Source organism: Myotis yumanensis, unplaced genomic scaffold (genome assembly GCF_028538775.1).
Source record: "Myotis yumanensis isolate MYYU_CA2020_CCGP unplaced genomic scaffold, mMyoYum1.0.hap1 SCAF_5, whole genome shotgun sequence".
Classification (NCBI taxonomy): Eukaryota; Metazoa; Chordata; class Mammalia; order Chiroptera; family Vespertilionidae; genus Myotis; species Myotis yumanensis.
The window spans coordinates 77,281,550-77,345,585 of record NW_027223756.1 but is presented as its reverse complement, the minus strand read 5'-3'; the positions used below and the strand labels follow the sequence as shown (position 1 = coordinate 77,345,585).

The following is a 64,036-nucleotide window of genomic DNA, read 5'->3' as shown; positions in this document are numbered from 1 at the left end:
TGGGAGACCAAGATGGCGGCATAGGTAAACACCGGAGACCGCTGCCGCAAACAACCATTTCAAAAATACAACTAAAAGACGGAACGGACATCACCCAGAACCACAGGAAGGCTGGCTGAAGAGAGACTCTACAACTAGAAGGAAAGAGAACAGCAAACCGAGGCTCAGAGGAGGCGCAGTGTGGAAAATACAAAGGTACCGAGGTGCGCGCGCAAAGCGGGCTGGTGGCTGAGGGCGCGGTTGTCGTTTTCTGTCGGGAGTGAGTCTCAGACTCTGGGCTCCGGATCCAGGCGAGTCTCTGGGGACCCAGACTCAAACGGGAGAAGCGGGATTATCCGGCATCGGTTGGAACCTGAGGGCAGCTTTCTCTCTGAGGTTTGCAGCGGCTGCCGGGGTTCTGAGAAGCAGAGCCTCTGGGACGGGACTGAGCGCGGCCATAACTGCTCCCTCCGCCCGCCCTGTTGAGCCCGCCCCGCCCAGGCCCTGCGCACAGCCATTTGCCGATCGCCTCAGGCAAAGGCTGGATTAGCGCCTCCCCAGAAGGCAGACGTTTTCCATACATCTGATTCCTATAGCCAGTCGGCCTGGAGGTCAAATCCCTCTAGTGTTAACTACAACAATTAAGGCTTGGCTAGAACAAGACTGTGCACCGAGACCACAAAGGGGTGCACCAAGAAAGCATAAAAGATGCGGAGACAAAAAAACATGACAGAAATGGAGGATATGGAGCTAAGAATCGCAATTTTGAGGGCTTGCCATAAATTTGTGCAGAGCCTCACGAAAACTAATGAGACCCTCGATGCTACGATAAAGAAATTAGAAAGTAAGCATACACGGACTGAAATAAAGAATATTATACCCAATAGCAGACCAGAGGAGCACAATAATCAAACCAAAGATTCCACAAAAAACACCCAATTGGAAAAGCAAAATGAAAAAAGAATCCGAAAGTGTGAAGATAGTGTAAGGAGCCTCTGGGACAGCTTTAAGCGGTCTAATATCAGAATTATTGGAGTGCCAGAAGATGAGAGACAGCAAGATATTGAAAACCTATTTCAAGAAATAATGGCAGAAAACTTCCCCCATCTGGAGAAAGAAATGGACTTACAGGTCCAAGAAGCGCAGAGAACCCCAAACAAAAGGAATCCAAAGAGGACCACACCAAGACACATCATCATTAAAATGCCAAGAGGAAAAGACAAAGAGAAAATCTTAAAAGCAGCAAGAGAAAGAGGCTCAATTACCTACAAGGGAATACCCATACGACTGTCAGCTGATTTCTCAACAGAAACTTTGCAGGCCAGAAGGGAATGGCAAGAAATATTCAAAGTGCTGAATACCAAGAACCTACAACCAAGATTACTTTATCCAGCAAAGCTATCATTCAGAATTGAAGGTCAGATAAAGAGCTTCACAGATAAGGAAAAGCTAAAGGAGTTCATCACCGCCAAACCAGTATTATATGAAATGCTGAAAGGTATCCTTTAAGAAGAGGAAGAAGAAGAAAAAGGTAAAGATACAAATTATGAACAACAAACATGCATCTATCAACAAATGAATCTAAGAATCAAGTGAATAAATAACCTGATGTACAGAATGAACTGGTGATTATAATAGAATCAGGGACATAGAAAGGGAATAGAATGACTATTCTTGGGGGGAAAAGGGGTGTGGGAGATGCGGGAAGTGACTGGACAAAAATCATGCACCTATGGATGAACATAGTGGGTGGGGAGTGAGGGTGGAGGGTGGGGTGGGAGCTGGAAGGAGGGGAGTTATTGGGGGAAAAAAGAGGAACAAATGTAATAATCTGAACAATAAAGATTTAATAAAAAAAAAAAAAAAAGAATGGTAACTGACTACCTTTGCTGGAATTTCATGATTGAATCTTAATGTGCCCCGTAGGGCCAGGAAGCCAAGCCACCTAGCTGCCATCAGGCCCGCCTGCAGCATCTGCTGAGTTAGGTGAATTCCTCACCTGCAGTGGCTCTGCCTGCGACCATGTCCTAGGCTTCAAGGCCCTTCTCAGCAGCCCCCCTACTCATCGCGGCCCAGAGTTTGTGGGGGTTCCGCAGGGACACAGAGGTGCCCTTATTGCTCCCCTTGTACTCTGACCAACCGCCAGTGATGGTAAGACATGGGCCTGACGCTCCAGCATCAGCTATTTTCAGGGCTACCAAGTAAGACACCAGGCTTTCTCCATGGCACTCTTATTGGTTTTAAGTCTTCACAGCTCAGACAGGGCTCTTTAAAGCATGATACTCCAGTCAAAGTTTTCGGGCAATAAAACCACTATTGGAAACCGGTCTTATTGAATTTATGCAAAGAAATGTATTGCCATGATTTATTTATTAAGTATTGCCAAATTTCGGAGGAATTACATAAGGAGAAAAAGCTACTGACCTGCCTTAAGATCTTCTGATTTTCCTTGCCAGTCCTTTTTATGGATTCTCCAGAGTTATAACAAAACAGTAACTGTTGGATTTCTTTTATCAGTCCCCTCTAAGTACTTTGGCATAACTATTTACCCTTTGTTTAGGGAGGCAGAATATAAATTATTTACTCTTCCTGGCTTACTGGCCTGTATCATTTAATTAATTTCCTTTTAACATTTCTCTTCTCCTTCTTATTACATACACAACCTTTATAAATTTCATACTTTCAAATTAGCCTTTAAACCTTCTTTCTATGTCCTTTAAAAATGCATAGCCATGCCTCAGACCTTCTACTCAGTGATTCCTTATTCTTAGAAACCTCAATCCTTTAATGATTACTATAAAGTAAACAGCCAGTACTTCTTAGATTACTAAGAACAGGTAAGAACTGCTTCCTTATGTAATTTCAAGTATATAGTATCAGTCTAATTTAGTATTGGAAGGGTTAAAGAGAACAAAACAGGGCAGAAAAAAACTTGTGCTTAGTAGCAGCTTGTGGCCTTGAGTCCAGCATAGTTCAGATAAGTAAAAATCAACAAAACTTATCTCTCCCTCCTCTCCCTGCCAACGCCACCCCCCCTTTTCTGTATTAACCATTTACTCTGTCCTTAGCTACTCTCCCTCCTAGATTTTTCCTTCTTTACTCTAAGGCCCAGAGGCTCAAATCCTTCTCCTCTTTTACTACTTTTGACCTCTCTGACCATCCCCCTGTCCTCCAGCCTAAGGCCCCTCCATCTCAGCAGGCTGAGATCCTACTACCCTATCTAGCAAATCCTACCGCCACTACCCCATCTTATACCTGCTCCAGAGCAGTTTTCGGCTCTCTTCCTCCCCCAGTCAGAGCAGATGCTGTCCCCAACAGAGACCTACTGTAAATCTATCAGGAAGGGCAGGCAGGTCGCAGGTCTCGGGACCACATGATAAAAATCCAGCAGTCCCTCTCCTGGGCCGTAGGCGCTGGCACCCAGGACAGTGGGGCGGGTGGCTTGTCCCTCTCCTGTCTCTCGAAGTCCTGAAAATTCTCAAGAAAACATTGTAAGGGGGTCGATGAAGATGACTGACCCTGACCCATTTTGACAAAGACAAAGACAACAAAGAACAAAGACAAAACAAACCAGACAAATGCAACCTAAGGTTGCCCAGACAGGACCCCCAGACGCCGTCACATCCTGGCAGGTGGACTCCGAGGTTCTGCTGCGTCCAGCCCTCTTTTTTTTTTTTTTTTAAATATATTTCTTTATTGGTTTCAGAGAGGAAGGGAGAAGGAGAGAGAGAGATAGAAACATCAATGATGAGAGAGAATCATTGATTGGCTGCCTCCTGCATGCACCCCACTGGAGATTGAGCCTGCAACCCAGGCATGTGCCCTTGGCCGGAATCGAACCTGGGACCCTTCAGTCCGCAGGCTGACGCTCTATCCACTGAGCCAAGCCAGCTAGGGCCAGCCCTCTTTTGAGTCCTAAAGGGAATGTCCCACAGACAGGTACCAGATTCTTACCTCCCCGCTGGAGGTCCAGGTGGCTTGTCGTTTTCTGATTGCAGTTTTGAGAGGAAAACACTCCGCCTCCCTGGGACCCGGGACGGAGACTGGAGTGCCCTCGCCTGGGGCGTCCGGGGTGTCCACTGGCAACTTGGCCGGAGTGGATCTCGCTGGGGGCCTCCAAATGTAATGGGGAGACCTGCAGAGATGACCACCAGGGACTCAGATCAAAATTTAGGAGCCTTTATTAAGCTGGCCAGCGACTACAGTTACAGCAACCTGCCGAAGCAGAGGCTGAACTGCAGTGCCGACTACAGAAGTTACAGCGTTTTTATTTGCAAAAACCACAAAGTTAGTTACAAAGCCTTGTTTATACAATTTGTTCCTGACACAGTACAGCATCATTACAGTGACTACCTTCCTATCTATGTGTTCTAGGAGCAGAGAGTACAGCGTGACGGGAAGGGGCCATGAGACCATATCTCAAGGCCTGGCCTGGTGTCAGCACTGACAACTCTGTCTAGGGCAGTTTACGGCCTCTCTGGAATGGGAGTAGTCCTATTTTCCTTCTTATTTAAGACAGAAGCCAGAATAGCAGGGTTAAAATTTCAAATAGCAGTTTTTATATAAGATGGATACTTCAGTTGCCTCCCACACATGCCCAGACTGGGGCTGGGGATCAAGCCTGCAACCAAGGTACATGCCCTTGACTGGGACTCGAACCCTCGACCCTTCAGTCTGCAGGCTGATGTCTAACCACTGAGCACCGGCTAGGTCTTATATACCTTTTGGTGTATAAGACAGCGCTCCAACCAACTGAGCCACTCTGGTCAGGGCTAAACCTAAAACTTTAAAAAATATTTTATTTATTTATTTATTAATAAAGTGAGAGAAGCCGAAACTGGTTTGGCTCAGTGGATAGAGTGTCGGCCTGCGGACTAAAAGGTCCCAGGTTCAATTCCGGTCAAGGGCATGTACCTGGGTTGCGGGCACATCCCGGGTGGGAGACGTGCAGGAGGCAGCTGATCGATGTTTCTCTCTCATCGATGTTTCTAACTCTCTATCCCTCTCCCTTCCTCTCTGTAAAAAAAAATCAATAAAATATATTTAAAAATAAAAATAAAATAAAATAAAGTGAGAGAAGACAGACATGAAAAGCCACAGTGATTTCATTTGTGTAAAATGTCCAGAACAGGCAAGTCCACAGAGACAGGAAGTGGTTTCATGGTTTTCGGGGGCCGGGGAGGGATGGAGAGTGACTGCTGATGGGGATGGGCTTCTTTTTGGGGTGGTGGAGCATTCTGGAATTAGATAAGAAGTGACGGTGATGGTTGCACAATATGGTAAATGTACTAAATGGCATTGAATTTAAAAGGGTGGCTTTCTTCTTAATAAAAATTGAAAGGATGATGGGACCAAACTTGTGTAGAGTCTGGTACACAGCAAGTACTCAATAAATGCACCAAGGAATGACTTACCAGCCTGCGGGGTGGGGAGGAGGCCAGCACTGGCATCTCCTCCCAGACCTAGGGATTTGTGCAAGTCTTCATTCCTGTCATTGTCGCTAATCCCCTGGACAAACCCTCCCTGTGAATCACCCCACCTCAGTGTCCTCCTTAATTCTCCAGAGGAAACCTGGTGGTCTGTCCTGGTCTTAGACTCACTCGGAAGGAGGAGAAATGGGTTGATGTGCTTTTTAAAAAAATCCTCACCAAGGATCTGTTTTTTATTGATTTTTAGAGAGGGGAATGGGGAGAAGCGAGGAGGGGAGGGAGAGGAGGGAGTAGAGGGAGAAAAAAAATCAATGTATGAGAGAAACATCGTTTGGCTGCCTCCATATGTGCCCCATAGGGGATCAAACTGGCAGCATAGGCACATGCCCTGACTGGGAATCAAGCCTGCAGCCTTTGGTGCAGGGGCAGAGCTCCAACCAACCGAGCCACCTGGCCAGGGCTGAGAAACGGGTTTAAAGCAAAGTGTGATGGAATCAAGTCAGAAGTGAGGAAGAAAGTGCCGTGCCGCTCAAAGCTTGGTGGGGTGAGCTGGGCAAGGGAAGGGGTGTGGACAAGGGGCTGGAGCCCGGTGGCTCTGGTCCCCACTCTGGGCTGCATTCGTTCCCTCTGTCGAAGCCGCATAGGGTCCCTCCCCATGTGGGGTTTGGGGTTTGTGGGCAACCCTAGAAGATGCCTCTCATGGAGACTCAGCTTCCCCTCGTGGAATGTGAGGGCAACAGCTTATTCTCTCCCCTGCCTCAGTTTCCCTTTTGTGACCTCCTGTGAGCCTGCAGAAGGCTCAGATACCAATGACAGGGAGCTTGTCCTGTGCTGGGCACTTGGCTCGGGGCCAAGGAGACCTCCACGCCTAGGGTCCCAGGATGCCCGTGCCGAAGGCCCTTGGGAGACTTTCCAGCAAGAGGTAGCAAGTCCCCAGAACAGACCCCCAAAATGACAAACGGGGATGCTCTGGCATCGCCTACAGTTTTATCTGTACATTCATGTTTGGGTCCAACCGCAGCAGGTCCAGGGGTCCCCAAAGGTGTGTGGACGGAGTCGGCGAAGAAGGAATGACACGGAGACAGCCTTCAGTTGATCAGCAGCCTAGTCAGGACCTCTAGCCAGGATCTCCAGCCAAAGTTCTGGTCGGGATCTCCAGCCAAGTTCTGGTTAGGATCTCATGTTTATTGTCTTGTTACATCTGTATTTATACCAGTCGATTTTAATCCTGTCAATTTCTATTGCAAAGGTTAGGGCGTTTCTTATCTCCATTCCAGGGAGTAAAGATTATGTAGCTTAAGCGTGATTGTTTGTAGTTAAAGTGATTAACTACCCGCCTGGCACTTAGTTAAGGGGTTGTATCCCCTCCCTAACCTCAGGGAAAAATCCCCACCTGGGGAAACAACCTTTCTCGGAGAGGTGACCTTGGTTAAAACACATAGCGCTAAGGGGAGCAAACATATTAAGAACAGTATGCCATATACTCCAGGTCCCTTGAAACATATGCTGTGCAGATGTTTCTTTCCTGCAGTGACTGTGTCAAGCAGCAAGGATGGACCGGCTTCCGGCACATTCAGAGTGGCACCCACCTTGCAGGTGCAGGGGCCATGTAAGGGTTGTGGGTCCCAGCCCTGGCCACTCCCGGCCCGAAGCCATCATCCCAGCGACTCAACCCTAACCCTGTGCAACTTGCAGACCTTCATCAAGGACCACAGTCCCCGTCTCCTGGGATGGTTTTACCTCTTGCCGCGACCTGGTGCCAAGCACACATGGCAAGAAACCAGCTTACAACCTCTCCAAATCGGGCCAGAACCAAAGAGGGTGAGTAGGACCCTTGCCTAGGCAGAAAATTTAAGAGAGCGCCAAAAAACCGCACTCGTCGTGATAACATGTGCTGAGGTGTTTTTTAATGGCTTCAAAGGCAGCTTTGCTTAAAAAAAACAAAACAAAACACCCAAGGATATCATTTTATTGATTTTAGAGAGAGGAAGGAAAGGGTGAGAGAGACACACAGATGTGAAAGAGAAGCATCAATTAGTTGCCTCCTGTACACACCCCAACCAGGGACCAAACCCCCAACCTGGGTATGTGCTCTGATCAGGAACGGAACCCACAACCCTTTGGGGCACAAGACGATGCTCTGACCAGCTGAACCACACCAGCCAGGGCTGTGCTGTGAGTTTTGGCAGGAACTATTGTAGATTCACATGCAGTTGCAAGAAATAACATTTTGCCCAGTTTTCCCCAGTAGTAGCATTTTGCAAAACGATTACAATGTCACAACCGCAACATCGACGTTGCTACAATACATCTTATTGGGAAATGGCCACTTCCACTTGCATCCACTGTGTGTGTTCACAGTTCCTTACTTGTCCACCCTCAGGTCTCAAAGCAAACAGTGCATGTACTTCACCTAAGGGAACTCAGCTCGCCCCCTGTTCTCGCCGGGAAATGGAAGCAGGGAGGACTGGACTGTGGAACCGGGTCTTTCAAAATAACTTTCTGGCCTGATGGACATGTTCTTCATCTGCAGCCACGGGTGGCTCTGGCGCATGTGACTGGCGGCCAGTGAGAATGAGAAACAGAATGCTTCCGTGACTACATTTTCATTGATATAAATTTATTTAGCCTGGCAGGGCCGCTGGGGCCCCAATGGGGAACACAGGTCCATCCCTCTCTTTTTAGGAGACATGGCTCAACCTCGGCGTTGTCCTGTGTTTTGCCCTGGGTCCTTGGATGGTCCCCGGCTCTCATGTCCTCTGTCTGTTTGTCCTTCTAGGCACACACGTGGTGCTCAATAAGAGCTCATGGAGGGAGAGGCCAGGTGACTGAGGCCTCTGGATGGCCTTCTAACCTCCACTCTGTGCCCTTAGTGTGAGGTAGGGCTCGCCCCCAGGCCTCACTTTACCCATCTGTAAAATGGGGTGGGGGCATCCTCCTGTCTTCCACACCCCTTGCTGGCGAGCTTCCGTCGGGTTTCATTCTCTGTACTGGCCACCTGGATGAATACACTTCGCAGCAGCGGGTGGCATCTCGGTGGGGTCGCCAGGACCTCCACCCGAAATCGAGGTGCGGAGGCAGGGGACAAGGACCCAGCGGGAATGGAGCATCCTGCCCCCCTGCATTTGGGGCCTGGGGCAGGGAGGAGGAGGCAGCTCCAGATGGGGAAGCAGGATGGAGCTGTCAAGTCACTTGCCCACAGGAAAACAGCTCATGTGTCTACAGTTGGAGGGGGTTCTCTAGAAGTTTCTCTTTATTTCATTCGGATCTCCTCTGCCTGTCCGCCTCTCTCTGCTCGATCCCTGCCTCCCCTCTCCTCCCTGCCTTCGGATCATAAAAGCAATATGTATTTTGAACCACTTTATTTCCCAGAATGAAAATATATGAAATGTGTGTGTACTGTGGGCTTTAACAAATCTGTAAGTGAACACATAAGGTGTCCACACTGAGGGGAGGAAGCGATTACGGCTTTCCTCCCCCTGGGGCGGGGCGGCCCCAGGGCAGGTCTCCGTCTACAGAGGAGCTCTCCAGCTGTGTCCTGCGCTGTCAGGTGATGTGACCGTCCCCGGAGGGTCGTGTCTGTGGGTTGTTTTGCCTTCTCAGTCGGCAGGTCCTCTCTTTCCGTGGCCGGGTTGCTGGTGGAAGCTGGGGAGGGCTGATTTCTCCACGGGAACAGCAAGAATTTGGGGGTTCGTGTTTAACGGGGACAGACTTTCAGTTCGGGAAGATGAGAAAGTTCTGGAGCCAAATGGTGGGATGATTGCCCAACAGGATGATTGGACCTAATGCTCCGAGCTGTGCACTTAACAGCGGGTAAGATGGGGAGCGTTTTGAGATCTTGTTTCCTGGCATTGTCATCAGTTCGGTGCAGATAAACTTACACAAAAACATTTTTTAAGTGGTTAAGATGGTAAAGTTATGTTAATTTTTACTACAATTTTAAAAAGAGTAAAAATAAACCAAACAAACCCCACATAGGCTCATTCTGGCTCCATTCCTAGATGGCTGGAGCCCGTCTGCCCGCATCTCCCCACTCCCAGGCAGGGGCCCTCCACGGGGACAGGGGACAGAAGGGCCGGGCTTCTGGGGGGACTTTTCCTGGCCATTCCCGTCCCTTCCGCTCAAAACTCATTGGCCAGACCGTTCACAAGAGCCCACCCAGCCCAAGGTGTTAGGACCGCGGCCCTGCTACTGCCGCCGGAGCACCTGGAACCGCGGGGAACAGAACAGCAGCCGCGGCCGCCCTGGGGTTGTGCCTGGGCCGTGGCACTGGCTCTGCAGCGGGGATGAGGCAAGAGCGGCACCTGGGATGGGGGCTGGCAGGTGGCGCCAGCGTTTGGAGGACAGAGGGGCCCCGTGGAGAGAAACAGGCGGGACAGGGCTGGACCCGGTGCTGCCACTTCCTCCGCGTCACCAGCCAGCCAGGCAGAAGCGGCTCCGCTTTACGGGCCAGGCCGGCAGGCCCCCCTTTCACGCGGTGCGTCCCGTCCTGCCGCCCCCAGACGACAGCGACCGGCCCCTCCGGAGTCGGTCTGCGGAGCTGGCTCCCCCGTCCCTGGTGACATATGCCCAGCGCTTCACTCTTCCCCGGCTGCGCGCTCGGACTCGGTCTCTGCTCAGTGGGGGGGAAGCGCACCAGGCCTCCTCACCGAGGACAGAACCTCGTCATCTAAAGGCGTTTGCACCGTCCACGTCCCTGTGCGCGGACATCCCCTTCTGTGCACAGGCCAGTCCCGGGCCCGACCGGGTGTGAGACTGTAAATGGCCCGAAGGGGAAAACCAGGCAGAGTGGCCTGGGGAGCTCAGCTGGTCAGAGCATCGTCCCTACACCAAGGTTATGGGTGTGATCCCCGGTCAGGGCACACACAAGACTCAGCCCATTAATGCCTGAGTAAGTGGAACCACAAACGGATGTTTCTCTCCCTTTCTTTCTCTAAAATCAATTAATAAAAATTTTTAAAATAGATCCAGGCAGACTGCACTGGCATCGGCTGCCTAGCCTGGGCCCTACTTATTTGGGGTCACTGGACCACGTGAAGGAGGTCCCCCCCCCCCCCCGGGCCAGGATGCCTGGGGTTGGCCTGTCAGAAGCATTTCCACCTTTGACCCCCACTAACGTAGGCCCAGTGGAATCACGCAGCATCGGCCCACAGCGGATCTCACCGGCAAACTCCTGGTGTGCAGGGACGGAAACCTTGCCCTCTGCCCTCCTGTATTCTGTATCGGGGGGCCTGCAAATTAAACGAATAAAAGACATTTTAACAGGAGGCATTCTTAATTTACATATTTATTAATTCAATTATTAATTTTTAATTTTACATGCTGGGGCGTTACATAAGTAAGTGAATGCCCAAAGGAGCCATGAGGTTTGTGAACTTACAGACACAGTGACAGGGAAGAGAGGGCAGCAATGGCCGCTCACGGCCGAGCAATGAACTTTAGGGAAGGTAAAGGGGTCCTCGGAGGACAGACAGGAGGGATAACATTTGTGACAAAGTCTGTCTGGGAGTGGTTCCCGCTTCTCTTTTCCAAGAAGAGAAAATTACAGCCGACCACAGGAAGGGATTTATTTATTTATTTATTTATTTATTTATTTATTTATTCAAGAGGCTCTGCTTTTAGGCAGATAAGAGATTTTAGGAATTCAAATGCTTTCAGCTCAAAACAATTCTTATGCCAAAGTAGCATATTTTGGGGTGACATATCCTGGTCCCTGCACTTGCTCTCCTATTCAGTATTTTGCTAACTGTCCCATATTTTTTCTTCAATGTCATGCATGTTTGGTGTGAATGGTATCTCTGTGTGACAGCCCTGGTGTCCCAGAGTCAGGGTGGCGGGGTGGGAAATGACATTGTCCCACCTGCTGGCCAACGAGGGTTTTAGAGAAATTGTAGAAGCTATAGAAATAAATTTAAATTCCTGGGGTTGGGCACCATATCTGAGTCTCCATCAACCTGGCTCCCATTGTTCACCCAGCCCTGTGGATTCTCTGAGACTCTGCCCCACCCAACTTGCAGGCTCACTCAAGTTGTTTCCAGTGGCTTTTCCATGCTAATGGCCTATCTTGGCTCATGCTTCAGGCTTTGCTAAAATCTCTCCAACAAGCAACATCTGGCCTCAGTGTGCTCCATACCCCTCATTAAGTGGCTCCAGGCCCAGCACTAATGGCAGCTGGTCTTGGTTTGCAGGTTGGCCTTCCCTGGGCACCTCCCAGCCCAGCACAGGTAACAGCCATCTGCAGGTCACTTTGTAGTTCATGCCAGGTGGCCCCAGGTAGAACACAGGTTGGCCTGCAACGCCTGGGAGGCCCCAGAGCCAGCGCACCCAGTGAACAGCTTCAGGTCACATTGAAGGACCACCCAACCACCTCCACAAGCAACACACTCACAGGGAAGACTCAGCAGGCACAAAGCCCGCTGAAGTAAGTCATACTTCATGGGGTGGGCCCCTGCACAGCTGATCTCCACAGTGTTAGCCACCAGTGCTTGTAGCCAAGTGTCCTGGGGGTGAATCCCTCCCACAGACATGCCAACAGCAATCAAGGCTTAACTACACCAGGAGGGTGCACACAGCCCACACGGGCACAGCTGGAGAGCCCAGATCGGGTGGACGGGAGGCTGTGCCCCTGGGCCCTGCAGGACACCTATCACACTAGGCCACTCTGCCAAGCTGAGGAGATGTGGCAGCTCTACCTAACACAGAGGAACAAACACAGGGCGGCCGCCAAAAAGAAGAGACAAAGAAACATGTCTCAAATGAAAGAACAGAAAAACAAAAACCTCCAGATAAAGAACTAAGCAAAATGAAGACAAGCAATTACTAGATGCAGAGTTCAAAACACTGGTTATAAGGATGCTCGGTGAACTCAGGGGAAGAGTAGATGAACTCAGTGAGAAGTTCAACAGCATAAAATAGGACATGGGAACCGTAAAGAAAGAACTAGTCAGAAATAAAGGATACTCTAACTGAAATGAATAATTTACAGGGTACTAACAGCAGAACAGATGAGGCCAAGAATGAAATCAGTGATTTGGAACATAAGAAAATAGAAAACACCCAATCAGAACAACAAAAAGAATTTTTAAAAATTAGGATAGCGTAAGGAGTCTCTGGGACAGTTTCAAGCATACCAACATTTGCATCATGGGGGTGCCAGAAAGAGAAGAGAGAGAGAAAGACAGCAAGAAATTGAAAACCTATTTGAAAAAATAATAACAGAAAAGTTCCCTAACCTGATGAAGGAAAGAGACATACAAGTCCAGGAAGCCCATAGAGTCCCAAACAAGCTGAACCCAAAGAAACCCACACCCAAACACATCATAATTAAAATGCAAAAGGTTAAAGGCAAAGAGAGAATCTTAAAACAGTCAGAGAAAAGCAGTTAGTTAACTACAAGGGACCTCTCATATGACTGTCAGCTGATTTTTCAACAGAAACTCTGCAAGCCAGAAGTGATTGGCAAGAAATATTCAAGGTGATGAAAAGCAAGGACATACATCTAAGATTACTCTACACAGCAAAGCTCTCATTTAGAATCCAAGGACATATGAAGATCTTCCTAGACAAGAAAAAGCTAAATAAGTTCATCACTAACAAATCAGTATTATATGAAATATTAAAGGCTCCTCTTTAAGAAGAAGGACAGCCCTGGCCTGTGTGGCTCAGCTGGTTGGGTGTAGTCCCATGCACCAATGTCATGCATGTTTGAGACTATAAATGGCTTGATTCCTGGTAAGGGCACATGCTTGGGTTTCAGGTTCAATCCCTGGTGGTGGTGTGGGGGGGGGAGGGGGTGCAGAAGGCAGCCAATCAATGTTGCATCTCAAATTCATACTTCTTTCCCTTCCTCTCTCTCTAAAAATCAATAAACAATTCTTTTAAAAAAACATATTAAGAAGGGGAAAAAAGATTAAAAATATAAACAATAAAATGGCAAGAAATACAAAAGAAACCATCAACAAAACAACAAGAAAGCCCACTGCGTGGGAAAACATATTTGCCAATGTTATATCTGATAAGGGTCTAATCTCCAAAATTTATAGGGAACTCATACAACTTAACAAAAGGAAGATAAACAATCCAATCAAAAAATGGGCAAAGGACCTAAATAGACACCTTTCAAAAGAGGACATTCAGAAAGCCAAGAGACATATGAAAACTTGCTCAAAGTCACTAATCATCCGAGAGATGCAAATCAAAACAACAATGAGGTACCATCTCACACCTGTCAGAATGGCTATCATCAACAAATCAACAAACGACAAGTGCTGGAGAGGATGTGGAGAAAAAGGAACACTCGTGCACTGCTGGTGGGAATGCAGACTGGTGCAGCCACCATGGAAGACAGTATGGAGTTTCCTCAAAAAACAAAAAATGGAACTCCCATTTGACCCCGTGATCCCACTTCTAGGAATATATCCCAAGAAACCAGAAACACCAATCAGAAAGGATATATGCACCCCTATGTTCATAGCAGCACAATTCACCATAGCTAAGATCTGGAAACAGCCTAAGTGCCCATCAGCAGAAGAGTGGATTAGAAAACTGTGGTACATCTACACGATGGAATACTATGCTGCTGTAAAAAAGAAGGAACTCTTACCATTTGCAACAGCATGAATGGAACTGGAGAGCATTATGCTAAGTGAAATAAGCCAGTCAATGAAGGAAAAATACCACATGATCTCACTCATTCATGGATAATAAAGACCATTATAAACTTATGAACAAAAATAGATACAGAGGCAGAGCTGCCTCGAACAGACTGTCAAACTACAGCGGGAAGGCCGGGGAGGGTTGAGGGGCGGGAGGGGGCGGGGTAAGAGATCAACCAAAGGACTTGTATGCATGCATATAAGCATAACCAATGGACATAAGACACTGCGGGGTAGGGGAGGCCGGGGGATTGTTAAGGGCGGGAAAAAGGGAGACATATATAATACTCTTTGTAATACTTTAAGCAATAAAACAATTTTTAAAAAAAGAAAACAAAATAAAGAAGCAGAAAATTAATTAATTAATTAATTAATTCCTGGCTGTGTGAACAGCGCCATCTAGAAGCCACTGCTGGCTTGGGGTGGGGGCTGCGGTGGTTCAAGGACTCCTGGGGGAAGGTGTTTGATCAGCAAACAGCAAGAAATGTCAATAAGGTGAAGCAAAAAAGGCCTGGTGACCTCCTCTTGGCATCCTGGGGCCAACATGGGCTCGCTTTCTGCACTCACAGCGAATTCTGTGTCCTGGAGAAGATGCCAGACCCGAAGGTAAAAATGTAACATTATGTCAACTGAACTTCACTGCGATATGCTTTACTTACAATGGCCTGCACCCATCCTAAGGGTAGTGTGATGCATAACTTAGGCAGGCCCCTCCGTCATCCCACCCCACCAAGATCTAGAACTCAGCAGGTCGGAGCATTGTCCCATCCACCAAAAGGCTGTGGGGTCGATCTCTGGTCAGGGCACATATGTAATGCAACTGATCACCATGTTTCTCTCTCACATAGATTTTTTTCTCTCTTGTTTTTCTCTTTAAAATCAATAATTAAAAAAAAAGTCCTCGGGTGAGGATTAAAAAAAAAACTAGAACATTCCTGCCTCCCAGGAAGTTCCCTCCATTCCCCCCAGAAGCTGTACCTGTTCCAGAAATTCATCTGGTTGGGACTACACATGATGTCCTCATCGCCTGGCGAACGAGTGTGACCTTACAAATGTGTGCCATGAGGTAAGAGAGTTCATGTTGAGAGAAATTTTAAATATTTTTTAAAACTTGAAACATAAAAACCTGTGTTGATAGGTGCATTGATTTCTTTCCTGGCTGGACATGGAAGCGTGGGATATTTATTGGTTTATTTATTTAATACATTTTTATTGATATCAGAGAGGAAGGGAGAGGGAGAGATAGAAATATCAATGATGAGAGAGAATCATTGATTGGCTGCCTCCTGCACACCCCACACTGGGGGGTTGAACCTGCCACCCAGGCCTATGCCCTGATCAGGAATCGAACTGTGACCTCCTGGTTCATAGGTCGACACTCAACACGGAGCCACGCCGGCCAGGGCAGTGTGAGATGTTTAAAAAATAAATGCAGATCATGTAAATTATAAAAGTAATTTAAGGACCACCCATGAGTCCTGAAAACGCTGATTGGAAATAGCGTGGTCGCCAATTCACGAGCTTCTGTGTTACAGGCTGATTTTGCTAACGAGGAAGGAGCTTTCTCATCAAAATGATCAGCTCCACCTTTTTCAAGGCTCTGACACTTGCAAGAGGGAGGCCTGGCAGGCCCCTCTCCAATCATAGCTGATTTCTAAACATGGATACTTACAAATTAAAAGTGGCTTCCAATTTAGGGATTCTTACAGAAAGCTTTCAGTTCGAAATATAATCAAGTATATTTACAGGGAAGGGCGTATGCCAGGACTGAGATATATTTGGGGATAGATAAGACTGAAAATCTCTGCGGACGGAAGAGACGGTGTGTGAAGACAAGGAAAGAATCAAATGCAAGGGAGGGATCATTGTTAGAATAAACTCTGATAGCTAAGAGGAGACGGAATCAAGAATAACACGTAATTCTTTTGAAAAGGCAGAGCCAGTAACCCAACGTATAGTAGCGGGAGAGTGGCTTGATAAGATTATATTACAGTCACAAGGGAGAATGTTATGCTTCTGCTACAGTAACTGTGAAAAAACATTGGCCATGTTTGGGTTATAATGTTAAATGGGAAAAGATAAACAAAATGGTTTATGAGCTGATATAAAATAATATGTATTTTGGGTGGTGGGGCACACGGTGCAATACACATATCTTGTAACATAGAAACCCAATAAATTTAATTTAAAAATATGTATTAAATTTAAAAATTTAATTTAAAAATATGGAAAGGAATTGTGCAGTAGTTAAAGTAGTTGTATTAAGATAATTAAAGAAGCAATCTGTCCTTTAATGTTGGTATATTTGTATTTTTTTGTTTTTTAAATCCTCACCTGAGGATATTTTTTCCATTGATTTTTAGAGAAAGTGAAGGAGGAGGGGGAGAGAGAGAGAGAGAGAGAGAGAAACATCAATGTGAGAAAGACATATAGTTTGGTTGCTTCCTGAACACCCCCCAACCAGAGGCAGGGTTCAAACCTGCAACCCAGGTACATGCCCTTGACTGGGAATTGAACCTGAACCCTTTCGTGAGCAGGCCGACACTGTAACTATTGAGCAAAACTTGCCAGGGCTATATTTGTCTTTTTAATATATATATATATTTTTATTTCAAAAGGAAGGAAGAGGGAGAGAGAGATAGAAACATCAATGATGAGAGAGAATCATTGATTGGCTGCCTCTGCACACTGCCTACTGGGGATCGAGCCCGAAACCCTAGGCATGTGCCCTGACCGGAATCCAATTGTGACTTCCTGGCTCATGGGGAGATGCTCAACCACTGAGCCACATTGGCAGGGCAGATTTCCCTCTTTTTGAATCATCTAGCCAAGTGTAACCCAGTTTTCAACTTGTCTGCCTGACTTTTTCTCAGTGACTTCTAGGAATTCTCTATAAATTCTAGATCTAAACTTTTTTCATCAGTTGCATGGATTACAAATACCTCCTTTGTGATTTGCCTTTCACTTTCTTAATGGTGTCTTTGAACAGTTCTTAATTTTAGTACAACCCAGTGCATCACTCTCTTCCTTTATTGTTATGTGACCTATTTCAAAAATCCTTACCACAAGGTTATAAAAGTATTTTCCTGAATCATATTCTTTTCTTTTAAAAAAAAATGGAACCCTTCACGAATATGCATGTCATCCTTGCGCAAGGGGCCATGCTAATCTTCTCTGTATTGTTCCAATTTTAGTACATGTGCTGCCGAAGCGAGCACCTGTATCATATGCTACAATGTTATTGTTTTATCTTTCATATTCAGGTCTGTAGTCCTCCCCAAATTGTCTTGTGTATGGTGTGAGGTAGGAGTCACATTTTGTATTTTTTTTAATAGTGATGTCCAGTTGTCCCAGCATCATTTATGGAGAAGTCATCCTTTCGGCACCGCAGTGCACTGCCTCCTCTATTGTAAATCAACCCTCCAGATGTGGATATGGTCTGTCTTGGGCTCCTAGTCTATCTATCTCTCTGTCCTTCGGCCCCCTTTTTATTGACAATGGCTGTTTGAGAAGTCTTGCTAGCAACACGGGCGGTATTGTGTGTGATGAGAATCCACCATGTACAATCGTTCTCTTGCCCCCCATCCATGCATCTCAGGGTCTGAATATCATTGGTAAATTTGCCCGAATCAGTAATTTCACGAAGAGTTACAAACTCGGTGATATCATCTGCTTCACCAGCCTTCCAAGCTTGGTGAGCCCAGAGCCCTCCAACTTCACAATGAATGTGATGCCATCTGGTGGCGCCTGAGCAGCCTGTGTGCATTTGAATTTCAACTTATGGGCCTCGTACGAATTCCATTGCAGGTGGGCGGTTGCTGGGACTCTCCATGAATCCCTCAGACATTGATGGCTTCCGAGGTTTCCCTCTGTCTGCTTAGAGCCGCTTAGAGCTGACCTCTCCAACACCCATTACCAGGTAAGAACTGATGGCGGAAAGCTACCAAGTGAGAAGTATCAGGAACTTAACTAGACCATGAACTTAACTAGACCGAGAACATGAACTTAACTAGACCAAAGGACAAGAGTGGGCTGTGCAGTGACACCAAATTCCTCCCATTCCAAAGCATGCCCCTTTGCAGTGGGACGTTGAGGCTTCTCCCACCCAGAGGGGCAGTCTGCTCTCCACCCCTCTGCACCTGGGTAGGCATGGCCATGTGATTTGCTTTGAGCTATAGAAGGTGGCAGAAGTGAGGTGTGGGAATTAGACCTCCATACGTAAGGAAGCCAGTGTAGCTTCTTTTTTAAAAAAACAAAAACGAACACACATATTTTTATCAATTTCAGAGAGAGAAAGGGAGAGGGAGAGAAGGATACAAACATCAATGATGAGAAATTGTTCAGCTGCCTCCTGCACGCCCCCGAGTGGGGATGGAGCCCAGAACCCAGGCAGGTGCCCTGACCAGGAATTGAACTGTGACTTCCTGGTTCATAGGTTGATACTCAACCACTGAGCCACACCTGCCAGGCACCAGTGTAGCTTCTGGAAGGCTGGGCTGGTGCGTGGAGAACTAGCCAATGAAGCCCTCTTGCACCTTCCAGCCCAGCCCTCCCGATCCTCCAGGTGTCCGTCTGTGTTCTCATTAGTTACTGTAGGTGAGGTCAACACAGAACATGCCCAGCCATCCGATAGAATCATAAAAATGATAGTCCATTCACTCTGTGGTCAGCAAAATAATTCCCCCCTCCCCACAAAGATGTCCACATCCAACCCCAGAAGCTATAAAAATGTCACCTGCCATGACAAAAGGGACTTTACATATGGGATGAAGTTAATGATCTTGAGATGGGGAAATTGTCCTCCATTGCTCAGGAGGCCCAGTGTCATCTCAAGTGTCCCTATAATGCCCTAGCTGGTTTGGCTCAGTGGATAGAGTGTCAGCCTGCGGAATGAAGGGTCCCAGGTTCGATTCCCGTCAAGGGCACATGCCCGGGTTGGGGGCTTGATCCCCAGTGGGGCGCGTGCAGGAGGCAGCCGATCAATGATTCTCTCTCATTAGTTTCTATCTCTCTCTCCCTCTCCCTTTCTTTCTGAAATCAATAAAAATTTATATCTTTAAAAAAAGTTTTCGTATAAGAGAGAGGCAGGAGGCTCGGAGTCAGAGGAGATGATTTCCAGGGCTCCAGGAATGCAGCCGCCTCTAGAAGCCAGAAAAAGCAGGAAATGATTCTCTCTGGAGCCTTCAGAAGGAACCAGCTTGCCCATGCCTGGAATTTAGCCCAGTGAGACTCATTTCAGATTCCTGACCTCCAGAACGGTGCAATAATAAATGTATTGTTTTAAGCCACTACATTTGTGAAAATGTGTTACCGCTGCCCTCGGAAACTAATACACATTCCCTCCCTTCCCAGCCAATTTCTGCCTGTTCACGCAGTGAAGCCTCTAATCAGTGGTTCTCAACCTTCTGGCCCTTTAAATACAGTTCCTCATGTTGTGACCCAACCATAAAATTATTTTCGTTGCTACTTCATAACTGTAATGTGGCTACTGTTATGAATCGTAATGTAAATATCTGATATGCAGGATGGTCTTAGGCGACCCCTGTGAAAGGGTCGTTCGACCGCCAAAGGGGTCGCGACCCACAGGTTGAGAACCGCTTCTCTAAATCTTTGTATGTGCTCACAGATAATTGGAACGACTCACCAGGCAGCTGCTTACTCGTATAGACATAATCACATAGCAGCAAGGATTATTATAAGGGAGGCAAGGACAAAGTTACATCCCTCTCTGTCATTAAAAAGAGGTGTTCAGCCCTGGCTGGTTTGGCTCAATGGATAGAGCGTCGGCCTGCGGACTGAAGAGTCCTGGGTTTGATTCCGGTCAAGGGCACGTGCCGGGGTTGCAGGCTCGGTCCCCAGTGGGGGGCGTGCAGGAGGCAGTTGATCAATGATTCTCTGCTATCATTGATGTCTCTCTCTCTCTCTCTCTCTCTCTCCCTCTCTCTCCCCACTTTCCCTTTCTCTCTGAAATCAATAAAAATATATTTTAAAAAAAGAGGTGTTCAAAGGGGCCAGCAGGACCAGCTGAATCAGCTACATGCTTTTAGCCACAAGGAACAGAAAACTGACTCTACTTGCTTAACTTCATAAAGAGGTTTATTAGCTCAGAGAACAAACAGCCCCAAGCGAGGGCAGCCTCCAGGCTCAGGACGTCAGGACAGCTGAGCAATGTCATCTCAGACCTATTCTTTCCGCTTCCCTATTCTGCCATTCTGGGCGTTAGTCTGCAGAAACTTTCCCTGGAGCCCCCACCATGCAGACTTGTCCTCTCCTCTCACTGACCAGCACTGGTCACACGCCCAGTCCCTGGACTGATCAGCTGGCCAGTCATTCATGCCATGATAGCTGCTGTGAGCTTAGATCTTAATTTTCAACCAGAAGTTATTTTAATACTATTGATATTACTACTATGATCTGAACTTAAATGTTATGTTGACAGATAAAATGAATAAGAAATTACACAAGTTGGCCCTGGCCGGGTAGCTCAGTTGATTAGAGTGTCGTCTCTGAAATGCCAAGGTTGCAGGTTTGATCCCAGTCAGGGCACATGCAAGAACCAACCAATGGCCCTCGCCAATGTGGCTCAGTTGATTGGAGCATCGTTCCATACAGTGGAAGGTCATGGGTTTGATTCCTGGTCAGGTCACATACCCAGGTTGTGAGTGCCTCCCTGGAAGGCAACTGATCAATGTTTCCCTCTCACATCAATGTTTCTCTCTCTCTCTCTCCCTCTCCCTCCCTCCTTCTCTAAAACCAATACAAATATAAACATGTCCTCCAGTGAGGATTAAAAAAAAGAATCAACCAATGGGTGCATAAATAAGTAGAACAAATCTCTCTCTCTCTCTCTAAAAGTCAATAAATCAAAAGAAATTACATAACTTGCCCTAACCAGTTTGGCTCAGTGGATAGAGCGTCAGTCTGCAGACTCAAGGGTCCCATGTTCGATTCCGGTCAAGGGCATGTACCTTGGTTGCGGGCACATCCTCAGTAGGGAGTGTGCAGGAGGCAGCTAATCGATGTTTCTCTCTCATCGATGTTTCTAACTCTCTATCCCTCTCCCTTCCTCTCTGTAAAAAAAAATCAATAAAATTCATTTAAAAAAATAAAAATCATCATTCTCCCCTTTAAAAAAAAAAAGAAATTACACAACTTATAATCAGGATCTTTAAAAACTTCTATGATTCACCAAATGATGAGAGAAAACAGTAAAATCATTTCTAGAGCAGGGGTCTGCAAATATTTTCTGCAAAGGGCCACAGAGTAAATATTTTTGGCTTTGCATGCCATGTGGTCTCTGAGGCAACTACTCATGTTTTTTTCTGGAAGCCAGAAAGCAGGTAGACAGCAAGCAAATGAATGGGCATGGCTGTGTGACAATAAAACTTTATTTAAAATAACGGTGCCCAGCTGGTATGGCTCAGTGGTTGAGCATCGACCTGTGAACCAGGAGGTCACTGTTTGATTCTCCTCAGGGCACATGCCCAGGTTGCAGGCTTGATCCCCAGGAGGGGGAGTGCAGGAGGCAGCTGATCAATGATTCTCTCTGATCATTGATGTTTCTCTCTCTCTCTTCCTCTCCCTTCCTCTCTGAAGTCAGTAAAAATATAATTAAAAGGATAAAATAACAAGTGGTAGGCCAGGTCAGCTGTAGTTACTAAGGACACCTGTTAAGGAGTATTGTTAGAGCTAAACTGTAAATAGCAATATGAACTCACAGTCTTTAAAATTTATCAATTCTAGCCCGGCCGGTGTGGCTCAGTAGTTGAGTGTCAACCTACAACCAGGAGGTCAGAGTTTGATTCCTGGTCAGGGCACATACCCAGGTTATGGGCTCTATCCCAAATGTGGGGCATGCAGGAGGCAGCTGTTTGATGATTCTCTCTCATCATTGATGTTTCTATCTCCCTTCCCTTCTTTGAAATTTAAATAAAAACATTATTTATATATATATATATATATATATATGTATATATATATATATATATGTCAATTCTTCCTGACCACTGAAGTAGCCTTTAATCAATTTTCCACCAAAATTTTGTGTGTAGCTGTGGCCAGTGTGGCTCAGTTGGTTGGAGTGTCTCCTGGTATACCAGAGGCTGCAGGTTCGAATTCTGGTCAGGGCACATACATAGGTTGGTTGTTCAATCCCCAGTCGAGACACGTACAGGAAGCCATGGATCAATATTTCTCTCTCTTCCCCTCTCTCTAAAAATCAATAAAAACATATCTTCCCTCAAGTGAGGATTTTTTAAAAAAAATGACTGAAGTCTGAACAGCATGAATCTGTAATTATCCTCAAAAAGCAAGAATCCGGATTTCCATGCTTTCTCGAATCACTAGCCACACCTGGTTTTATTTGGATGCGCCATTTTTCAGCATCCCCAGGTAAACAGCCGATAGCCCCTTACCAAAGGGTATCCGTTCAGGGTGATACCAACTACAGGAAAAGATTCTGCTCTTCGTAAAACACAAAACAGAACAAACACGAAAGAAGACAAATATGCACAGGATAGCGGATACTCATTTCCCTGTATTTTTTCTTGCCTCTGCAAGCGCCCACCTTTGTTTTTCACACATGTATTGCATGAGCGAGGCTGCAGGGGTTGGGCTGTAGGGCCATGGGACCGGCCCATAGGAAGCACAGAGCACCCCCGCGATGCGGCGGCATCACCCCTCTTCGGCGCCCTCGGCCCCCTGTGCAGTGGGGTCCCCTCCCCCCCCGGGCAGGCAGACTCCTCAGGCTGAGGGCTGGGGTTCCGGATCTGGGGACCAAGCTCTGGGTCGGTCTGGATTTGGGATCTGGGGCCCAGGGACCGGGTTAAGTGTCTGGATCGGGGTCTGATGTTTTTAGACATGGAGTCTGGGGTCGGGAGTTTAGGGTCCGGAGCGAGTGGGCTGGGGTCTGAGGTCGGGGGTCCGGGACGGGGTCCTGGAGGCGGGATTTGGGTCTGGAGTCTGAGGTGAAGGGTCTAGAATCGGGGTGTGGGTCTGAAGTGGGACATCTAGCGCGTGGGGGCCCAGGTCTGAGGATGGGGTCTGCGCTCCGGGGTCTGCAGGACCGGATGTGGACCGTCCCCGACTGGTCCCGCCCGCCCCGCCCCCTCTCCTCGCCCCGCCCCCTCCCGCGCCCGCCCCGCCAGACAGGCCCGCCCCGCCCGCCCCGCGGCGCCGCACCGACAAGATGGCGGCGGGTGGGAGCGGCGGCCGCGCGTCTTGCCCGCCGGGGGGTGTCGGGGCGGGCGCGGGGGGCGGCCCGGGTCCCAGCGCCAACGCCGCCCCCGCCCCCGGCAACGCGGCCGCCGCCGCCGCCTCGGCCCCCGCCGCCCCCGGGGCGCCCCCTCCGGGCGCGCAGGCCGTGGCGGGCGGGGAGCGGGCGGCCGAGGAGCCGGCGGCGCTGCTGCGCGAGCCGGTGTACAACTGGCAGGCCAGCAAGCCCACGGTGCAGGAGCGCTTCGCCTTCCTCTTCAACAACGAGGTGCTGTGCGACGTGCACTTCCTGGTGGGCAAGGGGCTCGGCGCGCAGCGCATCCCGGCGCACAGGTGGGCCGCCCGGGGCCGCCCCGCCCCGCCCCCGCCCCCGCCCCGGACCCCCTCCCGGGACCGCACCCCGGGGCCGCCCCGACCCCGCACCCGGCCCGGACCCCCCTCCCGGGACCGCCATCCCGGACCCGCCACCCGCAGCGTCATCTCCGGGAGCGCGGGGCCGCCGTCCGGCCCCTGCCATCCCAGCATCTGCCCTCCCCGAGGCCCCCCAGCGGGACCCAGGACCCTGCGAGGACCCGTCACCCTCCCGGGCCCCCCAGAACCCGGCCCCCAACCTCCCCCGGGCCGCGTCAATCCCGGGCCCTGCGATCCTGCCAGGCCCCCATCCCCCCGGGCCTCCAGGCAGCAGCCGTTCCCGGGCCTCAGGGGGCCCGTGTCCCCACGTCCATCGAAGATCCCGCACCCACGGCCCTGGCCCTTGCATCCTGCCCCCGTGACCTCCTCCGCCCAGCGCCCCATCCTCTCCGTCTCTGCCCCCAGAACTCCACCAGACTCGGAACCACGGAGCCCCTCCCAGGCCCCCCTCCCCAGCTGTGACCCCTCAGCCTCTGGACCCCCCCACCCCAGTCCCTGACCCCTTCCAGCCCTCTGACCCAGTCCCTGACTTCCGCAGCCCCTGCACCCACCCCCAGGTCTCCCTGGAGGCCTGGAAAAGGGGGCGTTGTTGGTCCAGGCCCCATCCTTCTGCTAGTTTCCGGGGTGCATCCCCCAGACCCTGGGCTGGGTGGGCTGATGTTAGACACCATTCTGCCCACTCCTGGCCCCTCTGATCCTGCTCCCCATTGCACCCCAGGACCTCAGTGGGGAAGGCTGGGGGGGTCTCTCCCGGGGAGGCTGGTGGGGGCTTCCCTGCCTCTCCTCTGGCAGCTCCCCCAACCTGCTGCGAGGGTCCTCCTACCTCCGGGACCTGTGACAGTTACCCTGCGCCTTTGAGAGTCCTCCTGGCTTCATGGCTGTTCATATATAATTGGGCCTGGATTCCTGTCCTCGAAGGTTCAGGCCTGTGGTCGGGTCCCCAGGACCCCCCATGACTCCGCCCTCCCTGCCATCCTCTCCCTGTCATCCGTGTGGGCGGCCCTTCCAGACCCCTGGCCTTCCTCACGGCCTCTGGCCCCTAAATACTCCTCCGTCTGGTCCCCGCGCTCCGGCCCACCCGACCCCTGATGAGGCCCGGGGATGGGCTGCTCAGTGGGGCTGGGAGCCCTGCCCTGTGAGGGAACCTCGGGGTTTTTGCTGGAGGGGACCGGGGGTCCCTACCCTGGGTGCTGGCTGACCTTGGGACAGGCACTTAGTTGTGCTTGAAGGTCCATTGGCTGGTGGCAAAATGGGGACAAAAGGTTGGGCCTGGGGAGCCCTGGAGAGAAGCAGGAGAGGGGGCTGGTGGCCCGGGGGCTGGTGGCCCGGAGCCAGGGCTCTGGTGGGAGATGGAGGATAGCTGAAGGACAGGATTTCTGAGAGCAGGAGGAGGCACAGGGCCTTGGGGGTGATGACAGGCTGGCCTGCTCCAGGGTAGACACCCCTGAGCACGTGGTGCTGAGTGGGGGTGGTGGGGGGGGAGGGCAGTGCAGGGCTCCTGACTCGGAGATGAGGCCTGGAGCCCAGAGGAGCTGGGCAAGGGGAGGCCAAGCGAGGCCTACGCAGCGGGAGCGAGGGGCCGTGGGCTGCAGTGGCCCAGTCTGCTTTGGCGGGTAGAATGGGGACAGGCTTGGTGGGGACAGAAGTGGATGCAAAGGGTTCGTCTCCTTGGGGGAGGCACAGTCCTGTGATGTGCTGAGGAGGTGACTTGGCAGTTGAGGGAGAGTGGGAACCATGGCGGGGCCCCCTGGACTCCTGGCTTGCACGTCCTGTCCCAGGGGAGGACAGGCGAGGAGGGGCACCTTGTGTTGGAGGGACCGCGACACCCGGGAGAGCTGGCCAGAGGCTGTGTGACCAGGGCTGTGCCTGGGGGGGTCTGAAGTGCAGGGCTCCATGATGACGGGAGTGGGTGGTCATGTGGACAGAGCAGGAGGGGTGCTTAGGAATGACAGCAGAGAGCCGTCCTGAAAGTGGGGTGCAGGCTCTTCTGGTGCGGGGGTGCATGCCTGCATCCCGACGTTCGCCATCAGACTGGCCTACCCCCTGGATTTGTCACTTTCTTACCAGTAGCCTCCCGAGTGCCATGCCGCCCAGGCTCTCTGCCTGGCTTCTCTGGCACCCATGCCAGTCCCCCTGGGGCCTGAAAGCTCCCTGACCCTGTGTACTTGAAGTCTGGATGGCACTTTTCTTGTCCTATTGCCCCGCGTTGATGCCCTGCTCGATGGGTCCCCCAATGGAAGGTTCTAGTTCTTTTTCTTTTTAGTCTTTGGCTTATTATTTCATACAACTTGTTAAAATGTTATCTGCCGTGTCAGGTGGATGACGGCCCCGTGAGTGACCCTGGGTTCACTGTGCCTCAGTTTCCCTACTTGTGAACTGGGACCGACCACTCAGATGCCTCTGTCCTGGGCTGCTGGGAGGATTGACTGTGTGACCCAACCATGTGCTTGTCACAGTGGCCCGTGGCTCCTCTAAAGTAGCGGTCGCCAGCCTTTCGGACCTCACGGATCACTTGTGTTCCTTGGACCGCCGCTTTGGTGACCGCTGCTCTAAAGGATCCGGGGCCTTAGATGAAGGCAGGGGCATGACCCAATGTAGAGTTAGCGTCCTGGAGGCCACACTGATGGAGAGCGACCACTGAGCACGTGCAAGTGAGCCCGGAGAAGAGTGGTCTGGAGAGTTCTTGGTCGTGTGGAGGCATCCTCCGGCTGGGCCTCGTCCCACCCTCCTGAGCGGCTGGCCTTGGGGACCTGACGTAAAGAATCTAGTGGAGCCCTGGCTGGTGTGACTCCGTTTGGCATCATCCCAGACACCAAAAGGTTCCCGGTTCAATTCCCAGTCAAGGCACATGCCCAGGTTGCAGGCTCGATCCCTGGTAGGGAGCATGCAGGAGGCAGCTGGTGGATGTCTCTCTCTCTCTTTTCCTCTCCCTTTCTAAAAAATCTTAAAAAAAAAAAAAAAAAAAAGAATTGAGTGGAAAGTGGACCCTTCTTCAGCCAGGTGGTCAAGGGTCCATCGCAGGGTGATGTTTGTTGTATGTGTGTCAGGGACCCCGATGGGATATGATAAGGGCACCTCACCTGGGTGTGCTTTCCCCCAAAAACTGTAGCCCTGATACAGTGGGCTTCGTGGTGGATCCTCCAGAAGATATGTTCACATCCTAATTCCCAGAACCAGTAATTGGGACCTTATTTAGAAAAGGAACTTTGCAGATGTGAGTAAGTTAGGGTCTCAGGATGAGCTCCTGACCCCAGAGGGCCCTAACCTCAGTGACAACACCCTGAGGAGAGGCAGCAGGTGGCCATGTGGCAACAGCGGCAGAGACGGGGAAGTGGCCATAGGCCCAGGGACACTGGAGCCCCCAGAAGCTGGCAGAGGCAGGAGGGGACCCTCCTGGGGCCCCTGGAGGGAACGTCGCCCTGTGACACCTTGAGTCTGGAAGCTGGCCTCTGCACTGGGAGAGTAAATCCCAGTTCGCAGCACTTTGGGTAGCAGCCCCAGGAAACCAGGCTATTCTAATTAGGAGAAAACACACAGCAAGCCCAGCTGGGAGGTCTGCAGGACTCAGCCCGTGCTCCCCCAGACTGCCCAGGGCATGAAGACCAGGGGGAGCCTGGGCAGCCCAAGGGGCAACTACCTGCCACATGGGATCCTGGATGGGGTTCTGGGGCAGGAGAACATTGGTGCTGGAACTGGTGACGTAGGGACAAAGCTGAGGTGAACTTTAAAAAACAGTAAGGTCTTGTATGGCTCCATGGCTGAGTGTTGACCTATGGACCAGGAGGTCACTATTCGATTCCCAGTCAGGGCACATGCCCAGGATGTGGGCTCGATACCCAGTGTGGGACATGCAGGAGGCAGCCAATCCATCTATGAGTCTCTCATCATTGATATTTTTCTCTCCCTCTTCCTCTCTGAAATCAATAAAAGTATGTTTTGAAAAATAATAAAAAAAAAATAAAAAGCAGTAAGAGAGGGACTAATTTTAAGGTGTGGACTGGCCCACCAGCTCCCAGGTCCCAACTTAGGGGGTTCAGATGGTTGACATTTGTAACAGTGGAACGGGCTGGCCCTGGCCCTGGATAAGCTCATGTCCTGTCTCCTGCTCTGCTTAGCTTTGTAGCCCTCACCCCATTACCCCATGTTGTGCTTTTTTTCTCATAGCTCTTTTTCCTTCTCACTTTCCAAAGCTTGAAGTCTATATTAGGTTGTCCTTGGCTTTTTGTGAGCAAGGCTTTGCCTGTCTCCTTCTGTTCTGCATCCCAAGTGCCCAGGAGAATGGTTGGCGTACAGTAGGTATTCAATAAATACATGTAGGCCCTACCTGCCAGAATAAAACGTGTAATTCTCTCTCAGGACTTGCTCTGAGGAAATAGTGGATGTCTTCAGGGTAGCACATTCGTGGACATACTAATCTAGTGGTCCCACAAAATTAACCTGATGGCAAATGTAGCCACACCAAGGAGTTTATTTATTTATTTATAATCTATTTTTATTTCAGAGAGAGATGGAAACATCAATGATAAGAGGAAATCATTGATTGGCTGCCTCCTGCATGCCCCCCACTGAGGACAGAGCCTGCAACCCGGGCATGTGCCCTTGACCAGAATTGAACCCCGTACCCTTCAGTCTGCAGGCTGACACTCTATCCACTGAGCCAAACCGGCTAGGGCCATGCCAAGGAATTTAGAATGTGTCTGGGGTTTCTTTCGTGGCATTGATCGGCTTCTGTGTTTTTAGTCCAGTGACACCTTTTTCTATGACAATGGCTCCATGGTGTGGTTTGAGAATTGCTGAGGAAGTTCTTCCCAATTTTATTTTGTGTCAAGACTTTTCCAGCTAGTCTAATATATGGACTCTTCCAGAATCAGTCACCCATCTGTTCATCCCTTCAGCCAACAGCCATTGAAGCATGATGCTAACAGAAAAAAGTCTCTGCCCTGTGGAATGCACCTTCTAGCACAGCAGCAGCAGACATATGTAAAGAGCCAGATAGTAAATGTTTTTGTTGGGATGCATGGTCTCCATCCCAATTGCTTAATTCTGCCTTCACAACGCAAAAAGAATAACACATAAATGAATGAACATGGCTGTGTTCCAATAAAACTTTATTTACAAAAGCAAGTGGAGGGCCGAGTTTGCTGGCCCTTGGTCTAGTTGTTCCTTAATGATCTTGAGAATCATCAAGTGCTGAAGCAATTTAGTGGGGAATTGGTCTGGGTTGGGGAGAATTAATAGTTAAACTATGGAGTATATCTGGGGATATGATATCTTTCTCCATTTATTCAGCGGTCCTTACAGAAATTTTGTCGTGCCCTATCTGGTTTGACTCAGTGGATAGAGCGTCAGCCTGTGGACTGAAGTGTCCCGGGTTTGATTCCGGTCAAGGGCACATGCCCGGGTTGCAGGCTCGATCCTCAGTGGGGGGCCTGCAGGAAGCAGCGAATCAATGATTCTCTCATCACTGATGTTTCTATCTCTCTCGCCCTCTCCCTCTCTGAAATCAATAAAAGTATATTAAAAAAAAGTACTATATTAAAATTTTTTTGTCATTTTCATCATTGAATAGCTCTTGAACATTTATTGCTGAGTGTTTGCTTAGGTGTTTGGTTTTTATTTCTCTGTTATGAATAATTTTTTCTCTATTATGTTTTTCTACCTGATTATTGTTGGGAAGCTATAGGTTTTAGGGCATATTTATTTTTATGTGATTTGAATGATTTCTTTCCAAACTCTCTTGGTGTTCTTCATTGTTTAGCGAACTTTGGTCTGGCCCTATGCAGTAGATTTTTCCGTGCCAATGGGAATATTCTAGATCTATGATCTCCGGGACTAGTCACAGGTGGCTCCTGCACACTTGAAGTGTGGCTGTCGCAGTCCATGAATGGAACCTTTTATTTACTTTAATTATAATTTAAACTTAAATAGCCTTGTGTGGCCAGTAGAAAACATATTGGCAGTGCAGGCTTAGAGTTTTAAATTATAGAATAATTTTTATAGGCAAATCGTTTCTCACCTTTTCATATTTCTGCCTCATATTTTTCGGTTCTTACTGCACTTCGGACCCCCAGGGTGTTGCTCCATCACAGGGGTGACAGCAAGCAGTCTCGGTGATTTTCAGTTACATGTGAGCCCCAAGATTGGTTTCCCACAAATTCTCGTTAACAAGGTCCGGAACCTTCTTTCTATTCTTTGTTTACTCAGTTTTCAGGAATTGTGGGTGTGGGGAATTATCAAATGTTTTGCTGGATTTGGGTTATTTGATCTGATGACTGTGTAGAAAGTTTATATGATTGTCAACTGTCACAGCCCAGCTTTAGAGCACCTGTCACCCCAAAAGGTTCCCACTCCCATCCCAAACCCCAGGCAGCTGCTGACCCCTCTGCTTTCTGTCTCTCTGGTTTTGCTATTTTAGCGGAATGCTGTTGAGATTCATCCAGGCCGTTGTGTGTCTCAGTGACTCATTTCTTTTTCTTGCTAAAGTAGAATTACTTTCTACTGCTGAACGCCACTGTGTGGTTGGACCATCATTTGTCCATCACCAGTGCTGGGTGTGTGAGCTGCTTCCGGGGTTTCACTGTCAGGAACACGCGTGCCCAGATCTGTGTGGAGATACAGCTCCTCTTCTCTTAGGCAAATGCCGGGGTGGACAGGACGCATCACACGCTAACTCTTACCTTTGACCTTGTAAGAAACCGCCTTTCCAAGTAGCCACACCATCGCCCGCCCCGCCGTGCCGAGGGCTCAGTGGGGCCTTGTGCCTGTGGGTGAGTTTCCAGAGCAGCGTGTGCGTGCGGTGGTGGTATTTCCAAAATCCTGCTAGAACCCCCGTGGGGCCATCTGAGCTGGGCTTCTCTTTGACGGAACATTTTATCTTTCTTCATGAGTCAGTTTGCAGTTGTGTCTTTCCAGGAAATAGTTGTCTTCATTTGTTGCCATGAAGTTGTTTTAAAATCCTTTCCTTTTGGGTCTGCAATGATGGTCCCTCTTTTGTTCCTGATTTTGGTAACTTGTGTCACACTTTTCTTTCTTGGCCAGTGCAACTCAAGTTTTAGTCATTGATTTCTCTTCAAAGAACAACAATTTTGGTTTTCTTCATTTTCCCATTTAATTTCCTTAATCCCTGCTCCCACTTTTATTGATTCCTTCTTTTATAAAATGTTTTAAAATATTTGTATTGATTTCAGAGAAGAAGGGAGAGGGAGAGAGAATCATTGATCGGCTGCCCCCGTCCCCCGCCCCGCCCCGGGATCAAGCCCGCACCCAGGCATGTGCCCTGACCGGGAATCGAACTGTGACCTCCTGGTTCAAGGATTGACACTCAACCACTGAGCCACGCCGGCCAGGTGCTCTTTCTCCTTTGAGCACTGTTTCTGCTTTGTGTATTGTGGGACTCTGTTACTTGGTGTGTGCGTTTATAATTGTTACCTGGTCCTGGTGGGCTGCCCCTGTTCACGTGAAATGTTCCTCGTCTTCATGTCCTTTCTATCTGATGTTAAGGCAGCCCCACCAGCTCTCATGGTTTCGGTTTACTGGACATGTCTTTTCCATCTTTCTATTTCATCCCCTTTGTGTCTTTGGATGTTAAGCAGTGATGTGTGTCATATCAGGAGGCTCCTGATGTCTGTTTGTCCCATCTCAAGTGATGTGAGCTTGAGACAGACAGTGGGAGAGAAGAGCCTCTGGTCCAGCATCCCGCCCCAGGTCGGTCTAAGGCAGGGTTTGGCCCGGTGCTATGGGAGGGCGACCCAGGCACCGAGCAGAGGCCGGGAGTGCCATGTGGGACCGGCTCTGTGATGTCTGCGGACTTAGGAGGCTTCTGAGTGGGGTGGCTGCTCAGAGCCCAGCATTTGCCACAGTGGAGATCCTGGGAAGGGGTCTGATACCGGAGCCTTGCAGACCTGGAGAGAACACCTCATGGGGAGAGTCTGGTGGGGACACTTGCCTTACACATCCCCACCCCTCCTTTCCACAGCCCCAGGCTTGGGTGACAGGGTTAGGTGGGCCACACAGAGGGTGACCAGGTCTGCTCTTCACTCTAGGTTCGTGCTGGCCGTGGGCAGTGCTGTCTTTGATGCCATGTTCAATGGGGGCATGGCTACTACGTCCACCGAGATTGAACTGCCCGACGTGGAGCCGGCTGCCTTCCTGGCGCTACTCAAGTAAGACTTTCCGATGCTTCTCAGCTGAGGGAACAGAATGACAGCCTGATGGTTTAAAATGTCAGAGAACAGCCTGGCGGGTGTGGTTCAGCTGTTGAGCATCGACCCAGGAAACAAGGTCATGGGTTCGATTTCTGGTCAGGGCTCGATCCCCAGTAGGTGGCATGCAGGATGGCAGCCCATCAGTGATTCTCTCTCATCATTGATGTCCGTCCGTCCTTCCCCCCCTTCCTCCCTCCCTCCCTCCCTCCCTCTCCCTTCCTCTCTGAAATCAATAAAAATATATTTACAAAAATGAGTAGAGATATTCATAAAAAAAAAAAAAAAAAAAAGCAGGTGACAGGTTGCAGTTTGCCAAACCCTGCCTGAGGTTGACTGTCCCTGTCTCTCCATCTGTCTTTCTCTCGGTTTGCATGAATACTGCTCAGTGGCCTCCTGAGAGGATGGGCACCATCACTGTTGGTGTGAGGGGCTCACTGGTCATTGTCCCCTCTGCACTGCTGACACTGGGGTGGGCCACTCTGAGGGAGGCCATCCTGGGTGCCATGGCGCACTGACAGCCTCCCTGCCTCCTGGGGTGCCGGTCTCTCCACCCCATGGGCCCCAGCTGCTAGGCTGTGTTTGGGCTCCATTTTGCACGCACACCTGCCATGTACAGGACTCTGATGTCTCCATGGCCTCACCATTTTATTTTTGTCGACCTTCACTTCTGACCTACATTGAGTTGGCCAATGGCAGGTGGTCATAGTGTCCACGAGAGTCTGCCATTTGTCCAGACCTCATTGAGCTTTGCTGTCAGGCCAGCTGTACAGGTTGGGCGATGTGGAGATGTCCCTGTGTCCCCGCCAAACCCGTGCTGGCCTTCAGCCCTGGTGTCCCGTATGGGAAAGGAACAGGCCTGCGGTAGAGGTGTTCCCGTGTGGGCGTGTGGATGGTTTAGCTTCTCGCTGGTTTTCACTGGTAATGGCCTTTGCTGGGTCATGTCTTCAGGTTGGAGGGCAACAGATGCTGGTTCTGGAAGGTCCCTCGGGGCCAGCCCAGTGGGCTGGAGGCTGGTGGAGGCTCTAGCAGGGGGGCTGACAGCACCAGGGTCCCTAGGGCCTTGCCTTATGGCCACCCACATCATCCCCTCCCCCCGCCCCCCACCAGGTTTCTCTACTCGGATGAGGTTCAGATTGGGCCCGAGACGGTCATGACCACACTGTACACCGCCAAGAAGTACGCAGTGCCTGCCCTGGAGGCCCACTGTGTGGAGTTCCTGAAGAAGAACCTCCGGGCGGATAACGCCTTCATGCTGCTGACGCAGGTGCAGGAGCCTGGCTGGGGCACAGGTGGGTGGGTGGGTGGATGTCTGAGGTTTTGATGCCCTGGGAGTGCCCCACCCCTTTGCCTTGGGGCCTCCTGAGTTTTCTAGGTGAGTTTCTAGGTGCCTTGGCAGCCTGTTGGCAGGCAGGGCTCCCACTAGCTTTGCCCTCTTTTCAGGGGCTCAGGTGAGGGGAGGAAGGCGTTCATGTTTTTTTGAGAAGGTCCCTTTCGGGCTCTGTGTAGTCAGCTGGCTCTGGTGGGCTGATGGGGCTGTAGGGGACCAGGAGGCCTGGGCACAGGAGAGCATGGGGGGCGGGGGGTGCCCTCTCTGTGGTGAGTCACAGACAAATTAGATTGCAAATCCCTTGCTGAGGTGGCACCTGGGCCCGGGCCCTGACCAGCTACTCACTGAGTTGCTCTGAACTGCCAGGTCGGAACTGTGGTGTGGGGCCTACTCCCAGGCATCTGCTGAGATGTGGGCCATGTGGACTGTCTTCACCAGGCCCAGGTGGAGAACCGGTTAGACAGGGGTTAGCTTCCTGGGCAGAAGTGGTCAGAATCTTCTCTCCTCCCTGACCCCTGCCCTGTGTACCATTCCTGGTGGAACAATCTCAGATGGGCAGGGGCACAGCGCTTTTGTGTGGTCCTCTCCCTGGGGGCCCACCTCCCTTGGGTCAGCCCTGTCTGCTGCCTCTGCCTCCATCCCTGAACCACTGCAGGCCCAGCAGGGTCCTTCCTTCACTGGACCCTCCACCCAGGCAGTGGTTACATAAGTCTGTAAACTTGGAAAACATCTCCCGGCCTCTGGGTTGACATTGTGCGGGCACCCAGGCCCTAAGACTTGAAATTTGTGACAAGTTTTGAACCAGGAAATCTGTCTTGGATCCTGTGTCGGGGCTGGCTGTTGATGTGCTGTCCCTCGTAGGCCCGGCTGTTTGACGAACCACAGCTTGCCAGCCTGTGCCTGGAGAACATCGACAAAAACACAGCTGACGCCATCACCGCAGAGGGCTTCACGGATATTGACCTGGGTAAGGCCTGTGGGCACCTGGGAGAGGTCACCTTATCTCCTGGCTCCGCCCTCTGAAGGCAGGGTGGGCACTCCTCCTGCAGAGGCCCAGGTGCTGCGGGCCAGAGGGCTTCTGCCTGGCCCACCCACTCTGCTGCTGTCAGTGACAGGATGGTGGATGGGCGTGGCCACGAGCCGGTGAAAGCTCAGTCACCAGCATAAGCAGAGGCTGTACGGTGTGCCAACGACCCTCCCTGGCTGAGACCATGGCATCCACGTTGATGTGGCTCCCCTGTGCCCCGCAGACACACTGGTGGCCGTCCTGGAGCGGGACACGCTGGGCATCCGTGAGGTGCGCCTGTTCAGCGCCGTTGTCCGCTGGTCTGAGGCCGAGTGTCAGCGTCAGCAGCTGCAGGTGACACCTGAGAACAAGCGGAAGGTTCTGGGCAAGGCACTGGCCCTCATCCGCTTCCCACTGATGACCATCGAGGAGTTTGCCGCAGGTAACGCTCAGGGGGAGCAGGAGCCGCTCCAGAGGAGCGTGACCTCCCAGGACCCTGAATGTGACTCAGTTGCATGTCCCCCCGGGTCTGGCACCAGCCATATGTCGGCCTGAGAACCCCGCCAGGAACACAGTGTGCCCCTCTGTGCTGAGGACACTCTTCATGTTGATGGGAAGCTTGGACTGTTCACAAATGTATAAACACAGCACGACCCACAGATGTCACGCAGCCATCCCACATCTCGATGTTTCCTTCCCGCTGTGTCTCCTGTGTCCACACACGTGTGTGAGTGTACCGGCCATTGAGGGTCCCTGTCTTGGGCTCACATCCCGGCGGCTGGGCTCCAGCTTCCGAGTCCTTGACAAGCCTGTGAAGGGGTGGGAAATGGCTAGGGTTGTGGTGACCCTGCGCAGGGCCTGGGGTCTGGGCTGATGTGGTGGCCCTGTGCCTCCAACCCCATGTGGATGCCCACATCTTGGGGCCATTTGAGCAGCTGACTTGGAACCCCATCCCCCAGGACTGGGCCTCCCTGTAATGTCAGTCTCCTGGCTGGTGCCAGCCTTAGCCTTGGAGCCAAACAGGCCTAGAAGGTTCTGGATGGGGCTCTGTGATGCAGGCCTGTGGCCAGTGCATATTGGCCCCCATCCACTTGAGGCCAGGAGCACCCCCCAGTCATAACCACCACAGATGTCTTCATACCTCGCCTGGTGTCCCCTGAGACCCCCCTGGTGCAGCATTGGACTGTCCGGTACCAAGACACCTACGGGGCCCTTGCTGGGCCCTCCCTCTAGACTGGCTTTCACCCCTAAAACCACTCTCCTCAAGACCCCCCAGTCTAGCTGGCTGCCAGAGCCCCCAGGTCTCAGGCCCTGTGACAGGACCCACCTTCTGGAAGTGTCATTCCCTCGCCCCCCCGCCCCCCCAGCTTGAAAGTGCTGGGAATGACTGTGTCCTGTGTTTGAGGTGGGCCCCACAGGCTTCGGCCCTTTGTCCCTCTGTGTTTTAGAAAATCCCCGGCTTATGTTCCACTGGAAAACACAAGAAAGTAGACATTTGAATCCCCTCTGGCTGCATGGGTGGAGGTTGGATGTATTTTTCTTTCTGCATTTCCTATGCAGAGATTAAAAAACCAGTGGTCAACATTCTGCGTTCAGTCTTGTATCATCCTTATTCCTGACCCATAGGTGTGCCGAGCCCCTGTTGTGAAGGTCTCTGTTGATGTGTTGGGCTGTGGGAGCTGTGAGTGATGCTGTGGCCAACCTTCTGCAGAAATGGATTCCGAGTTAGAAAATAAGTCATTCTTGTAGAGCTTGAGGCCTGAGTCCTGCCTTCTGACCTGGAGGTGGAAGAGCGATGAGCAGGGCATGTGTAAGGGTCGCAGGCCCTGGTTTCTGCCCCAGCCCTGCCTGTCCTTGTATGCATGTGGCCTCCATAGCTGCTGTCTGGATTCTCCCCTCACCGCTCCCAGCCTAAGGCAGATCCTGTCACCTCCCTGTCTGTCAGCACTGCCTGGCCAGGATTCCCCAGACAAGTGGTCGCCAACCGGTGATCCGTGAGGTCCGGAAGGTTGGCGACCGCTGCCCCAGACCACTTTTAGCTACTGATGGCTCTGAGTGTGGACAGGCAGGTGCCACCTGTTCTGTCAACTAGGGGTGGGCTTGAGGGGTGGCCCTGGTACTGGCAGGGAGACCTGGGGCCATTTTGCCCAATAAGCCAGCTAATCAAAGCATCAACCCCAGGTCTGCGTCGACTCCTCCCCAAGTGCCAGAGCAGAACAGTCCTATCTCAGGGCTGCCTGGACCCCTAACATTTTGCAGAAAATCCAACGTCACTTCTGAGGAGCTGTGGACTTGAGATGCACATGCATTCCAGTGTCTTCTGTGTGCTGGGGTTCACCCCAGCCTTCCCTACCTTGTCCTTAACCTCAAGCCAGACCCCACCCCAGCCCGATCCACCTGCCCCCTGTGCCTGCAGGGCCTGCACAGTCAGGCATCCTTGTGGACCGCGAGGTGGTGAGCCTCTTCCTGCACTTCACCGTCAACCCCAAGCCCCGTGTGGACTTCATCGACCGGCCACGCTGCTGCCTCCGTGGGAAGGAGTGTAGCATCAACCGCTTCCAGCAGGTGGAAAGTCGCTGGGGCTACAGTGGCACAAGTGACCGCATCAGGTGGGTGTGGATGTGGGAATGGGTCGGCACTGGGCACAGGATGTTGGGTAGGGTTGCTGGGGATGGGATGAGGGAGCTGGTTGTCAGGAGTGAGGTAGTGAGCGTAGCTGCTGGGGGCCCTGGGAAGGGGCTCTAGGAGTCAGCCCCACCATGGGAGGTCTTCCGACCCCAGCACCGAGGTGGAAGCCCCTGTGCCCGTGTGCTCTGGCTGGTTGCTGCCCTCTGGTTGAGTTTAGCACCTGTTCCTCTGTCCCTCAGGTTCTCGGTCAACAAGCGCATCTTTGTGGTTGGCTTTGGACTATATGGCTCCATCCATGGGCCCACAGATTATCAAGTGAATATCCAGGTACCCACCCGCCCTAACCCCACCTCCAGATCCAGGCCCCATCCCCAGACCGGGCCCCACCCTACATCACGTCCCACCTGATCCCAGACCAGGCCCTGCCCCTTGTCCCACCCCAGTCCCACCCTTCCCATTGTGCCCCACCCTTCTCAGGATCCCCCTTCAGGTCCCCATCTCTCCTCTACTAGGGTCTGTGCCATGTCACACCACATATGGAGGGAATGTCCTGGAGTCATTCCCTCGGAGGGGACTATGCCCCCAACCCCATGGGCCTCCTATGGGTCACAGGCTGGATGGACCTTGTGCTGTCAGGCCTGGGGTGGTGTCTAGCCCTCCCTTACACCTGTGGGGTCCCATGGGTGAAGGCAGAGGGAGGGAGGCCCTGGGTGAGAAGTATCTGGCTTCTGCCCTTGCAGATCATCCACACAGACAGCAACACAGTGCTGGGCCAGAATGACACGGGCTTCAGCTGCGACGGCTCCGCCAGCACTTTCCGAGTCATGTTCAAGGAGCCGGTGGAGGTGCTGCCCAACGTCAACTACACAGCCTGTGCCACGCTCAAGGTGTGTCTGACCCTGCCCTGCCCACACAGAACCCCGACTCTGACCCCAACTCTGATCCCTGAACACTGTTCATTTTCTTTTTACTTTATCTGTCTTTTGTGTTTAATTTTTGAACGGCTTAGAATTCTAGTTTGGGTAGTACAATAGTCCCACCTTACCTGTGGTTTTAGTTGTCTATGGTGCAAAATTATTAAGTGGAAAATTCCAAAAATAATTCATTCATTTTAAATTGTGGTGTGCCGTTTTGAGTAACATAATGAAATCTCACTGCCCCATTTCGTCCTATCCAGGACCCTGACCCTAATATTGACCCCCAAATCTGATCCCTGAACCCTATCCAAGACCCTGACCCCAACATCTGAACCTGTGTTCCCCAAACCCTGTCCAGGACCACAATTCTGTCCCACGTTGACCTTAATTTTGATCCCTAAGCCCTACCCTGGATTCCACCATGACCTTCTACACTAACCTCAACCTTGAAACCAGAATCTTCTCTCCAGGACCCTGACCCACCATTCACCTCGGATGGCGTGGGGCTCAGAGGGGCTGGAGGACCTGCCACCCTGAGGTCCCACAGCAGACACTCTGTGGGGCTCTCCTGCCCTCTGCTCAGTGGCTGCCCCAGTCCTGGGGAGGGGTGTCCTGATCACAGTATGGCCCCACCCCACAGGGCCCGGACTCCCACTACGGCACCAAAGGCCTGCGCAAGGTGACCCACGAGTCGCCAACAACGGGGGCCAAGACATGCTTCACCTTCTGCTACGCGGCCGGGAACAACAACGGCACATCCGTGGAGGACGGCCAGATCCCAGAGGTGATCTTCTACACCTAGGCGCCCAGACCCCACGTGGGCGTGAGGTCAGCAGCTCGAAGCCGCCTGAGACAAGTGGACCACCCCGCCCCACACCAGCCCCGGCAGACTCCCCACACCGTGTCTACCCCTGGCCACGTTTCTGGGTGTCTCTGTGGTGGTGAGCATGGCTGCCTGTTCAGAGGAGCCAGGAGGTGGCCAGGCAGGCAGGGCTGTAAGACATCCCTCAGGACCGGGGGTGAGGGGAGCCCCTGGGTGTGGCGTCCCACCCACCACCCCTGCAGCTCTGGGCTGCCTGGCGGTAGGACCATGTAGGCCGTCATTTTGTTTGTGTAACTGCACATGGCAATGCATCTTGATTCCCCTTTATTCACCTGGTAGGAGTAAGGTGTGGGAGCGCCTCTCGTGCGTTTGATTGGGATCTTCTGTTCCTTTCATTCTGGTCTGTTCACTGGGGGCGCTCAGGCCACCCTGAGCTCGGGCCTCAGGATGCAGGCCTGAGCCCCAGGGGATAGGACCCTGGGGGTTTTGCACCCCTCAAGGTCCTACAGGTTAGCTTTCCTGCTAGGCTCCTCCCAGCCCTGCAGCTGAGGGCACAGGCCTCAGCAGGTCTGCTTGGGAGGGGCAGTGATGTGGGCCAGGCTCATGGTCACGTCCCCCATTGGCTCATGGGGCCCAAGGGGCCCTGCCCATTTACCCACCTGTACATACTGTCTCCCTACCCCATCCAGCCCCCAAGTAAGCGCTCTGCCCAGAGGTGCTGGAGGGCGCAGCCCCTCCCTTTACTCCCAGGTTCTCCCCATGTATTTCTGCCCGTGATTCCTTCTGGAAACTGTGTTCTCCCTGAAGCCATGAAAGGTGTGCCCTCCTCACACCATTCCTCCCCCGCCAAATGATTTTTTTAAATAAAGGAAAAGAAACACCTGCTTTGACCTGCTATGTTTCTTCCTCTCGGAGCTGGCAGGACCTTGCAGCTCTGAGCCCTGGTGCTGTGCTCTCTGTGGCTGTTCCCCCACTGTAAGAGGGGAGCCTGGGACCCCCACCTACATCTGAAATTGCTGCCTCCCAACAGTCCCCATCAGGAGGCATCCATAGTACATGGGGGACCCTGGGTAGGTTGGGGAGCCTCCCTGTGAATTCTGTCCTCTTCATGAAACCTCTGGGGCCTCGTGCTGCTGCTGCTGCTGCTGTACAACAGTGGGGGACCCTGAGGTGGGTGAGCAACATGGCCATGGCCACCAGCAGGGAAGGCCACACTGTGGAACTGAGCCCAGGTGGGGCACCTTGGGGCCTCCTGGCACTTTCCCAATGTCAGTAGGGACTCTGCCTCAATGAGCTGTGCAAGGATCTTACGGGCTCTGCCCTCCGGACCAAGCGTGTGGCAGGCACCGGAAGTACTCAGCTTTGTCCCCAGGCCGCACCTGTGTAGGGTCAGGTAACCTGACCTGGGCAGCCTCCGCCTGTCTCTTAGCTGTCACGACAACGTTCAGCATCCAAATTAAAATTACAGAGCATGGCCCTAGCTGGTTTGGCTCAGTGGATAGAGCATGAGCCTGCAGATTGAAGGGTATTGGGTTCGATTCCGGTCAAAGGCACATGCCTGGGTTTCGGGTTCGATCCCCAATAGGGGGTGTACAGGAGGCAACCGATCAATGATTTGCTCTCATCATTGATGTTTCTATTTCTCTCTCCCTCTCCCTTCCTTCTGAAATCAATAAAAAATATATTTTAAAATGTTAATAAAAAAAATTACAGAGAAAGAGAAAAAACAGAAAACAGGAACAGACTCAGGTATTTAAGAAATTGGAGTTACCAGAGAATGTATACATTCAAGACAGTGAAGGACATGAACAAAATAGATACAATAATGGAGAATTTCAACAGTGAGAATGTCTGTTTGACATTTTAGAACTGAAAAATGCAGTATCTGTGATGAAGAACCCAGTGGCAGGAGCAACAGAAGACAGGATTAGCCCTGACTGGAGTGGCACATTGATAGAGCATCAGCCAGTGGACGAAGGGTCCCAGGTTTGATTTTGGTCAAGGGCACATGCCTTGGTTGCAGGCTCAATCCCTGGCCGTGGTTGGGGCAAATGCAGTAGACAACCAATCGCTATGTCTCTCTCACATCGATGTTTCTCTCTCTCTCGCCCTCCCTTCCACTCTCTCTAAAAATCAATGGGAAAATATCCTCAGGTGAGAATGAATAAAAAAGATAAATATCCAAGGTGAAACAGCAAAAAGTAAGAAGAATGAAAAACAGAGTAAAGCATAGATGTGGCACCCAAGGGCCTAGCACCTGTCAGTCAGTGGAGTCCCAGATGGGGGTGGGAGAACACCACACAGGCTGTACAAGATATGACAGCTAAGAATGTTCCAAAATCAATCAAGACTTCAATCCGACGGACAGCCTGGCGCCCGGTATATGGCCACGGATTTACAGTTCTGGACTCCATGCCTTATCACAGCCAACAAGTAAATTCTACCTGTACATGACCTGGTGACCTGATCCTGGAGCATGCAGGGGGTGGGGGAGAGCGAGCACCTCCAAGGCCAAGCTGACTCCTCACCAGTGGAGGGGGCTCCCAGGCCTGGGGCTGCGCCAGCCTCCGCCCTGAGAGCAACAGTGGCAGTGGCACTGACTCATCAGCCAGCAACTCCCTCCTAAGGGACAGCCAACCTATCGTTCGGCTTAAGCTGCTACCCATGAATGAGAGATCTAGGAGCTGCAGATCTAGGACAAGCAGCCAGCAGAAGGGACTTCATGTTTTCTGGGGATCTTCTGACCAGACTTGTGGAAGAGGGACTGAATCAGCTGCCATATAATACGGGGTGACCATTCCGACAGGGTGCAGTAGGAAGGAGTGAAGTTTGAGAAGGGAAATTGTGGGGTCTAACATAATGAGAAGAGGCACTAGAAATACTGTAACTGAAGCTGTAAAGGTTCTTATCAAACATGGAGTTCTACCCAGTATTATCATCCTACTTGGTCTGTTCTCCACACCTCATGGTGCCAAATCAATCATTCAAGAGTTCCCAGAGATCACAATTTTAACTGCTGAAGTTCATCCTCTTACACCTACACATTTTGGACAGAAATACTTGGGAACAGATTAAGCTATTGAAGGGAAGTTAATTATCTTATATAATATTACAATTATATTTTACCCCGTTTTACTGACTCACATGAGAAATGGCAGAGAAAACTGTGTTAAAGATACTTTGTAATTTTTGGACATGGGTATAGTAAAAAGAAACTATCTGAGGCTTGTTTGGTTATTTCTTGATTGTTGGCACCAAATTCTAACAACAAAGCACAGACAACTCTTAGAAAATATTTTTAAATACTATTCTTATGCAAATTGCTCCTTAGTACATTGAAACTGTTCCCTAATTTATGAACTTCAGTTTGGAGATTGCTTACGCCACACAAAAACCCCGAGTTTGTTATCTGGCCCACTGTAGTTTGCCTTTTGTTTAGCTTGCTTTTAGTTCTAGGGAGTTTTCATTTACGTGGCTGCTTTCACCTTCCTCTGTTATTTATTCCCAGTATAAACATGCTGGTAACTTGGAGAAGATGAAAAAAGAATTCCTCCTTGAATTTTACATTTCCTTAATATCCTCGCTCAATTGGCAGACCGAGGATATATGGTTAGCTAGCTTTCCAGTCAAGCCATTATGTTCTTCCTGACGCATTTCCTGCCCTGTGCAGTGCTGGCCGTTGCTTTGCCAGTGTACTGTAGTGAAAAAAATGGTGGGGCATTTCCTGCAACTGGAACCGGAACATAACTTACACACGAACCAGGGATACCTGGATGCAGACAAGGGAGGGCTGAGTACTGTTAAAGCCATCGATGCCCTAGAAAGAAATTGGTGGTGGTTTTCGGAAGTGAGGGAGGAAAGGACAGGTTTTTTTGCTGGGTTTTATAACCAATAAGTAAATGAAAATGCTTGATTTTTTTTTAAATCCTCATCAGAAGATTCCCCCCCACCCCCCGCATTGATTTTTAGAAAGTGAAAGGGAGGAATGGGGGGGGAGGGGGGAAGAGAGAGAGAGAGAGAGAGAGAAAGAAAAACATTGATGTGAGACACATTGACTGGTTGCCTCCCACTGTGCCATGACTGGGACTCAAACCTGCAACTGAGGTATGTGCTCTTGCCCAGGAACCAAACCCTCAACCTTTGGGTCTGCAGGCCGATGCTCTAACCATCTGTGAAAAACTGGCCAGAGTGAACTTTTTTAAATCTTCACCCAAGGATATATAGGGTGTCCCAAAATTCACGCAAGATTTGAATTTTGCGCGAGCATTAACAACAACAACAAAAAATAAAAGCCTAATTTTACTTGGTTTATTGAATCAGATTCTAATATCTGTTGCCCTTTGATTTCAATCCCTTCAATTTGATAAGCATTACCAAGAACCAATTATGGCCCAGAAGCAGGGACAATGAAGACCAATTATGGCCCAGGAGCAGGGACAATGAAGACCACGGCTTTGCGTATGTGCCAGCAAAGCCGTGGAGGCCATTTACCCAATGTGCTAGTCCATACATAACCCTATACTGTATACTTTATGAATCAATAAAAATTTACAATTTTTAATTATAAACCTGTGTTTTCTATCAAAATTACTTCTTGCGTGAATTTTGGGACACCCTATATTTAGAAAGAAGCGAGAGGGAGAGGGAGGAACATCAATTGCCTCTCATAGGACAGAACCCCACAACCTAGGTATGTGCCCTGACAAGGATTCCAACCTGCAACCTTCTGATGTACGGGAGACACTCCAACCAACTGAACTACCTGGCCAGGCTAAAATGCTTAATTTTTAATTTGAATGTTTCTACTAGAGGCTTTTGATTTTGAAATTTGTTACTTTTTCATGTTTGTCAACTACAGATAAATTAAAACGGGACATGTCCCATGCATACTTAAAAACAATCCCTGGGGGGGAAAAAAAGGACACATATGTAATACCCTTTGTAATGCTTTAAGCAATAAAAAAAAAAAAATAAAGCGAAAAAAAATAAATAAATAAATAAATAAATAAAAACAATTCCTAAAATTTATGTGTTCATTTTTAGGCTTTTGAAAGGAAGTAAACCTTTTTAGAAATAGGTGTTTCTGTCCTGAAACTTGCATGTGAAACCCTGGTCTCATTTTACCTTGATATTAAAACATTTTAACAGTGGGGGAAAAATCAAGATCAATCCACACATGTACAAATCTCAGTAACCCAAAGTAGGATTTTTAAAAAATTATGTGGCCCTAGCTGGTTTGGCTCAGTGGATAGAGCGTCGGCTGAGGACTGAAGGGTCCTGGGTTCAATTCCGATCAAGGGCACATGCCTGGTTGTGAGCTCGATCCCCAGTAGTGGGTGTGCAAGAGGCAGCTAATCAATGATTCTCTCTCATCATTGATATTTCTCTCTCTCCCCTCTCCTTTTCTCTCTGAAATCAATTTTAAAAAATACATATACAGACAGTCTTCGGGTTACGTCGGATTCGAAGTACATTGTTTTGTGGTTACGTGGCCATCTCCCATTTATTTATAAATTAAAAAGTTACGTCATTTCGACATATGTACATATGTGCTTTATGTTTTTCATTATTTATTTACCACAAGGTCAGGAATTGTTATCTTTCTTTTAACATTTTTTTTACTGTTTCACTTCATTACTGCTGTGTATGTGCTCCATGTGAATGACGTAGGTGCTTATGTAGGTGGGTTCCAACTTACGGCAAAAATCGCGTTATGTCGCGCTGTAGGAACAGGTCTCCGACTAAACCCGAGGACCTACTGTATATACATAAAAATTATGTGTCCCAGCCGATATGGCTCAGTGACTGAGCACTGACCTATGAATCAGGTCATGGTTTGATTCCTGGTCAGGGCACATGCCTGGGAGGCGAGTGTGATGTCTCTCTCTCTCCCTTCCTCTCTCTAAAATTAAAAAAAACAATACCCACATATCTTCGGGTGAGGATTAAAAATAATCATTACAGTAAAATAAACAAAAAGGACACATTCACTACAGAAATCAGTTGGTTGGGTGTCCTCCTGTGCACCAGGAGGTTGCTGGTTGGATTCGGTCAAGGGCACATGCCAGGCTTGTGGGCTCCATCCCTGGTAGGAGGTGTGCAGAAGGCAGCTGGTAGATGTTGCACTCTCACGTTGATGTTTCTCTCTCCCTCTCCTTTCCCCACTCTCTAAAAATCAATAAACTATTTTAAAAAATATTTTCTTTATTGATCTCAGAGAGGAAGGGAGAGGGAGAGAGAGAAACATCAATGATGAGAGAGAATCATTGACAGGCTGCCTCCTGCACAGCCCCAACTGGGGATTGAGACCAGAACCCAGGCATGTGCCTTTGAGCAGATTTGAACCTGGGACCCTTCAGTCCACAAGCCAACACTGTATTCACTGAGCCAAACCAGCTAGGGCAATAAACTATTCTTAAAAAAAGCCCTACCCCGTTTGCCTCAGTGGATAGAACATTGGCCTACAACTGAAGGGGCCCAGGTTAGATTCCGGCCAAGGGCACATGCCTGGGTTGCGGGCTCGATCCCCAATGTGAGGCATGCAGGAGGCAGCCAATGGTTTTCTCTCATCATTGATGTTTCTATCTCTCTCTCCTTCTCCCTTCCTCTCTGAAATAAATTTTTTTCTTTTTTAAAAAGTAAGTAAAATAGAACCATCATATGACCCAGCAATTCCATTTCTGGGTGCATATCCTGAGGAAATGAAATCAGGATCTTGAATACCTGCACTCCCACATTCACTGGAGATTAACAACTAGAGACCCAGTACACGAATTCGTGCATCAGTGGGGTCCCTCAGCCTGGCCTGCAGGATCAGGCTGAAACCAGCTTTCCGACATCCCCCATGGGGTCCCGGATTGCAAGAGAGCACAGGCCAAGCCAAAGCACCCCACTGGTGCACGATTGGGGCTGGGGAGGGACACAGGAGGTTGGCCAGCCAGGAGGGACCATGGGAGGGCTCCAGGGCATGTCCAGCCCATCTTGCTCAGTCCTGATTGGCCTGACCCCAGCAGCAAGCTAAAATACCAGTTGGAGCATCTGCCCCCTGGTGGTCGGTGCATGTCATAGCGAGCGGTTAAGCAGCCTTAGCATATTATTAGCATATTATGCTTTGATTGGTTGAACGGATGACTGGACACTTAGCATATTAGGCTTTTATTATATAGGATAACCAGAATATGGAGACAACCTAAGTGTTATAGACAGAGGAATAAAGAAAATGCAGTATATGTTTTACATACATACATATGTAGTAAATATAATTCACTACATATGTATGTATGTAAAAAGAATAGGATTCAGCTTTTAACACTTGGAGTGCGGGTGAATTTCCCGCCAAAATATAAGATGGCTCTGTCTTTTGGTTTTGTTCCATCCACCAAAAGGGTGGATTACAAACAAATATTTGGTAATACGCAGTTACAATCGGCCCGAGTTTACACGTTTCCCGCACTCCACCGCAAATCTATATGAACCGAGTTAAAGACGGCTCCCGCGGAGTACTCGCAATTCACGCGAGCCGACTTAACTCGTTTCCCGCACTCCAAAAAAAAGAAATCCTGCCACTTGCAACAACCTGGATGAATCTGAAAGACATTATGCTAAGTGAGGTAAGTTAGACACAGCAAGACAAATGACCTCACTTATAGGTGGAATCTAAAAGTTGAGCGCTGCTAGTGTTGCTCAGTGGTTGAGTGTGGACCCATGCACCAGGAGGTCACCGATTTGATTCCTGGTCAGGGCACATGCCCAGGGTTGCAGGCTCGATCCCTAGTAGGGGGTGTGCAGGAGGCAGCTGATTGATGTTTCTATCTCTCCATCCCTCAACCTTCCTCTCTAAAATAAAAAATAAAAAATATTTTAAAAATAAATTTAAAAAAACAAAGCTGAAGTCATAAAACCAGAGAGTAGAATGGTGGTCCCTGAGGGTCAGGGACCAGGAAGATGTTGGTCAAAGGGCATACTTCCAGTTATAAGAGTAAGTCATGGGGATCTAATGTACAGTGTGGTGACCAACGTTAACAATACTGTGCTGTGTCCTGACAGCCACTAAGTGGTCTCACCACACACACAAAGGACACATTACCCATAAACAAGAGGGGGAAAGTGCCAACAGAAATGGACATACAGAAGACCTGGCTGTTAAAATTAAATGGCAAGGACAATAAAGTTACTGCTATAAATCCGTTAGAAGAAAATGGGGCAGGAAGGTGAAAAGATGGATTTCAACCAAGAAGTAGAAACTACAAAGGGAGAAATGGAAACTAGTACTAAAAATATCTACAAAGAATTTACTGGATAGATGAAGAGCAGATAAAACACACAAAAGAGAAATAACAGATGCTCTTTGACTTATTATGATGGGATTACATCCCAATAAACCCATCATAAGTTGAAAATATTTTAAGTCGAAATGCATTCCAAACATCACAGCTAACCTGGCCCACCATGAACATGCTCACAACATGTATAACCTGCACTTGCCACCCTACCCAGAATCACAGGAGAGGCTCATACCGCACACTGCTAGCCCAGAAAAAGATAAAAATTCAAAGTACTGAATGAGTATCACTTTTGCACCATCATAAAGTTGAAAAATCATAAATCAATCCATTGTTCAGTTACTCTCCATATATCCAAAGATAGTAAAATAATCCAAAAAATAAAAAAACAGAAGAGTATCAGAAACCTGTGGGATCATGTATAATAGTCCTACGTATAGGTATCTGAAGCATTGGGGGGAAAGAGAAAATGGGCCAAAAAAACAAACAAACCCAAAAAACTAACAACAAAAAAATGGAAGACATAAAAGCAGGAAAGTTTCCAAAATTGATGAAAGATGTAACTCAAAGATCTAAGCAGCTCAGCAATGTACAGCAGGATGTATACAAAGAAAACCACACACCATCATCAAATAACAAATATAAAGAACGAATTCTTAAAAGCAGCCAGACAAAAGGATACCTTACTTTGAAGGGAACAATGCTGACAACTCAGCTCTCATCAGGAATGTCTTTAAAATCCAATCACCTTGCTTCATGTGTGTTTAGAAAAGCCTGACGACAAATTCTCTTGATTTGGTAAATTGTTTTGTCTTCTTACCTGTAGATCCTGAGGACTATCATCTTTAAAACAGAATCATTTTACTAGGCTCCGTCATGAACATGATGGTTTTCTTATGTCCCCAGGTGTACCTTCACCTCGGAGACTCGGGCCTTTCCTCTACCCACTGGTAGATGGAATGTTTTAAACACTAGTTCTGATTTTCTTCAGAGACTGGAATGACATATCCTGCCTTCTGTTTGCCATCACCGCCACCTCCGATGCCTCACCCTTTGTGGTCCTCTCTTCATGCTCTTGTTCTTCTGCTTCCAAAGCCCTTCCTCAAACCTTTCTCAGAGTCTTGGCACCTTGCATTTTATTCTTTGTTTCTTAAATAATTTCTCAGATTTCCTGAGTTCAAGCTGCTGTTTCCAGTTTTTTCTTGCCCATTTCTGCCATTAGTTTATGAATTTCTAATCCAAGATGTTTTTCACACCGTCAAGTGCTCTTGGGGGCAAGTCTGGCTGTTCTCCTGGGCTTTGCGGTTTCCAATGGGAGGTGGGTTTCCCATCTGCAGGTGGGAGGACCACATTCTGGATTCCCTAATTCCTTTGCCTCTGACCAGCCCTCCTGCCTGCATGCCCCACGAGACAGACCTGTAGCGGGGCAGGAGTGAGCAGGAGGCCAAGATCCCACAGGAGAAGTGGGAACGGGGTGTTGAGCACACTTGGTCTATCTTCTGGTGGTTCTGTGTTATTTGAGGAGAAAATGCTGGGCCAGTCAGTTAAGAGTCTGCCACTGTCTTCAAGACCTGGAAATCCCATTAAACTCTTTCAAGAATGTTGACTTTTATCATTGCTTTGTTGGCTACTATCTGAGTCTGCTAGGGTGGCCCTGAGCAGCTCAATCCACAGACGTTTCTCACAGTGGAAGAGGCTGCAAGCCTGAGGTCAAGGTGCCAGCAGGGCTGCTCCTGGTGAGGGTCCTCCTCCTCCTGGCTGCCTTCCTGCTGCATCCTCACATGGTGGAGAGCGAGCCCTGGCCTCTTCCTCTCCTGACAAGGATACCAATCCTGCCGTGGAGGTCCCACCCTTGAACCTCATCTAACCCTGATCACCTCCCCAAAGCCCCACCTCATAACACTATCCCTCTGGGGCAGTGGGTGTCAACCCATGAATGTGGGAAGACACATTCAGTCCACAGCCACCCAGTTGTCCTGTCGGCACTCACAGCCTCTTTCCGCTCGCTCAGTGCTTGGGTGCACTCAAGACATCATTCTGCCTGACCGGCGTGGCTCAGTGGTTGGGCCTCAAACTATGAACCAACCAGGAGGTCACAGTTTGATTCCCCGTCAGGGCACATGCAGGGGTTGCAGGTTCATCCCCAGTGGAGGGTGTGCAGGAGGCAACCAATCAATGATTCCCTCTCATCACTGATGTTTCTCTCTCTCTCTCCCTCCCTCGCCCTTCCTCTCTGAAATCAATAAAACATATTAAAAAAACAACTTACCATCCTGATATAACAAGTACCTTGTTTCTTCTGGAAAGCAAGCCACTTAATGCTTTATTCTATGTGTGCATAACTGGCGAGGTCACCTGCTGTTCTGCACTTCGTGATCTCGCCCTTTCTTGTCATTCAGTAACAGTGGGGGTTTTGCCTACCCACCAAGAACACAACCAAACCAGCTCTTACACTCACTTTAGTTGTTCCTTTGTTCCTGACCATCCATTCTTCCCTGGCTACCCAAATCCTCTTCTGACACCACCTCCTAGGCTGTCCCTTCCCAGGGATGCGGGCATTTGAACTGCTGCTCGTCTCAGCAAAGCCTCTCAGAAAGACCGGACACTATACTCAGAACTGGTTTCATTTTCCTTTATTTTTTTAAAAAAGCCCCTAAGTTCTATGGCTTCCAGGAAGCATCAGAGAAACAGAAGTGCCATTTCTGTACACTTTGTAAAGCAACACCTAGATGCACACACCTCCGCCAATGCCCCAGCGGCTCCGCCCGCCCGCCTGTGACTGCCTGGCCCTGCGCACCTGTGGGCTGATACGGGGCTTTAAGGCGCTTGTATCCTGCGGCTCAGTGACACTGAGCACAGACACAAGAAGCCCTCACACTGGGCACAGCCCTGGCCTACGTGGCCACACCGGTGGCCGCCCCAGGCTCCAGGAGCAGGTGCAGCAGGAACACCTGTGGGCCACACCGTCCAAGCTTTGGTGCAGCATTTTGGTTGGGGTGCCGCTCCCACCGCGCCTTCCCCTTTGGTTTGGGGAGGCCCAGAGTGGGCTCACCCCTGGCAGCAATGCCCCACAGCGCCCCCTCGAGAAAATGGCCTTTGGATAGAGGGAGACGACTAGACTTTATGACACTAATGGGGCAGGCAAGCTGGACGGCGCGGTGGCCGGGGCCTCCAGGTCACACTACTCACTTCAGCAGACATGGCGAAGGGGCGCAGGGCAGACGGCCGTTGTGTTTTCTTTTCCTTGTTTTAAATAGTTAATGCTCTTGGAAGGGAGGACTAGACACAGGTGTAGAAATTTCGGCCAAAGTCTTATGTGAAGGAAGTAACCCACGAGGGGTGAGCAGCTCCGGGCCACAGTCTATGTCTTGGCTGTGGGCCATCCAGACGAGCTCCTCCAGGAGCTGCAGCGGAGGGTGTGGGGAACCACCGCCAGGGTCACTTGTGCCTCTGCAGTGATTTCCTCTTTCTCCTCTTGAAGAAACAGCAGCACCTGGGTAGGGTGAGAGTGGGAAGTGGACACAGGTTGGGAGGGACAAGTTGGGCGCAGAGTAGAAAGGAGGTATCAGCTGGACCCAAGGCATCTCAGCCCCCAGACGCTGCCCAGGGTCTTACTTGGTGTCATCCGCCACCTCTACCTCTGCAGGCGCCGTGATGGGGGCGTTAGAGTGACCGGCAGTGGGATCATCAGCATTCAGCTCCCCATTGGTGGAATTCAGTGCCTGGGTGAGCGGGTAGCAGAGAAGTCACGTGGGCTGTGATCTCCACCCCCCGCCCTCCCAGGGTTGTTGGGGTCCTTGGCCTGGCACCTCACCTGGTTTTTGCTGTATAGCTGGGCTTTATCCCTAGGCTGAGTATGCCCAGGCAGGTCGGTGTGAACTGTGCCAATGGGCGTAGGCTGCAAGGAGGGCAGGACAGGGTGCTGAGGCTGGGCACCACTCCACCCCTATGAACCAGGGTCCTACCTGAATCTGCACCAAGGCTCCAGGTACTTGGGTCCTCCTCCAGCTCAAGGCACAACCCCCAGGTCTAGGGTCCCACCCTCCACATTCAGGGTCTCACCCCCCACCTCTGGGGTCCGACATCCCCAATGCCCTGGGACCCCCACATCCAAGGTAAAGCCCTCCAAGTCCAAAATCTTTCACAAATCCAGGGCCCCGTCCCACACCCGGCCCTGCTCCCACATACCAGGGGCTTCCCCGCCCAGTCGTACTCGTAGTCAAACACAAAGCCGCTGCGGTCAAAGAGGTCTGTGAAGAGCTTGCGCAAGTAGTCGTAGTCAGGCTTCTCGAAGAAGTCCAGGCGCCGCACATAGCGCAGGTATGTGGCCATCTCCTCTGAGAAGAGCCAGCAGGGCTGGGGGTGGATGTGGGCAAGGGGGCGGGGATACATGGGGGGGTGGGGGAGGACGGCCGCGGCAACAGGGACAGCGAGGGCAGGGAACACAGCACTGGCTGGGGAAAGCCCTTACCTGGGTGGCTCTCGCAGAGCACCTCAATGGGCGTGGCCCGCTTGGTGTCCCCGATCTTCTGGTAGCGCTCCTTGAGCGTGTCCGCCTGCAGGCAGAGTGGTCAGCAACATCACTGGGAGCCATGACCCACCCCACACCCCCACATGCCCTGGCTCACCTTGAGCCCCTGCCAGGGCAGACTGCCACGCAGGAAGTACATGAACATGTGGCCTAGCGCCTCCAGATCGTCACGGCGGCTCTGCTCTGAGGGGAAACAGCAGGTCAGCAGGGGAACAGCAGGTCAGCGCATTCCCCCCACCTCCCCAACCCCCGCCCCTGTGCCCCTTACCCTTTCCCAGGTGTGTATTGATGCTCATGTAGCGTGCTGTGCCCGTCAGGCTTTTGTGCTCGCGGTAGGGGATGTGCTTCTTGGTCTCCGGGTCGATGTACTCCTTGGCCAGGCCAAAGTCGATGATGTGGATGGCATGCTGCCGCTTGCTGCCCGGCCGCCCCACCAGGAAGTTCTCGGGCTTCACATCGCGGTAGATGAGGCTCTTGGTGTGCACATACTCCATGCGCGTGATCTGAGGGCAGTGGGCAGGTGTCTCCATCTGCCTAGGTCCTGCAGGGTCCCTCCCGCAGCTCCCTTCCCCAGGCTCCGCCCCACTCCTCTCCCTGCCACATCCCGCCCTGCAGCCAGGGGTCCCATAGCCCGCACCAGCTGGATGGCGATCATGAGCACAGTCTTGAGCGTGAATGTGCGGTCACACAGATCGAATAGGTCCTCCAGGCTGGGCCCGAGCAGCTCCAGCACCATGGCGTTGTACTTCCCGCACGGGCCAAAGTAGTAGACCTGAGGGACACCCTCTGCGGGTGGAGCATGCACAGATGCCTAGGGGGCCTGCAGCAGGCCCCCACTGTCCCCACGCCCGCCCTGCACTGCCCCCTGCGTGGCGGTACCTGTGGAGCTGAGCTGCTTGTAGAAGCGGTATTCCAGGTGCAGCTGCGGTGCCCGCGACTTGATGGGCTCCTGGAGGGATGGGGGGGTGGAGGGTTACCTGGGGTGTAGCACTGCCCCTCCTCCTGCCCCAGGCCCCACATGGGGATAGTCTCTGCTGTGTGTGAAGAACCTGGACTCACCAATTTGATAGCTACGTATTCATTTGTATAGAGATTCTTTCCTGTGGAGGAGAGAGAAGTCAGCACAGCAAGGCCACTCAGCCCCATTCCTCCTCCACCCAAGCAGGAAGGAGACCCTGCATGACCTACCCCCTGCAAGGGGAACCTTCTGTTCCCCGGTAGCCCCCTTGAGGTTGGCCCTGTCCTCCCAGGTCCTGGGAGTGAAAAGGATGCCTGCAAGATATCCGCACCCCTTTAGGTGTCTCCATCTGCCCTGAACCCTCACATCTTGGGCTCCCACCCTATCTTACTGCTACTCTCTTCTCTATAGCCTCTGCCCACCACCATCTATATACTCCAGATCCCAGCCCCCACCAGCCCCATCTAGCTCACCCAATCACTCCCCCAACCCCGCCTCCACCACTCAAGCAGCTATCCCCACAAGCACACCAATGTGCCCCAATTTTCCCATCAAAAATTGGAACATGGCCCTTCTCAACACCCACTGCAGCAATGGGAACCAAAGACATCCATATTCCCTAAGCATCTCCCACCACCCCATCACTCCACCCCCAGGACCCCCATGGGTGCAGCCTCCTCAATGCCTCTACATGGGTCCTGCAGACAGGTGGCAAATAGTCTGGACCAGTCCCTCCGATGCCCATCCATTGGTCCCTCCTACCAGTGGACCTTACTCTGCCTCCCCTCCCTGCCCCACAACCATCCAACCATGGTTCATTCCAGCACCTTCCTCCCCTCCCCTCCCCCCATGAAGGTGGAGTAAAGGACCACTGGCCAGAACTCACCCTACCCCAAGAGGTTTGTCATGACATGCAGAGGACTTACCCCAGGTGCCCTGTGTCTTCCTCCTGCACACACATTCCTCCCCACCCCCACCCCCCTCCGCAACGTCCAGGCTGGCTATGTCAGATTAGAGCCTGCCCATGGTGCCAGCAGGCAAGAGCCAGGCTGGCTCCCCCAGGTAACAGAGCCCAGCAGGCCAGGGTGGAAGACCTGCACCCCTCTCAGGTTAGAAAGATCACCTGACGCAGGCCTGAGCCCACCCACCAGGACCTGCAGGTGCCCACAGAGGAAGAGCTAACACCCAACCCTCACAGAACTGCTTTTTCACCTGTTATAGTCTCTAACGCCAGCAGAGTCCCAGATGGTCCAGCCACTACTGCTGGGTGACCTGCCGTATACACAAGGGGCCACCCCAATCCAGGCCCTCGTGTGCATTTAGAGTTCCTGCGCACGGTGCTGTGTACACCGTACCACCATCTCTGGTCCAGTGGCCCCTCCCAGTGTTGTCTTGTCCTTTGTCCTGAGACTACCATCACTGGGTCCTGACCACCACAAACATGGCCACACATGTGTCCGCACCTCCAGGCCTCCCCTTACTCTGCCTGCTGCAGCTGGACAGTCAGGGTGCCATCTTCACTCTAGCTATTCCTGCCCCACCCACGTGGCGGCAGACACCAATGTGTCCCACCTCAGAGGTTGATGCCAGGGTTCCCCACAGTGTTAGTCTGCTCCACTGGTCACAGTCACTGCCTTCTGTGTGCCGAGGTGTCCACACCACCGTGGCACCCAGCCGTGGGTGTGTCTTCTGCTCTGCTGTGACTATTCTAGGTCCTTGGTTTCCATGGTGGTTCAGAGTCAGCTTACTGACTTTCTCAGAGCCCTGAAGGGTGTCCTGGAGTCTGCAGCCAAACCGGAGGAGGTAACATCTCATACTGAACTGTCCCATCCACCCCTGGGAATGAACTCCCAGAGATGTTCTGTCGCTCTGAGAGAGCTTGCCCAATCTTTGTTAGATTTATTCCAGGAACAGTTGAAGAGTTTTGGCATTCTTACTATTGGCATTGTTTTTCTTTTCACAGACACCCATTAGAAGGAAAAGGGAGCCTCCTTTTAGACCTGGTTCTTGGGTTTTGATAAAAAATAAGTGTCCCTCCTGTGTTTTCATCCCACCATTTTTAAAAAATATATTTTTATTGATTTCAGAGAGGAAGGGAGAGGGAGAGATAGAAACATCAGTGATGAGAGGGAACCATCGATTGGCTGCCTCCTGCACCTTGGACTGAGGCTGTAACCCAGGCATGTGCCCCTGGCTGGAACTGAACCAGGGACCCTTCAGTCCGCAGGCTGACGCTCTATCCACTGAGCCAAACCGGCAAGGGCGACCCCACCATTTTTTTATGGAAGTTTTAAACACAGAAAAACAGAAGGAACTGTTCAGTGAACAGCTACATCCTCACTGCCTATATTACACAATGAACAATTTGCTATCTGTTCTGTTGCATATCTATCAGTCATGAATCTCTCTAATTTGTAGATACTCCAGCCTGCAGGTCAAGTTCTATCTATAATAATAAAAGCATAATATGATAATTAGACCGGACGACCTTCCAGACGAAGCTGAAGCGGCGGGGCTGAGGCAGAGGTAGCCGCCACGGCAGAGAGCCAAGCCCCTTGCACTAATTTCGTGCATTGGGCCTCTAGTGTGTACATATAGTTCTTGTTTACCCTGTGGGAGGTGACATTTACCAAGAAATGCACACATCCGAAGGGTGCCATCTGATGAGCTTTGACCAATGCATGTCCCTCAGCAACCCATACCCTTATCAAAGCATAGAATGTCCCCACTACTCACACCCCTTCTTGGTCCACCCCCACCTGCACCAAGACAGAATCATCTGGTGTGTTCTCCCCTCCTGGTTCCTTTCACATGGTGATGAATTCCTGTGCTGAGGCATGTCCGTGGTTCCTGGTGACAGCTGAATGAAGCCTTACCCCATCAAGGGGACCGATCCGGTTAGCATGGGGACACGTGGGTTGTTTCATTTTCTGTTATAAGCAGAGCTGTAGTGAACGTTGCCTATGGGCCTTTCTGTGGGCAGGCTAGTCACTCCTCTAGTAGGTTTGCTGGCTTGTACTGCCAATGTGGGTGCCTTCTGTGCTTCCTGGCCATTTGTCTGCTTATGCAAAGTGTCTGTTCAAATTTCTTGCCCATTTTTAATTGGAATGTCTGTCCTTTTATTATCAAGTTGTCGTCCTTTCACGTATCCTGAACATCAGCGCTTTGTCAAATGGTGCTCTGAAAATATTTCTTCCCAGTCTGTGGTTTGCCTGTTCCAGCTCACAACGCTTTGTGAAAGATATTTTAAACATTCATGAAGTCTAACCATGAAGTCCAGAGCAGAGAGGCCTCCCTGAACTTCCCCGACCTTAGGCTAAGAACCCAGAAAGCCCACATGTGGAAAGAGGGGCAACTCCAGCCCTTGAGTAATGTCTGCTCTCTCAGCCCATCCTAACAAAACCAAAATCAGTCCCTGATGGAGTCAAGATAAGTCTTAAGACGAACCTCAACCCAGACTTAAAAGTCTGTGACATGTGGCACCCACAATGTGCAACATACAGTAAAACATTACCAGACACGAGAAAAACAGGACTGCAAAAAGGAAAAACAAAGTGAAATGCACCATATACATAGGCATTTATAACAGTTACAAGTTCAAGGATTTAAAGAAAGAATGGGCAAAATAAACAAGCAGATGGCAAGTCTCAAGAGAACAGGAGGGGAGTCAAATGGAAGTGAAAAATACTGTGAATGAAATAAAATATTCACTAGATGGCCCCAACAATAGATTGGACACTGCAGAGAAAAAGAAGGGTGAACTTACAGCAGGGCAATAAAAACTATCTAGACTGAAGCAAAGAGAGAAAAAGACAGGAAGAACATGGAAAAGAACTTAAGGAACTATGAGACAGCATCAAACACTCCTAACATACATGTCATTGGAGTCTGAGAAGACAGTAAACTGAGGCAGCAAAAACACAATGAAATAATGGCCTAAGTTTTTCCGAATTTAATTAAAAAGTGTCAATATACAGATCCAAAAAGCCCAATGAATCCCAAGCAGGATAAATACAAAGAAAACTACAACTAAAAGATGCAGAATCAAAATTTGAAACCAAAGAATATCTTCACAACAGAGAAAAAGACACATATCTGAGAAAAATGCTCAACATTAGTTATCAAGAAAATGCAAATAAATCCCAGAAACAGCACTTCACACCCACAAACAAGGAAAAAAGCCTGACAACCCCAAGTGTTGGTGAGGATGTGGGATAACCAGACTCCCATATGCCGCCTGAAGGAGAATAACGTGTACAACCACTCTGGAAATCGGTCTGGCAGTTTCTCTTAAGACATATGTCCCCCGTGACCCAGTGCTTTTAACAAAAACATTCATACACAAGATTTGGAGAAGGATGCTCAGGACAGTTTTATTCATAATAGCCAAAATCTGGGCACAGCCAAATATCCCTGAGCAGGAGAACGGATGAACAAAATGGGGAACAATCATACAAATGGACAGAGTAACAAAGAGCGACTAGCTACAGACACACATGACAACATGGATATTCTCAAAAACACACTGAGCAAAAGCCAGGCAGAAAAGAACATATACTCCATTCAAAAAAAAGTTTCAAGCCAAAAGCCGCTACACCTCCCCAGACCCTTATATATGCCCACGCATCTTTCTGTGCACACCTGGACTGTTTAGGCTGCTGCTCCAAACACCAAAGAACAGGACCCATGACGATGTCTGAGTCCACAAAGCTGTATAGCCCTCCCCAGCCCCACAGGCTTCAGATCAAGACTGGGCTCAGGGACATGTATGTGCACACACATGTACACCCTAACAGGACAGCAGGGCAGCTCCGTCAGGGTAAGCTGAAGAGTTGGCCACCATGCTGCCCAGGTCCCTCTGTGCAGGCTGAGTGAGCCTGTGGGGCCCCATGCTCTGGGAAGGTGTTTGTCTCTCCTCACCCACCACAGTCTTAGTTAGCCGAGTGCCTGTCCTGCATGCCCTTCCCACCTGCAGACAGAGTTGGGCCCCAGCCCCTGATGGTACATGGACTCAGAAACCCCAAACCTGGGGCTGCCCACAGCTCCTGACAACCAAATGCTAAACAGTGCACCTGCTTAGACACTGGAGGCTTCTATGTCGGCTCTCTCATGTGTGGACTTGGATCCCCACCAGAGCTGTTCCTCAGACACAAAGGGGAGACGTCGGGAGTCTACCCCTCTTCCCAACCTCCTCTTCGGGGAACAGAAACACACACACACACTTACCTGTGTCCTGATCGCAATAATCAGGGAGGTCATCTGCAAGTGACTGCGAACTCATTGGGCAGCCTTCCCCCAGCCCATCCCCTGAATGCAAATGAGCGGGGCTCACCTAGCCGGAGCTCCCCGAAGTTGCCACAGCCTATCTTCTTCCCGACCCGGAAGTTGGGGCCCACCATCAGGACCCCCGAACTGGTCCCCGAGTTCCGGACGCTGTGGCTGGTCCGGCCACCGGCCTTGGACATTCTCCGGCCCTCCTCCGACTCCCCTTTCCCTCCTTTCTTGTCAAAATCCATAAGTTTGTGGTACCCTGGCCTCTCCACGGTGACTCTGCTGCTGTACAAATCCCGGGTCTATGGAGACCTGAGGTCACGGGCGGCTCTTTGGGGCTAGCACACCATGGCACCTGGCGGACTCCTGGCTAATGAGATGTGGGTGCTCGCGAGGGCCAGGCCGTGGAACTCATCTCGGTGGCCTCAAAGTTGCACGCAGGGGGAGGACACATTCTGCTGACAGGTCCCGCCACCTCAAATCTTGTGGCTCCCAGCTGGGGGGAAAACAGAGACACAGGTTAAAAGATTGAGACCCACCTACCCACCTGCCCATAATACAGCCCAGGGTCCAGAGCACAGCCTGGCACGGTGGCATTAACTAACAGGGCTGGCACAGCAGGATGGCATTCTGGAAAGACCTCTGAAGGCACAAGCGGGACCTGTGACTTTCTGAGGGGCAGAGGCCACGGTGAATTCCATGTATCAAGGTAGGAAAGATGCGCATTGTTGAGTGCTGGCCCACAACACAGCTCAAAGACAATTGCACTGGGAAGGGTGAAGTCTAATCAAGTGACAGAGGCCCCAGAACCAGGCGGGGAGCCCCAACTTGGATGCAGAAAGGAGCAAGGGCCACCCTGCCCATAGCCCCTCCCCCCACGCCAAGGGGTCATTCCTCTGAAGAAGGAAGAGGAGAGACCACAGAGCCCCCTCCTCGCCACTGACTGAGGATCTGGCCAGCTACTGATGGGAGTAGTAGTGACTTGGACATGGTGACACCATGAGGCCTTGGGGGCAAGGACCCCAGGGGGATCTCAACCCATGACCTGGGGCTCCCTCACCCTGAGGCCGGAACAGGGCCCTGGGGATGATGAAAGAGAACAAAGTGGGGGCCTCTGAGAACCAGGCCAAGGACAGAGCCCTCTGTCAGCCCTTGGCTTTGGTTCTGGGAACAGCTGGCCCAAGCCTCAGAGCCAGAAGGAGCAGGCACCTCATAGAGGGGAATCCCAGCCACATGTTCATAGACTACAAGACAGCAGGGACTCAGAGTGCAGTGAACACACACACCTTCCCATGCTCTCACACACGTGTGGACACTCCCTCCTGTGCTTACACACCCACATGCATGCACACCCCTTCCCATGCTCACACATGTGCGTAACTCACACGTGTCCACACCCTCCCATGCTTGGCAGTCCTCTCAAGAGGGACCACACGCATAACCAGGCACAAGGAGGTGCCTAATCTGCATGTGACCCTTGGACCTGAGCACAACCAACAGGAGAAGGGTCACAGCCTCACAAGCATGGAGACTCTGTGTATGTGCCAAACCCACCTGGCCCCAGCCGGCTATGGGGAGATAGCAGCCAGCCAGGACTACAGAGTCCAGTACACATGCTGCCCTCCCTGAGCCCCCAACATTACCCCAGTGACCCCTACCGCAGTGTGTCTGGGCCCCATGCAGCCCTCTTACACAGGGCAGATATGCAGACACTGCCTGCAGGGACAATGGGCATAGGAAGGCAGGTGAGGGGCCTGACCCTTCCCCAAGGACACCAGCCCCTGCTCACCCCACAAACAAGAGCTCACCCCACCCACCAGCCACATGGGGGCATTCTGGGTCCTCTCCCGGATGCTCTGAGCCAGATGGGACCTGCAGGGGGATAGCAAAGTGAGTCAAGCATCTGCCTGAGGGAAGAGAGTCTGAGTCAGGGCTAGGACCAGAGCTGAATGCCCAGCCCAGCACACACCTGGACAAAGCAGGTGACCTAAAGCCTCAGTCCAGGCCCAGGGGTTAAAAGCAATTATCCTGGAGGAAGGCACCTCTCATTCCTCCTTCACCCTCAGCCCCACCATAGTGGCCCCCAATTCACCCCCCAGCTTCCCCAACAGAGGGCAGGCCCTTCAAGGGTGTGGGCTCCGTGTGGACCCGCATGGCCACATTCAATTCCACGCTGACACAATCCCCAGGCAGCCCCTGGAAGCTGCTGTCCTGCCTGTGTCCACACTGAGTGGGTCTCATAGATTCATGCTCCACGTCAGGGCCCTGCTTCTCCACCAATGCGCACCTCAGGTGAGTTACCTGCCCTGTTCTTTTTGGGGTCCTCCATCTTGTCAGGGCCAGGGGCTGGGACCCCTGCTGGGGCCCCTTCTCTGACCATCTCCAGTCAGTGATGTCACAGTCCCTGGCTGACATCACTAGCACAGCCCCAGACCAGAGCCAGAGCAAGTCTAAGGAAGGTACAGGAGCCTCCTTCCCACAGTGCACAGTGGGCCCTGAGGTGAGTGTAGCCCTAGAAGCACCAAGACTCAGATGATCCTGGCTACAGCCCCTTCTCGGCAACTCCGGACACATATGTCCCCGTGTTCCCCCACATCAGGGACCTACCTCTGCACTCAGTGACATGGAGAGGCAGGGCCTCCTCCCCAGGATTCACCTGGGCCCAGGAACACGGCACCCCGGGAGCCATGAGCACCCAGTGTGTCACGTCCTGGCATCTAAACATCAAAACTCGAGGGACCCAGGAGACCTGCCCACCCTGGGGCTGTAGCTGAGAAGTCCCAGGGCACCTGCAACATCGTGTCATGGCAGAGAGGAAGGAAGTACCCCAAATGATTGCACAGGAACCAGGGACAAGGCCAGTGTCAAAAAGGATTAAGCAGAAATGGGTCTTTAAACATCAAGTTACAGACAAAGGGAGAAGAGACAGCTGAACCTGGGAGAAGTGCCATCAGCAAGCAGATGGACACAGGACTGAGTGTGCCAAGCAGGTGGTCCGATCAGTGATCTGGGGTGTGAGCACCAGTCAGTGCCGCCCCAGAGGGCGTGCAGAGTTCCTGCCTGAAGTCCTGACTAGGACCCGATGGAGGAAGGAGCTGTCCCCCTTTGAGAAGGGACAGCTATCACTGCACCCATCATGGAAAGGTGGACTAGACACATCGATGTTCTTGGGAGAGGGCCAGAGATCACAGGGGATGGTCACGAGGTGGCAGGATGCTCTCACACAGTTCAGGTAAAGCAAACACAGCCACAGGTGGCAGTGAGCCCATAAGGAGCACAGGGCATCAGGTACTTTTCTTGCATGCTTTCAACAGACTTGAAATGTTTTCAAAATTAAGATTACAAAAAGGCAAGGTTGCTGCTACAAACTCTGCAAACTCAGACCACAGCAACCAAAGTCAAGCAACAGTCTTGGTGTGGCAGCTCTGGAACTATACTGACTGCAGGTACTGGCTCCAGAGAACCTGCTGCAGAGAAAGGGAGGGGACTGAGTTTGCTGGGCAAATGCTGGTAACTTGGACTGGGTCGGGGCCTGGGGGGTGGGATGGGTAGTACTGTACCCTCTCCACATTTGGTACATCTGAAAATTTCCACCTAAAAAGCTGAAAGGAAAATGAGGGCTGGGGGAGGAAGGAAGCTGGGGGGTGGCCGCTGACAGGCCACCTGGCCCCACAGTGCACAGTGGACCCAGCTGTGAGTGTAGCCTTGGAAGCACAAGGGATATGAGCTTGAAGACAGACACTGGTGGTGCTGCCTGGGGCTGGCACACATGGGCCCGGACAGAGCATGTGTGCCACATTCTAGCATCTCAGAGTGTGCTGACAGCACTGGCCTCTCCCCAGAGACGTGATCAAGCCCTCATTCACACCTGGTTCTAAGCTAACTGTCTGTCAAGGGGACAGGGGTGTCCTATCTCATTTGACGGTACCTGTGGGCCCCTCGTCCTGGTCAGGCCAGGCCCAGCCTGGGCACTTCTGCTACCCAGAGTAACTATGGTTCCAGCACCGTATCAGTCCTTGATGTGAGCTGAGATGTGTCCCCAACAAAATAGGTCCTAACCCCGGGTATCTGGGCATGTGACCTTATTTACAAATTAGGGTGGGTCCTAATCCGTGACTGGTGTCCTTCTGAAAAGGAGACAGAGACACACAGGAAAGGAAGAGCACGCGACAATGGAGGCAGAGATGCGCCACAAGCCAAGACACTCTGGCAGCCACTGGAAGCTGGGAGGCAGAAGGACACCCCTCCCCCGCAGCCTTAGGAGGGAGCGCAGCCCTGCGACACCTCAATTTCGGACTTCTGGCCTCAAAGAACTTCTCAGTGGAGACACCTGTCCAGCACCTTGGCAGGGAGATAAGAGTCAGGGTCAGCAGTGGGGAGCCACAGGGACAGCAGAGACCCTGAGGTGACAGATAACCAGGGCACACCCTTCAGTGCAATGAAGAAAAAAAAAAAATATACCAGAAAACCTAGACTGGAGACGTCCTGAAGGACACGACGGTCTAGGGCAGCCATGGGCAAACTACGGCCCGTGGGCCGGATCCGGTCCATTTGAAATGAATAAAACTAAAAAAAAAAAAAGACCGTACCTTTTTATGTAATGATGTTTACTTTGAATTTATATTAGTTCACACAAACACTCCATCCATGCTTTTGTTCCGGCCCTCCAGTCCAGTTTAAGAACCCATTGTGGCCCTCGAGTCAAAAAGTTTGCCCACCCCTGGTCTAGGGCATCCACACTGGAAAGAGGGGAAACCATGTCAATTAGAGGGGCCTAAGGGATGTGACAACTGATGGTCCTGTGGGATCCTGATGGAGTCCTGGGGCAGAGAGGCCATCAGGGGAAACTGAGGAAATCTGAGTAAGCATGGACTTTAGTTATTAATGACATCTCAGTCCTGGCTCATCAGCTGTGACAAAGGTACCACACTGACAGAAAATGGGGGGACTCAGCAATCGGCATCAGCTTCACAGTAATTCTGTAAATCTAAGATTGTTCTAAAATAAAGTTTATTTTTAAAAACCTAAACCTCGGCCCTGGCTGGGGGCTCCATTTGTTGGAGCGTCGTCCCATACACCAAAAAGTAACAGGTTCGATTCCCAGCCAGTGCCTAGGTTTCGGGTTTGATCCTTAGTCAGGGCGCATATGGGAGGCAACCAATTGATATTTCTCACATTTATGTTTTTTTTCTTTCTAAAAATCAATAAAAAGATATGCTAGGGTGAGGATTAACAACAACAAAAATTTCAAACTTCTATCTTCAGCAGCTTCTTCCTGTCCCTCCCTCAAGCTCAAGTGTGGTGCCCACTCATTGTCCCTATGCAAATGTCACCACTGAAGCCACCCTACCCTTGAACCCCTCTGCCATGGGGCAGCAAGTATGCAGTCACTGTGTACCTGCCCCCAAACCATAAGCTCCTCAAAGACACAGCAGCCTTTTGTGCGGGCAGCATGCAGGAACTCAGAGACTGGTGAACAAATGATATAAAATAGACCCAAAGATCCAAGAGAAAGTAGGCAGAGGAGGTATAGATGGCCTCACAGACGCACATCGCTCTGCCTTTCCGTACGACATGCAGATGAACAGAAAGGCTCTCACTCCTCAGCCTGGTGGGGTTAGAAAAGAAGTAACATTCAGTAGTGCTGACAGCATGGGAAATGTGGACTTTGATTTAAAAGAAAACACTGACATTTTAGGTGAATGAGGTTCTCTATCAGGACACATAACCCAGAGCAGTGGTCGGCAAACTGCAGCTCGCGAGCCACATGCGGCTCTTTGGCCCCTTGAGTGTGGCTCTTCCACAAAATACCGACTTCTGCACAAGGGCCACAAAATTTCAATCGCACTGTACATGTGCGCCTGCACATGTTATTTTGTGGAAGAGCCACACTCAAGGGGCCAAAGAGCCGCATGTGGCTGGCGAGCCGCAGTTTGCCGACCACTGGCCCAGAGGAATGGCCAAAGCAGTACCAGTGACAGCCATGGAGGTGTAGCCCTGTCCCCACCCTCTGCAGGATAGGAAACAATCCCTGCACAGAAGGTGGCAGAGTGCACCCTCACAAAGCTGTCCCCACAAGTGGGCCAGAGCCCAGGAAATGGTCCCTGGGGCTGGGGCTCCAGGGCAGGACCCACTTACTGCCTTCCCCAAGCTCTACTTTCCTCCCTCCCAGTGAGCACAATGAAAACAATGCTTGTGCATTTCCTAAAATCAGCCTTGGCAGGAAAAGGTGGGTGAGGAGGATGCTCTCGGCCTCCCACCTAACAGGTGCGAAGCTCAGGAACATGCAGGGTTGGAGGTCCTCATTGCCAGAAGTTCTGGTGGGACCTACGCTGGAGGAAATAAAAGGGCCCCTAAGGCACCTGCAAACTGGTCAGAACACATGGAAAGTGACCCTGTCCAG

General features: G+C 50.8%; 3 protein-coding genes and 1 non-coding gene across 4 annotated transcripts in view; 2 read left to right on the top strand and 2 right to left on the bottom strand.

Moving 5' to 3' along the window:
• Positions 1-17,172: 17,172 nt before the first annotated feature.
• LOC139011994 (U6 spliceosomal RNA) lies at positions 17,173-17,280 on the bottom strand. The gene has a single exon (XR_011471783.1). It is a non-coding gene; the product is annotated as a U6 spliceosomal RNA (small nuclear RNA).
• A 5,960-nt stretch (positions 17,281-23,240) lies between these two features.
• On the top strand, positions 23,241-39,476 carry BTBD2 (BTB domain containing 2). The gene is made up of 9 exons (XM_070415717.1): positions 23,241-23,608; positions 31,729-31,848; positions 32,998-33,154; positions 34,079-34,184; positions 34,468-34,665; positions 36,640-36,832; positions 37,091-37,178; positions 37,592-37,738; positions 38,409-39,476. Exons 1-9 carry the CDS (start codon positions 23,250-23,252, stop codon positions 38,568-38,570), a joined length of 1,530 nt encoding a protein of 509 aa, XP_070271818.1. The 5' UTR covers positions 23,241-23,249; the 3' UTR covers positions 38,571-39,476.
• A 1,498-nt stretch (positions 39,477-40,974) lies between these two features.
• On the top strand, positions 40,975-43,571 carry UPRT (uracil phosphoribosyltransferase homolog). Its single transcript, XM_070416962.1, is given in 6 exon segments — positions 40,975-41,024; positions 41,123-41,284; positions 41,286-41,377; positions 41,380-41,403; positions 41,406-41,443; positions 41,445-43,571. Coding segments are annotated over 6 exon segments (588 nt in total). The 3' UTR covers positions 41,667-43,571.
• Positions 43,572-49,491: 5,920 nt separating this feature from the next.
• The window catches only part of CSNK1G2 (casein kinase 1 gamma 2), a 25,094-nt gene continuing 10,549 nt past the window's right edge, over positions 49,492-64,036 (bottom strand). Inside the window, exons 2-12 of the mRNA XM_070415716.1 lie at positions 57,695-58,129; positions 52,464-52,504; positions 52,284-52,353; positions 52,042-52,190; positions 51,673-51,907; positions 51,502-51,587; positions 51,345-51,429; positions 51,062-51,210; positions 50,688-50,771; positions 50,489-50,595; positions 49,492-50,366 (exon numbers count right to left, since the gene is read on the bottom strand). Of these exons, the coding sequence (XP_070271817.1) occupies positions 50,312-50,366; positions 50,489-50,595; positions 50,688-50,771; positions 51,062-51,210; positions 51,345-51,429; positions 51,502-51,587; positions 51,673-51,907; positions 52,042-52,190; positions 52,284-52,353; positions 52,464-52,504; positions 57,695-57,878 (1,245 nt within the window). The 5' untranslated portion in view covers positions 57,879-58,129 and the 3' untranslated portion in view covers positions 49,492-50,311. The remainder of the gene's footprint in view (positions 50,367-50,488; positions 50,596-50,687; positions 50,772-51,061; positions 51,211-51,344; positions 51,430-51,501; positions 51,588-51,672; positions 51,908-52,041; positions 52,191-52,283; positions 52,354-52,463; positions 52,505-57,694; positions 58,130-64,036) is intronic.

What these genes read in the sequence shown, in the direction of transcription:
- BTBD2 (XM_070415717.1), top strand. Translation starts at nt 23,250, where the DNA reads ATGGCGGCGGGTGGGAGCGGCGGCCGCGCGTCTTGCCCGCCGGGGGGT. An exon ending in CATCGAGGAGTTTGCCGCAG is followed by an intron (nt 34,666 to 36,639) that starts GTAACGCTCAGG and finishes CTGTGCCTGCAG; the next exon opens with GGCCTGCACAGTCAGGCATC. An exon ending in GGCACAAGTGACCGCATCAG is followed by an intron (nt 36,833 to 37,090) that starts GTGGGTGTGGAT and finishes TCTGTCCCTCAG; the next exon opens with GTTCTCGGTCAACAAGCGCA.